This window comes from Cibotium barometz, chromosome 12 (genome assembly GCF_041138505.1).
Source record: "Cibotium barometz isolate CiBa-2024 chromosome 12, ASM4113850v1, whole genome shotgun sequence".
NCBI lineage: Eukaryota > Viridiplantae > Streptophyta > Polypodiopsida > Cyatheales > Cibotiaceae > Cibotium > Cibotium barometz.
In genome coordinates, this window is record NC_141057.1 from 45,586,250 (window position 1) to 45,658,338 (window position 72,089).

The 72,089-nt window shown below is 40.0% G+C and overlaps 1 protein-coding gene, 2 non-coding genes and 2 pseudogenes across 5 annotated transcripts in view; 2 read left to right on the forward strand and 3 right to left on the reverse strand.

Annotated features, from left to right (window-relative positions):
- Nucleotides 1-3,823: 3,823 nt before the first annotated feature.
- Nucleotides 3,824-6,259, reverse strand: LOC147633477 (F-box/LRR-repeat protein At1g67190-like; annotated as a pseudogene).
- LOC147633478 (U6 spliceosomal RNA) lies at nucleotides 5,747-5,849 on the forward strand. The gene has a single exon (XR_015267154.1). It is a non-coding gene; the product is annotated as a U6 spliceosomal RNA (small nuclear RNA).
- A 13,003-nt stretch (nucleotides 6,260-19,262) lies between the features above and the next one.
- Nucleotides 19,263-21,273, reverse strand: LOC147633479 (F-box/LRR-repeat protein At1g67190-like; annotated as a pseudogene).
- A 181-nt stretch (nucleotides 21,274-21,454) lies between these two features.
- On the forward strand, nucleotides 21,455-21,557 carry LOC147633480 (U6 spliceosomal RNA). The gene has a single exon (XR_015267155.1). It is a non-coding gene; the product is annotated as a U6 spliceosomal RNA (small nuclear RNA).
- A 46,583-nt stretch (nucleotides 21,558-68,140) lies between these two features.
- LOC147633481 (Biotin/lipoate A/B protein ligase family) overlaps nucleotides 68,141-72,089 on the reverse strand; it is a 14,236-nt gene continuing 10,287 nt past the window's right edge. For all 3 annotated transcript variants that reach the window (XM_086806566.1, XM_086806565.1, XM_086806567.1), the window contains exons 3-4: nucleotides 69,902-70,050; nucleotides 68,141-68,512 (exon numbers count right to left, since the gene is read on the reverse strand). In XM_086806566.1, the coding sequence (XP_086662692.1) occupies nucleotides 68,315-68,512; nucleotides 69,902-70,050 (347 nt within the window). In that variant the 3' untranslated portion in view covers nucleotides 68,141-68,314. The remainder of the gene's footprint in view (nucleotides 68,513-69,901; nucleotides 70,051-72,089) is intronic.

The following is a 72,089-nucleotide window of genomic DNA, read 5'->3' on the forward strand; positions in this document are numbered from 1 at the left end:
TGGTTTCCCTTTTGTTAGGATGTTTTTATGAATGATTATTATTGAAGGTGAGGATTTGGAAAATAGGAGAGCCCTCACTTAAAGGGATGGTTGTCTATTTTACCAAGAGGCTAGCTATGATAAAAAAAGATGAGATGGGAATCAATAAAATAGGATTTGGAAAATAGGAGAGCCCTCACTAAAAGGGATGGAGTGTGATTTTTGAGGGAGCTTGGTGGAGGGAGCTTTTCTTTGTTGTCCTCTCTCTCTACTTGAACAGTCTCTCTCTAACTAACTCCACCACCAGGGCCATCCCCCGCCCAGCCCACACCACCCTCTCTCTCCTTCTCCCACTTTCACTCTCCCTCTCTCTCCTTCTCCCACTTTCACTTTCACTCTCCCTCTCTTACTCTCTCTATCCTTGTCTCTCTTTGCTAACTCTCTATATCCTCCCCCTATAACTCTCTCTATCCTTCTCTTTTCTCACTCTCTGTGTCCTCCCTATCTCACTCTCTCTATCCTTCTCTTTGCTAACTCTCTCTATCCTTCGCTCTCTTTGGTATCTCTTTGTATCCTCCCTCCTCTCTGTCTCCTTAAATTCCCTCTCCCTCCCTCCCTTTCCCTCTCCCACCCTCCCTCTCTCTCCTCTCCACCATCTTCCCTCTCTTTGTTGAAATTTGAGCAATGTGATGAGCTATGGTGGATCAAACACTAGAATCAACATCATTAACAAAGTGATTAGCAAATAATTAAGATGTAATTAGTGGGTAATTAACAAATAGATTAATGTAGGTATGGATACTCAAAAACCAACAAAATCTCATTAGGGCAATGCCTCAATTTATAGAGTTTACATCAAGCATCTAATCCCATTGATTTCTCCATGATTCACTCCACCTCTTTTCCCTGATTCTCTCCACCTCTTCACTTTTCCCAGAATATGTCCACACTTCCTAAATCTTCTCTTGCTACCCTTTATTCTCTCCCAGTAGATTCTTCTCACCTTTTCACAGGTTCTTTCACATTTACACATCCTCTTTTACAGCCTCTAACCAAGGGCTTGTTCCCGCACACACCCTATTCACTTGTATTTTCAACACCTCCCCTCAAGTGAATACTCCTAGTACACCTAGACCCTATACCAAGTTTGCCTCCCCTTACTTAATAGTCTGTGAGTGACGACTAGTGCCTAGCACACCTCCCCTCAAGTCTCTTAGCACACCTGGACCTTGTATCAAGTTTCTCTCTTACTTGACAGTCCGCGACCAGTGCCTCAAGTGAATACTCCTAGTACACCTAGACCCTATACCAAGTTTGCCTCCCCTTACTTAATAGTCTGCGATGACTAGTGCCTAGCACACCTCCCCTCAAGTTATCTTAGCACACCTGGACCTTGTATCAAGTTTCTCTCTTACTTGACAGTCCGCAACCAGTGCCTCAAGTCCCTAAACTCCATAGTCCTTGACACACTCTCTCTCTCTCTCTATGTGTCCAAGGCTACTATAAGTGCTCGCGACCTTGACTAAAGTGCTCGCACATACATCTACCACGTGGCCTACATCATCGGTGGCTCAGAGGTGGTTTTACTTTGTTGGGGCAGGTTACATTGGGTTGTGGGGTCTCTCTCTCTCTCTCTCAGAGATTTTCACATGGCTCCTCACTCTTTGGAGCCTCACATCTTCTCTTTTCTTTAGTCTTCTTGTCGTGGTGGCAGCTTCTCTCCACGCGTCCGTCTCTTCTTTCAGTCTTCTTGTGGCAGCTTCTCTTCTTGTGTCCATGTCTTCCTTTAGATCTTCTTGGTGTGGATCTTCCTCTTGGAAAGAGATATTCTTCTTCTTTCATGGCTGGGGCCATGAGCTCGTCCGTCAGGTCTTTTTGCTCCATGTGAGCAACATGTTTCAATGTTTTGCTAACAGTTCCTTTGGGTTTTTAATGTTCATCTCGTGTCATTATGCAATGCAAACCCAAATTTATGCGGGAGGTCTTACCTCTTGCCTTATTCTGGACAAGGGCAGTGTCTGTTCCCATTTTTACACTGATGCAATGTGCCCAATACATAATGCGTATAGCATTCATTCTTATGCACATTCCCAAATGCAACTCTGGCTGTGAATAATCTTGAATTTGAGTGAGATTTACAGGCATTAACCAAGGGTTAAATGAAAAATGATGATTATCACAAATTTATCAGCACAATTTTCCCAGAAATTACATTAAATCAAGGGTAACCAATTTGTACGGGATGGTTGGAGTATCAAACCAACTCCGAATTGCAATCTGAAGTTATAGGGATCTGTATCAGATACCTAATGGTTAATTTGAACCCTCAATTGCACCAAAATATAGTGATTAGTATTGATTAATCATTGATTAGCAAATTAATCTGCTATTTTGTGTGTAAAAAACAGAGCATGCGAGGAGTCCAAATCTGGTGCCTTAGACTTCAAATGAGCTCAAATGCTTTCAAAGACATGAATAGCAATGAGTCTAGTAGAGGATTAAGCCAAGAAACACAAGATTTGACCAAATATTGAAAGCTTAATCTCTGTTTTACCAAAGTCACCTGCAGATTTGATGAAGAGCTTGGATCTCATTGTAGACTTGATGAAACTAAATTCTGTCTTCACTAGCTTGTAGAGCATGCTTGAAAACACCTTGGGCTAAGAGGAATTAGAGACCTTTGATCTGTGGAAGTAGTAATGTCAAAAACAGCTCAGAAAAAAGGCGCCAGCAAAATCGTCGATTTCTCCCTCATCGCTTTTGGCGGTTTGCGCTTCTGTTTGGATAGGCTTGAACAGCTATGGGTTGGCTACTAGGTGCTAGAAGGGTTTGCCCTAATTTTATGTGTGCAAGGTGAATGAGATCCTCCACTGGCTGGGGGTACAGAGATGAAGTGAAAAATAACTAAAATTTTGATTATTTTTCCTAATTATCTACTAATCCTAATTAATTAGATAATGGGCTCATAAATCTGATGGATTCTAGGCATGGCTCTGATACCATGTTGAAATTTGAGCAATGTGATGAGCTATGGTGGATCAAACACTAGAATCAACATCATTAACAAAGTAATTAGTAAATAATTAAGATATAATTAGTGGGTAATTAATAAATAGATTAATGTAGGCATGGATACTCAAAAACCAGCAAAATCTCATTAGGGCAATGCCTCAATTTATAGAGTTTACATCAAGCATCTAATCCCATGATTGACTCCACCTCTTTTCCCTGATTCTCTCCACCTCTTCACTTTTCCCAGAATATCTCCACACTTCCTAAATCTTCTCTTGCTCTTCTCACCTTTTCACAGGTTCTTTCACACTTACACATCCTCTTTTACAGCCTCTAACCAAGGGCTTGTTCCCGCACACACCCTATTCACTTGTATTTTCAACCCTCTCTCCTCTCTCTCCCTCCCTTTCACTCTCCCACCCTCCCTCTCTCTCCTCTCCACCCTCTTCTCTCTCTCTCTCTCTCTCTCTCTCTCTCCTTGTCCCACCACCCAGCCCACACTACCCTCTCTCTCTCTCTCTCTATCTCTCCTTGTCCCACCACCACCCAGCCCACACTACCCTCTCTCTCCTTCTCCCACCCTCTTCCCTCCTCCTCTCTCTTCCCTCCCTTTTACTCTCCCCAAACGGACTTAATTTCTCTCTAGTTGTTGAAATCCTCTAAGCTCATTAAAAAATTGAAGCAATTATATGACCTTAAGTATCATTCATTAGCATAGTTACACAATAGAAAAACTATTAGGAAACCCCCCATCAAGAATTAAGTCTGTAGGACTTCAACCACTAAAAGAATAATCAAATGCTAGGGTTGTAATTTATTGGTTTTATAGGTTTCAAGAAAATTCGAATTTCACATCGATGTGTGAGTATTGACGCATGAGATTTATCATCAAGGAAGTGATCCTACCAATCAACTAGTAATCCTCATGACATTTGGCCTCAGAGACAGAACCATAAATTCCTAGCCGTTTCAAGTTTGGGCACCGTTCCAAGAAGCCAACAATCCATTAAGCAAAGAGCTATTGGACCTTGGATGTACCAAGCTCGAGTACAACCACCTTCTCCAAACGGACAGAGCCACAAAAGGCATGCTGATAATGCCCACCATCAGACCAAGCCAACTCACTCACAAAAATGGTAAGGCAAGCTTTTCTAAGTCAATGGCCTCCTCCTCAGCATCAAACGGTAGACCCCACAACCACAACTTCCTTAGGTTACTTGCCCTCGAAATCATTTGATAGAATTTTGGCCACATAATTATAAAATCACTCACAATCACCTCCTCAAGTAAATCAGCTTACCCAATTTCTAACTGTATAATGCACCTCGATCCGTAGATGCCACAAACTACCCTTTCTCACGAGCTCAATTTTCTCAAATGTGGAGTCCCTTAGGTTCAGACTTTCTAGCCTATCTACTTCCAACACAATACTATCAACACTGAGCCCCTTGATGTTTGAGAGTCTTCAAAGAAGCACTATTCAGCTCGATCGTATTTAATAATGCATCCAATAATGTGATGTCAATGTTGATCAAAGATAGAAAAATCTAGCTTGGGAAATAAACAGTAGTAGATTGAGGTCTAATGCCGACACTCCGGCCCGATTGTTGAGCAAGACAAGTGATGGGAACTTGTGGATGGTTTGGGCATCGACAAAGTGCCCGGTAATAGGTGAGGAAACATCGGTGGAGGTAAGAGCAAGCGAAGCCTCAGATGGGCTCAAGAGGACTCAACACCAGTCAAAATAGTGTCTGCCCGAGAAGCTGAGCATGGGTGTTGCTCCACCTAGGAGAGAGGTGGCTTAGCCAGAGTTCTTACATAACCCCCTCAAGTATAATTGTGTCGCCCTCCTCCACCAATGGTGGTCTGGCCCGGATGATTGGAGGCTGCCCGTTCAATGGTGCCTCCTCATCTTGTTCCTCCCACGTAACGATGAGAGCACTTTCATCTGGAGTACGATTTGCTTGTGATGGAGGTGCACCCGATCGAGTTGGTATTTCCTATAGGAATGTCGGATTGGCACTTCATCAATTGTCAAAGCCTGGATAAAAAGAAAGCGCTACTTGACCGGATCATATAATCGAAAACCTTTCACTCCATAGGGTTTGTCATAGCCGACGTGCCTATACTATAAGAATATGGCACAACGGAAAGAGATAGCAAGACAATGCAATAGATACACAATGGAGAGGATTTAAAATTCTTATTATACCAAAGAGGTACAAGTGATGGTGTTGTCCACCCATGTGCTCTCAAGTAGATCTTAGAGGGCGATCTTAGACAGACTCTGGATGGAGTATGCATGAAGTGTAGAAGGGGGTGGATACTCACAAGCATTGGATACCTTAGCTCAACCATGTCCATATATAGTATTGTAGACAGTGTATACAATGAGGGCGGTTACACTGCATAGACAAGGTCACTGCCCGTGTATCAAGAACATGGCCCACCAACCACCGACCATCGCGCCCACTAATGATGGACATGGTATCCGAGGGAATATTCCTCATACCGTCGCCCTGAGGGCTCCCACCCCCGAACCCCCGGGGTTCCCACTAAAGACATATGCACCATGGCTACTTCTCAAAATGGGGGCTTAACAAATGTGCATTATACATCAAAGTGAGATACATGCTAAGAGGCGAGCATTGAGTGTATACTAACATATACTTCGAGAGTGCTCACGAGATGGTACAAAACCCATCTTCAATCACCTGCCTATACTTTGACTTGAACTGTTTCTACACTTCGAGGGGACTCTTCGGGGAAATCTGATAAAATTGGAATGATACAGAGAAGACTAGCATGACCCCTACGCAAGGATGACATGCACAAATCAAGAAATGGTCCAAATTTTTAGTGTCGGTCCACCACCACCATCATCATCTACTGCTGACTCTTAATCCTATAGCTCTTCTTCTTCTAAAAGATTCTCATTGATGTCTGATCTCTCCGTGATTGCACAAAGTTCCCAACCATGCATCCTTTTCCAAGCTAAGGCTTTTTGGCAGTGAGAAGCACGGATGTGTACGACAACCATGCATAGTATCACATTTTACGATGCCTAACTGAGTTTGTATAGCAGATCGCGAGAAATCGATTGGTTTAGGATAATGAAGCATTGACGGTTTTCTTGCTATCCTCAACACCACCGCATGTTCTTAACAGTCTTGTGGCCACCACGACCAGCTAGCAGCCATACCGAGGTAAAGATCAGCTGCACTTGCGTGAGGAGTACCAACGCTCCATTGCTGATTTTCAGCAACATTTTTATATCGGCTCTAAGAGAGTGGCAAGGGCTTGTGGGTACAAGCGTTAGCAAACGAGGTTAAACCGGCAAGTAGAGGAGGCAGATTCTCAAGTGCTTGTAGATTTGTGTGATGAGGTCACCTAGCTCCCCTACTCCGTTGGCCCCTTCCTATCAGCCCCCGTAGAGTGGCAAAGGTTCCTTTCAGGAGGAGCTCAGTACCTCTACCTCTTCTCAACTCCTTCGGGCTGCTTCAGATCTTTCACCACAAGGTGAGAGACCTTAGCCTAAGGTTTAGGTATCAATAAGGGTGACGGTCACGCTTATTGATACCTATGGCCCTTGAATAAGGGCGATGGTCGCCCTTATTGAGGGCCTTTAGTATGGTTTTCCGCCCCCCCTCTGTCAACTAAAATGTGCCGCCCCCCTCTCTCAACTCAAACGCAACAAGCCCCCCCTCTCACCCTCTCTCTCTCACAGACCTCCACCTCCACCCCCCTCCCTCTCTCTTTCACGAACTGTTCCTTCCCTCCCTTTCTCTCTCTCATGGAGCGCTTGCTCCCTCCCTCCCTCTCTCTCTCTCTCTCTCTCTCTCATAGACCGCCGACCCCTCCCTCCCTCCGTCTCTCTCTCTCTCTATCCCTTTTCCTCCACTCTCCTTCTCTCTCCTCTCCTTTTCTCTTTTCTCATGGTCGTCCTCAACAAGGGCGACATTCGTCCTTATTGAGGCCCAACCTCACTAAGGGTGACGATCGCCCTTATTGAGGGCCTATAGTGTGGTTGTCTGCCCCCCTCTCTCAACTAAAACATGCCGCCCCCCTCTCTCAACTCAAATGCGACAAGCCCCCCTCTCAACTCAAATGTGAAAAGGCCCCCCCTCTCGCCCTCTCTCTCTCTCTCTCTCTCTCTCTCACTCTCTCTCTCTCACACACACACACACACACGGACCACCCCCTCCCTCTGGACCCTTCTCTCTCTCTCTCACGAACCGCCCCTTCCCTCCCTCTCTCTCTCTCCCACGGAGCATTCCCTACCTACCTCCCTCCCTCTCTCTCTCTCTCACGGACCAACCCCTCCCTCTCTCTCAATCTCTATCAGTTTTCCCCTCTCTCTCTATCCCTTTTTCCTCTCGTGTCCTTCTCTCTTCTCTCCTCTTTCTCTTTTCTTCGTTGTTCCCCCTCCCTCTCCTCTATTCTTCTTTGTTCCCTCTTTCTCCCCCCTCTCTAATGTTCCATTTTCAAAACCCCAATTTTAAAAAAAATTATCTTTTTTCTCTCTATTTATACCTACTGCTTTATTTATATCTCCTCTATTTATATCTTACTTTTTTGCTCTACTTATAACTTTTTCTCTATTTATATATCCTCTTCTCTTTATTAAATATTCTAGGACTCTTTCTTTCTTGTTGAATCTCCTAGTGGTTGTATTCAACAAAGGGAAAGACAGACAGAGAGAGAGAGAGAGAGAGAGAGAGAGAGAGAGAGAGAGAGATAGCTATAGAGAGTGAGTAAAGAGCTAGATAGATAGATAGATAGATAGATAGATAGAGATGATAGAGAGAGTGTGCAAAGAGAAGGATAGAGTGAGCAAAGTGAAGGACAAAAAGAGAGAGAGGAGACTATAGAGAGTGAGCAAAGTGAAGGACAAAAAGAGAGAGAGGAGTCTATAGAGAGTGAGCAAAGAGATGGATAGAGAGAGAGGGATGATAAAGAGAGTGAGCAAAGACAAGGCTAGAGAGAGAGAGAGAGAGGAGGATATAGAGAGTGAGCAAAGAGATGGATAGAGAGAGAGGAGGATAAGAGGAAAGAGAAGGATAGAGAGAGAGAGAGAGAGAGAAGAGAGAGAGAGAGAGAGAGAGAGAGAGAGAGAGAGAGAGGGGGGGGGGAGGATAGAGAGAGAGAGAGAGAGGGAGAGAGGGAGGGAGGATAGAGACATATATATAGAGAGAGAGGGGGGGGGAGGGAGTGAGATGAGTGAGACAAGGGGGAGAGAGAATAGCAACGAAAAGACGTGAGACGGTTGGAGAGAGCGAGAGAGAAAAGGAGAGGAAGGGAATATGGTAATAGATAGAGGGAGAAAAGGAGGAGCAAGGTAGAGAGAGTGAGCAGAGAAACAGAATAGAGAGAGAGAAAAAGAGAGAGAGGGGAGAGTGAAACAAGGGAGAGAGGAGAGCAAGGTTGGTGGTGGAGGGGGAAGGGCTGGGAGAGGTGGTGGGAAGAGATGGTGGTTGTAATGGTTAGAGACAGAGTGATCAAGTAGAGAGAGAGGGCAACCAAGAAAATCTCCCTCCAAAGCTCCCTCTGCCAAGCTCCCTCGATGACCATCCCCAAAGGGATGGTTGTCTATTTTACTAAGAGTCTAGCTATGATAAAAACGATGAGATGGGAATACCATCAAAGATGCGATGGGAATCAATAAAATAGCCATCAAAGATGCGATGGGAAATAGGAGAGCCATCTCTGAAAGGGATGGTTTTAGATATTTTACCAAGAGGCTAGCTACGATAAAAATGTTAGATTTGATAACTAAGCTATGAAGATTGATCAAAACATCCTCAAGGTGGATCAAAGATTGTACAAGACATTATGAATATGAGGGACAAAAATTGGTATATGCAGAAAATTGATATGAGATTAACACAAGAAGACACTAATTGTAATTAGACATGAACCAAACTTACATCATCACTTGATCATGACTTGTACCTTATTTAGAGACTCCTCTACCCTATTTTTAGTTGCATGAGTTGCATGAACAACATGCACCAACCATTTGTAGGCTTTACACACCAACCACTGACCACTAGCCTATCAACCACATATTAATTTGGACTAAGGAGTTGGGATTACATTTATCCAACAATCCCCCCTTAAGACCAACTTCTTACAAAACATGAATCAAGTCTAAGAAAACCTCCTTGACACAATGAGTAAGAGTCCCCCCTGAACAACAACATAGGGTAGTGTACTCTCCTCTACAACTCGTCAAGTTGGAACAACATAAGTCTTGACTCAACCACATACATAACATAATCTAAAAAGCATATTCCTCATCTACATCTTTTATACTAAGACTAGAACAAAGATTTGTTTCTTCTTGTTGGTTGACTTCTTCAACCACATGTGCCTTTGCTTGCTTTTGATCTTTTTGGTAGCACTTTGAGGATGGATGATTCGTCTTTCCACAATACTCACAAGGATGTTTGGAGAAACAATCCTTCGTAAGATGATTTGTACGACCACAAATAGTACACTTCTTCTTTGCCGATGTCGTAGTAGTAACAGTATATGCATAAGGATCTATCACATCCTTTGTAATCTTCTTGTCTTCGTCCTGCAAAGAATTTATGATACTTTCCAAAGAAGGGACTGGCTCCTTCTCTTTAAGTACCGTTACAATTTGTCTAAAGCTTGAAGGTAAGCTTTTGAGCAGGATAGCAATAGCATCTTCTTCAGGAACAGGAGATTTAACATAAACCAACTGTGTCATTAAGCTCTTCAACCTGTTAATCAAAGTTGCTAAATTTTCATTACTCTCCATGATTAGATCAAAGAGTTGCATCTTCAAACTGATCTTGAAATGCTTTGCCTTTGCACCAAAAGTACGTTCTAATAATTCCCAAGCTTCCATAGCTGACTCAACATCATCAATATAATGAATAAAGTCATCTTCTAAAGCAGTAATGATAATACCAAGTGCTTGCTCATCTTTTGCTTGAAGTGTAGCCGTTGTAGCCCTTGTAACTGCAGCAGCAGAAATACCAGCTTCATCTTCCGGAAGAGGCTTGACCGTACTCCACAGATTTTTCTTCATGAGGTAGCCCTTCACCTTGATTTGCCAGGTATGGAATCCGGTTCCGTTGAATTTGTCGGGGAACTTTGAACCCATGATGAAGAAATATGATCCTTGATGTTGAAAAATTTCTCACATAGATGATTTAGACCCAAATAATAAGAATATCATCAATAAAGATCAAAATAATCATCACCATGTTGAGGGAGCAGAAAAACCAAAAAATAGGCGTCTGCAAAAATAGCCCGTACAGCAGCATGCATGGACGAAATTCTTCAAGATTTGATATGCTGAACCCTCATATGATGGACTAACACCACCTAAAAGGAATTAGGTCAATTCCTCAAGACACACCCGATTTTGCCCGATTAGCAGGTCGCCTGCTGTAGATTTCATGGCGATGATAAATTCGCGTGTAGAAGAGAGCGATGCCGGCTGTGAGTCGTGTTTTGGTGAGAGCGTGGGAGGTAGGCAACATGGCTATGTGATTCGATTGAAGTATGATGGCCTAGAATGATTGCATGAAGCCAATCTTTGGCATGCTGTCCAAACAGAGAAAAACTGGCTATGGTGGGATTAGGGTTTTTGGCTAATAATCTAATCCTAAATTGATCATGCTCTGATACCAAATGTTAGATTTGATAACTAAGCTATGAAGATTGATCAAAACATCATCAAGGTGGATCAAAGATTGTACAAGACATTATGAATATGAGGGACAAAAATTGGTATATGCAGAAAATTGATATGAGATTAACACAAGAAGACACTAATTGTAATTAGACATGAACCAAACTTACATAATCACTTGATCACGACTTGTACCTTATTTAGAGACTCCTCTACCCTATTTTTAGTTGCATGAGTTGCATGAACAACATGCACCAACCATTTGTCGGCTTTACACACCAACCACTGACCACTAGCCTATCAACCACATATTAATTTGGACTAAGGAGTTGGGATTACATTTATCCAACAAAAAAAAGATGATATGGGAGTCAATAAAATAGCGAGATGGGAATCACTGAAAGGAATGTTCTTCTACTTTACCTTTTATAAAAAAGATGATATTGGAACCAATAAAATAGCCATCAAAGAGGCCATATTTAATGATATGAAACTTGGAGATGAGATTCTAGATTTTGTAGCATTATAGGATTTGTTCTTAAAGAAGGGATAATTCATGTTTTAACCATCTCTTTCCATGTCACAACAATTACTCAAATATGAGTATGTGAGTGCCCCTATGAAGGATCAAGTGAGTTTTTTGGTTTTTCCTTAGTGTCCCCTCATGGAAGATTCTAAGAAAAGAGAAGAGACTTCACATCTATTATTGCTACATATCCTTGTTTACTAGTTGAAAGAATAAACTTTATGCAAAGTTATTATAATTGATGTGCTTTTTAAAAATGTTTTGCATTTGTATGCTTCTAGAATAAATTATTTTTTCTTGATCCATTGGTATTCTTAGACCTCAATAGAGAGTGGTTCTTGCATCATGACTCTAGCAAAAAAACTTCATAATGCCTACTTTGGAAAGGGTTATTGAATAAATTTTGGGCCGAGGAAGTTAAAATAGCCATGCATTTACTTAATAAAAAATATACCAAGGCTATAAAGGGACATGCCTAATCTGGTAAGACGCCTTCAATATCATATTCTGAAACCTTTTAGTGTGATTGTTTTATGCATGTTCCAAACCAATCAAGGACCAAATGGGATGCCAAAAGTAAAAAGTTATCTTCCTAGGGTATAATAAGGTTCCAGACTACATGACCCTAAGGCGAGGAAGATCGTGGTTAGTCACAATGTTGTGTTTGTGGAATAGCCCCATTAGGTGGAGGAGGAAACTTTGCCCACTTTATCCATCAATGAAGATGTAACCTAATAGTCATAGCTAATAGACACATCCACCAATAGAATTACTACTTCAATGGCAAAGAGGAGGACTATAAAAGGAAACTTATAATTGTAGCAGGTTGGTTTCTTGGCACACTAAGTGGTGATTCTTCGGAGTCCTCAATGCTCATGGCATAGAGCATATCATACTAACAAGATTGATAAGAATGACAAGAATATTGGAACAACACTTGCATTACTTCTAAGACACTATTACATGCCCTTCATTGTACCGTATGCACCCAACAGTGGTCATAGAGTGAGTAGGATGACAGACATGTTAAAATAGATAAAGTGATAGCACTCCGGTGTGGATAGACTCAATAAACCAGATGGGAAGGTTAAGGATGTAGTATGAATGATGTCCTCTAGGATGAGTGGGGTGCCATTTAAATGATTCTTAGAAGATGTGGTGGAGTTGGCATTGTGGTATCTTCTATCTTTAGTAGATGTCATCGGAGTTATAGGCCTTCAATGGTGTAAGATTCCTCCCTCTAGCTTTTGAGGTGTGCAGGTATAAGAACCTCCCCTTCTGATCTTATAATTATTCCCCTCTCTGAAATAAAAGAAAGATCCTGTTTTACCCTGTTTTGGCCTGGAGAGAGAAAATGTCTAGAGGGAGGTAATTCAAAATTGAGATATTTTTGGATATACAAATCCTCCTAGTGTCTAAAATGATTTCCCCTAAAATAGAAATTCAAAAAGAGCTTTCCAATGTGCAATTGGAATTAATTGAAAATAGGTTTAAAGGACCTTAGCCTAAGGGTCCAGATTTTTTGAAATTTTTGGATTATGGTCCAATTAAGGTTCCTATGGACCAATAAGATTAATCCAAATGTAGGGAGGAGATAAATTGAAGAATAAAAGAACCCCCCCCCCCCCAAAAAAATGAGAAAATGCTCACATACGATGAAGAGTGGACTAAGGATCAAAGAAAAGAATTAAAAAATTGAATTTTGACACCTCAGTGTGGGGATCTCCCCTCATGAAGTAGGCACCTTTTTCTCATCATTACCCCCAATTTTTAATCAATAAAATGAGATACTTTCATCTCTCCTCTCTCCTATTTCAAAACTAGATCCAAAAAGTAAGCTGAACTGACCCAAAAATGGTCGAAAATTGACCAAACTGATTTGAAAAATTCTAGAATCAGTTTGCTTGGTTAGAGGTTCACTTTTTTCTATAAATAGAAGCCTCTCCCTTTGTAAAAGCTTAATGGTGTTTATGCATTGTTACTCTGCTCCTGTCCTGAGCCATCTACATTGAATTTTTTAATAATTCAATTGTTTTTGGCCTAATCCTCTCCAAAGTGAATTGGTGGCCACTCTTGCTTCAAACAAGAGTAGAACCCTCAATCTCTCAAGCCAAAGGAGAGCTTACAAGCTCCATGTAAGCTAATTTTCTTACTTGTTTAATGAAGAATCTATGGTTTTCTTAATTTTTATGTTTTGCAGATGTTGAATTAAATTCAAATGCTATGCCTTTGATAAAAAGGCCACCCCCTTCTCTTATTTACATTCCAACCTTTCTTAATCCTAGAAAGATTAACTAAGGGATTAATTAAACTCTCCTTATTGTTTACTCTCTTGAATTTAGAAAATTGTGTAGATTAGAGTTCTATAAATCTAATTTGTGTTAATTTAAGTTAAATAAAGAATGATAAAAATGAGAAATGGGTCGGATCTCAGATAGTCGGATTTTGCTGGGTCGGATCTCAGATAGTCGGAGTTTTTGAAAATTTTAACCATTTTGCATGGTACCTTGATTTGAGTGGTGAGTGGACACTTAAGGAGAGTATCATTTCGAGGCAGCCAGAGTTTGATCGCACTTTTCGCGCGTATCAGCGTGTGCGAGGTCCTTTCTCTCCAGCATCCATGCAAGATCACTCGCGCATTTTCTCTGCGTTTTCTTTGCACTCGCCTTTCACCATGCCGAAAGCTAAGAGCTCTGCAGGCATGCAACCACCAGCGGAGGACGAGCAGCGGGATGCTATGAAGAAGAGGCTTCGTAGGAAGGGAGCACCGATGAGAGTTGAGGTTAGCAGCTCTGAGGAAGAGGAGCGTGCGGCTGAGGAAGACGACGAGGTTCCTACACCGTTGTCTACTGGCAAACTTACACAGTCGCTGATGGATCCCTACACCGATTTCAAAGTAGAGCTAGACAAGACAGCACCCGGGAATGCAACATGGTTGAAGCAGGTCGGTTTGCGGGAGTTTGCAGGCTTGCCGTGGGATGACTGGAGGAATAACTTCTATGCTAAAAGCCAGGTGGAGATCCTCAGAAAAACAAAAGGCGCCATTTCTTCAAAGGTGAGTATTACTGTGGAAATGGTTGCAGAAGTATTTAAATTACCTTATGTTTCGGATGCTGTGATTCCAAAATGTCTTGATGAAGCCTTGAAGAAGGAGTTTGGGCCCAGAGAAGGGGGTAGACAGTATTATATGTTAAGGAATGTCAACTATGCTAGGAGGGAACAGCTCAAATGGTATCTTGAAAGAATGTGCTCTATTATAAAATTTGATTACATGTCGAAGGAAAATTATGCACCATTGTCTTGGGCAGAGAAAGGAGAGGAGGTTAGCTGGGCACATTGGTTATTTGACAAGATTCATGGAGAAATATTTGGGTCGGACAAGAGAAAGACACAATCAAATAGCAGGTTGAGTGCTTATTTAGCTGCAATGTTTCAGTATGCACAGAAAGTGGAAGTGGGAGAGATTATGTTGCCAGATAAAGAAAAATACAGCAAAGTAGAGAAAGAACAGCAGTCTGAGAAGGTTGTAGAGCAGAGGTCGGAATGTGATGAGTTGGAGCCTGACAAGAAGGAGTTGTATCAGAGTATGCTTACAGTTGGGTACAGTCCGACAGAGGCCTTCAAGGTGATATATGGAGCCCAGAAAAAACCGTATGTTGAGGATGTAGAAGTGCAGCCTTTGATTGATGCATCAGGTTCACAAACACCCAAGATGTTGGGGAAGAGTTTTACACTGTCCAAGAAGAGGAAACTTGAATTGGGGGGAAGCAAGTTAGTTGCAAAACTTGACTTTGGAGCACATGTGGTGAATCAACCAGGGTTGGTGGTGAAGGATGTGAGTACTGCTCAGCAGTATCTGAAGGCACTTCAGTATTTCATAGAGAGTCAGCAGGAGAAGATTGAGCAGCAGCATCTTCTGAATGAGATAGTAACTTCAGAAGATTACCAGGATAAAAGTGCGCAGATGAAGCAGCTTGAGGAGGAATTGAAGCAGACAAAGGTGACGCATATTGCTGAAAAGGCTCAGTTATTGGAACAACATGCATTGGAGATAGCTAAGGTTAAGATGTCTTTAGGAATCTTCAAGGAATGGACAGCAAAAATGGATGATAGGGTTACATCCGAGTTGGATAAATTGGCTAAAGATAATGTAGAAATGAAGGTTGATAATGAAATAATGCAATTGAGACTTCAGCCTTTACAGGTGCTGGAAAAACAGATGTTGATGAATGAAGAGTTGGATGTAAATGGAGTGCTGATGGCACAAGGGGATGTACAGATTCTGAAGCAACAAATGCATAGCACTATGCAGGATTCTTGGGGAATGATCAAGGAGAGGATGTCAACAATGATAAATTATCCCTATGATGTTATGAAAACAGGGTTTGTAACTCAGCATGAGGCAAGTTTGGTAGAAGAGGTTGGACAGTTGAAGAAAGAACGTGAGTATTGGATTCAGCAGGTACAGGAACTGAAAGAGATGCAGAGTGTGAAGATTCAGAGTGATAGGACTGTGGAGGAAATGTTTCAGGACCTAGAAGTTCAGGTGGAAGTACCTATTATCAATTTAAGTGTACAAACAGCAAGTCAGAGTGAGCAGCCAGTGGAGACTTCAGTGGAAGATAAATCAGTAGAGATGACTGAGGTTTTGAAGGAGGTTCCAGTTGTTGAAGGGATGCAGGCTGAGCAGCAAAGTGATGTAGTACCTGATATTTGAAGAAGCAGCATCACATTTTGTCATGTGGCCGGTCTTTTCTGATCAAGGGATTGTGAATTCAAGTCCGATTTCCTTGAAATCAACCACCGGGCTGTGCCATGTGTTGAACTACAGATAGAATACCTAATAGTTACCTAATAGTTGCTTAGTCGGATATATGTATCTTTGCTCAGTCGGATTGTTGCTCAGTCGGAATTCTACTCAGTCGGATTATTGATCAGTCGGAGTTTGTTATGATCTGCTTAGTCGGATATCATCTGTTAGTGTCTTGTGACATTCTAGTTACAACTGTCTAAAACTGTTTGAAGTCGCCTATTTATAGGGGCTTTGTAGTCGTCTTTTACAAGAAGGGAAGAAGGAGAAAGCAATGTATGATTCATCTTGATCAATCAAACATGGTATTTCAGTTCTGTTCTGTTATTCTCTATCTTGTTTAGCAAATCTCTACTCAATCTGTGTTCTCTATGCTCTGTTTGTGTTTAGCCTGATGTGGGAATTGAAGTTAGTGTTACCTAATGGGGGTGTCTTTGCTGTGTCAGTAGTAGTTAGTTGTGTTGTGTTTGAGAACCCTAAACACATTGGCGATCCCGCTGGTCCCGTTCTGTTACGAGAAGGGAAATGAATGTCAGAGGGGGACAGAAGAGTAGGAAGGGTTTACTATACCAAGGCTCAGGCCCGAATTGGTAACCCTGACCCGTTTCATTATGCTGACGAGGGTGAAGAACATCAGGAACACCAAATTTCTCTCTTACTTGACAGTCCGCGACCAGTGCCTCAAGTGAATACTCCTAGTACACCTAGACCCTATACCAAGTTTGCCTCCCCTTACTTAATAGTCTGCGATGACTAGTGCCTAGCACACGTCCCCTCAAGTTATCTTAGCACACCTGGACCTTGTATCAAGTTTCTCTCTTACTTGACAGTCCGCAACCAGTGCCTCAAGTCCCTAAACTCCATAGTCCTTGACACACACTCTCTCTCTCTATGTGTCCAAGGCTACTATAAGTGCTCGCGACCTTGACTAAAGTGCTCGCACATACATCTACCACGTGGCCTACATCATCGGTGGCTCAGAGGTGGTTTTACTTTGTTGGGGCAGGTTACATTGGGTTGTGGGGTCTCTCTCTCTCTCTCTCAGAGATTTTCACATGGCTCCTCACTCTTTGGAGCCTCACATCTTCTCTTTTCTTTAGTCTTCTTGTCGTGGTGGCAGCTTCTCTCCACGCGTTCGTCTCTTCTTTCAGTCTTCTTGTGGCAGCTTCTCTTCTTGTGTCCATGTCTTCCTTTAGATCTTCTTGGTGTGGATCTTCCTCTTGGAAAGAGATATTCTTCTTCTTTCATGGCTGGGGCCATGAGCTCGTCCGTCAGGTCTTTTTGCTCCATGTGAGCAACATGTTTCAATGTTTTGCTAACAGTTCCTTTGGGTTTTTAATGTTCATCTCGTGTCATTATGCAATGCAAACCCAAATTTATGCGGGAGGTCTTACCTCTTGCCTTATTCTGGACAAGGGCAGTGTTTGTTCCCATTTTTACACTGATGCAATGTGCCCAATACATAATGCGTATAGCATTCATTCTTATGCACATTCCCAAATGCAACTCTGGCTGTGAATAATCTTGAATTTGAGTGAGATTTACAGGCATTAACCAAGGGTTAAATGAAAAATGATGATTATCACAAATTTATCAGCACAATTTTCCCAGAAATTACATTAAATCAAGGGTAACCAATTTGTACGGGATGGTTGGAGTATCAAACCAACTCCGAATTGCAATCTGAAGTTATAGGGATCTGTATCAGATACCTAATGGTTAATTTGAACCCTCAATTGCACCAAAATATAGTGATTAGTATTGATTAATCATTGATTAGCAAATTAATCTGCTATTTTGTGTGTAAAAAACAGAGCATGCGAGGAGTCCAAATCTGGTGCCTTAGACTTCAAATGAGCTCAAATGCTTTCAAAGACATGAATAGCAATGAGTCTAGTAGAGGATTAAGCCAAGAAACACAAGATTTGACCAAATATTGAAAGCTTAATCTCTGTTTTACCAAAGTCACCTGCAGATTTGATGAAGAGCTTGGATCTCACTGTAGACTTGATGAAACTGAATTCTATCTTCACTAGCTTGTAGAGCATGCTTGAAAACACCTTGGGCTAAGAGGAATTAGAGACCTTTGATCTGTGGAAGTAGTAATGTCAAAAACAGCTCAGAAAAAAGGCGCCAGCAAAATCATCGATTTCTCCCTCATCGCTTTTGGCGGTTTGCGCTTCTGTTTGGATAGGCTTGAACAGCTATGGGTTGGCTACCAGGTGCTAGAAGGGTTTGCCCTAATTTTATGTGTGCAAGGTGAATGAGATCCTCCACTGGCTGGGCGTACAGAGATGAAGTGAAAAATAACTAAAATTTTGATTATTTTTCCTAATTATCTACTAATCCTAATTAATTAGATAATGGGCTCATAAATCTGATGGATTCTAGGCATGGCTCTGATACCATGTTGAAATTTGAGCAATGTGATGAGCTATGGTGGATCAAACACTAGAATCAACATCATTAACAAAGTAATTAGTAAATAATTAAGATATAATTAGTGGATAATTAATAAATAGATTAATGTAGGCATGGATACTCAAAAACCAGCAAAATCTCATTAGGGCAATGCCTCAATTTATAGAGTTTACATCAAGCATCTAATCCCATTGATTTCTCCATGATTGACTCCACCTCTTTTCCCTGATTCTCTCCACCTCTTCACTTTTCCCAGAATATCTCCACACTTCCTAAATCTTCTCTTGCTCTTCTCACCTTTTCACAGGTTCTTTCACACTTACACATCCTCTTTTACAGCCTCTAACCAAGGGCTTGTTCCCGCACACACCCTATTCACTTGTATTTTCAACCCTCTCTCCTCTCTCTCCCTCCCTTTCACTCTCCCACCCTCCCTCTCTCTCCTCTCCACCCTCTTCTCTCTCTCTCTCTCTCTCTCTCTCTCTCTCCTTGTCCCACCACCCAGCCCACACTACCCTCTCTCTCTCTCTCTCTCTATCTCTCCTTGTCCCACCACCACCCAGCCCACACTACCCTCTCTCTCCTTCTCCCACCCTCTTCCCTCCTCCTCTCTCTTCCCTCCCTTTTACTCTCCCCAAACGGACTTAATTTCTCTCTAGTTGTTGAAATCCTCTAAGCTCATTAAAAAATTGAAGCAATTATATGACCTTAAGTATCATTCATTAGCATAGTTACACAATAGAAAAACTATTAGGAAATCCCCCATCAAGAATTAAGTCTGTAGGACTTCAACCACTAAAAGAATAATCAAATGCTAGGGTTGTAATTTATTGGTTTTATAGGTTTCAAGAAAATTTGAATTTCACATCAATGTGTGAGTATTGACGCATGAGATTTATCATCAAGGAAGTGATCCTACCAATCAACTAGTAATCCTCATGACATTTGGCCTCAGAGACAGAACCATAAATTCCTAGCCGTTTCAAGTTTGGGCACCGTTCCAAGAAGCCAACAATCCATTAAGCAAAGAGCTATTGGACCTTGGATGTACCAAGCTCGAGTACAACCACCTTCTCCAAACGGACAGAGCCACAAAAGGCATGCTGATAATGCCCACCATCAGACCAAGCCAACTCACTCACAAAAATGGTAAGGCAAGCTTTTCTAAGTCAATGGCCTCCTCCTCAGCATCAAACGGTAGACCCCACAACCACAACTTCCTTAGGTTACTTGCCCTCGAAATCATTTGATAGAATTTTGGCCACATAATTATAAAATCACTCACAATCACCTCCTCAAGTAAATCAGCTTACCCAATTTCTAACTGTATAATGCACCTCGATCCGTAGATGCCACAAACTACCCTTTCTCACGAGCTCAATTTTCTCAAATGTGGAGTCCCTTAGGTTCAGACTTTCTAGCCTATCTACTTCCAACACAATACTATCAACACTGAGCCCCTTGATGTTTGAGAGTCTTCAAGGAAGCACTATTCAGCTCGATCGTGTTTAATAATGCATCCAATAATGTGATGTCAATGTTGATCAAAGATAGAAAAATCTAGCTTGGGAAATAAACAGTAGTAGATTGAGGTCTAATGCCGACACTCCGGCCCGATTGTTGAGCAAGACAAGTGATGTGAACTTGTGGATGGTTTGGGCATCGACAAAGTGCCCGGTAATAGGTGAGGAAACATCGGTGGAGGTAAGAGCAAGCGAAGCCTCAGATGGGCTCAAGAGGACTCAACACCAGTCAAAATAGTGTCTGCCCGAGAAGCTGAGCATGGGTGTTGCTCCACCTAGGAGAGAGGTGGCTTAGCCAGAGTTCTTACATAACCCCCTCAAGTATAATTGTGTCGCCCTCCTCCGCCAATGGTGGTCTGCTGGCCCGGATGATTGGAGGCTGCCCGTTCAATGGTGCCTCCTCATCTTGTTCCTCCCACGTAACGATGAGAGCACTTTCATCTGGAGTACGATTTGCTTGTGATGGCCGATCGAGTTTGTATTTCCTATAGGAATGTCGGATTGGCACTTCATCAATTGTCAAAGCCTGGATAAAAAGAAAGCGCTACTTGACCGGATCATATAATCGAAAACCTTTCACTCCATAGGGTTTGTCGTAGCCGACGTGCCTATACTATAAGAATATGGCACAACGGAAAGAGATAGCAAGACAATGCAATAGATACACAATGGAGAGGATTTAAAATTCTTATTATACCAAAGAGGTACAAGTGATGGTGTTGTCCACCCATGTGCTCTCAAGTAGATCTTAGAGGGCGATCTTAGACAGACTCTGGATGGAGTATGCATGAAGTGTAGAAGGGGGTGGATACTCACAAGCATTGGATACCTTAGCTCATGGGGCAACCATGTCCATATATAGTATTGTAGACAGTGTGGTAGACGCATATACAATGAGGGCGGTTACACTGCATAGACAAGGTCACTGCCCGTGTATCAAGAACATGGCCCACCATTAGGAAGTGAATGGGGTCTTCTTGGGCCCTTTAATTTGCCCAAGCCTAATCAAGGTGATTAAGGAATAGCCAAATGGGGGGTTGCCATGTGGACTGAAATGTTGGGTTTGTAAGAGAGGTGTAAGAGTGGTCAAAGGGTGCACTTTTTCCCCCAAAAAGGGGGGGAGAAAACGTTTCTTCTTAAGAGAAAAGGTTTGACTCCTTAAACTGCCAAATAAAAGGGCCCAAGAAGCCTTCCATTGAGGTCCTAATGCAACCACCGACCATCGCGCCCACTAATGATGGACATGGTATCCGAGGGAATATTCCTCATACCGTCGCCCTGAGGGCTCCCACCCCCGAACCCCCGGGGTTCCCACTAAAGACATATGCACCATGGCTACTTCTCAAAATGGGGGCTTAACAAATGTGCATTATACATCAAAGTGAGATACATGCTAAGAGGCGAGCATTGAGTGTATACTAACATATACTTCGAGAGTGCTCACGAGATGGTACAAAACCCATCTTCAATCACCTGCCTATACTTTGACTTGAACTGTTTCTACACTTCGAGGGGACTCTTCGGGGAAATCTGATAAAATTGGAATGATACAGAGAAGACTAGCATGACCCCTACGCAAGGATGACATGCACAAATCAAGAAATGGTCCAAATTTTTAGTGTCGGTCCACCACCACCATCATCATCTACTGCTGACTCTTAATCCTATAGCTCTTCTTCTTCTAAAAGATTCTCATTGATGTCTGATCTCTCTGTGATTGCACAAAGTTCCCAACCATGCATCCTTTTCCAAGCTAAGGCTTTTTGGCAGTGAGAAGCACGGATGTGTACGACAACCATGCATAGTATCACATTTTACGATGCCTAACTGAGTTTGTATAGCAGATCGCGAGAAATCGATTGGTTTAGGATAATGAAGCATTGACGGTTTTCTTGCTATCCTCAACACCACCGCATGTTCTTAACAGTCTTGTGGCCACCACGACCAGCTAGCAGCCATACCGAGGTAAAGATCAGCTGCACTTGCGTGAGGAGTACCAACGCTCCATTGCTGATTTTCAGCAACATTTTTATATCGGCTCTAAGAGAGTGGCAAGGGCTTGTGGGTACAAGCGTTAGCAAACGAGGTTAAACCGGCAAGTAGAGGAGGCAGATTCTCAAGTGCTTGTAGATTTGTGTGATGAGGTCACCTAGCTCCCCTACTCCGTTGGCCCCTTCCTATCAGCCCCCGTAGAGTGGCAAAGGTTCCTTTCAGGAGGAGCTCAGTACCTCTACCTCTTCTCAACTCCTTCGGGCTGCTTCAGATCTTTCACCACAAGGTGAGAGACCTTAGCCTAAGGTTTAGGTATCAATAAGGGTGACGGTCACGCTTATTGATACCTATGGCCCTTGAATAAGGGCGATGGTCGCCCTTATTGAGGGCCTTTAGTATGGTTTTCCGCCCCCCCTCTGTCAACTAAAATGTGCCGCCCCCCTCTCTCAACTCAAACGCAACAAGCCCCCCCTCTCACCCTCTCTCTCTCACAGACCTCCACCTCCACCCCCCTCCCTCTCTCTTTCACGAACTGTTCCTTCCCTCCCTTTCTCTCTCTCATGGAGCGCTTGCTCCCTCCCTCCCTCTCTCTCTCTCTCTCTCTCTCTCATAGACCGCCGACCCCTCCCTCCCTCCGTCTCTCTCTCTCTCTATCCCTTTTCCTCCACTCTCCTTCTCTCTCCTCTCCTTTTCTCTTTTCTCATGGTCGTCCTCAACAAGGGCGACATTCGTCCTTATTGAGGCCCAACCTCACTAAGGGTGACGATCGCCCTTATTGAGGGCCTATAGTGTGGTTGTCTGCCCCCCTCTCTCAACTAAAACATGCCGCCCCCCTCTCTCAACTCAAATGCGACAAGCCCCCCTCTCAACTCAAATGTGAAAAGGCCCCCCCTCTCGCCCTCTCTCTCTCTCTCTCTCTCTCTCTCTCTCACTCTCTCTCTCTCACACACACACACACACACGGACCACCCCCTCCCTCTGGACCCTTCTCTCTCTCTCTCACGAACCGCCCCTTCCCTCCCTCTCTCTCTCTCCCACGGAGCATTCCCTACCTACCTCCCTCCCTCTCTCTCTCTCTCACGGACCAACCCCTCCCTCTCTCTCAATCTCTATCAGTTTTCCCCTCTCTCTCTATCCCTTTTTCCTCTCGTGTCCTTCTCTCTTCTCTCCTCTTTCTCTTTTCTTCGTTGTTCCCCCTCCCTCTCCTCTATTCTTCTTTGTTCCCTCTTTCTCCCCCCTCTCTAATGTTCCATTTTCAAAACCCCAATTTTAAAAAAAATTATCTTTTTTCTCTCTATTTATACCTACTGCTTTATTTATATCTCCTCTATTTATATCTTACTTTTTTGCTCTACTTATAACTTTTTCTCTATTTATATATCCTCTTCTCTTTATTAAATATTCTAGGACTCTTTCTTTCTTGTTGAATCTCCTAGTGGTTGTATTCAACAAAGGGAAAGACAGACAGAGAGAGAGAGAGAGAGAGAGAGAGAGAGAGAGAGAGAGAGATAGCTATAGAGAGTGAGTAAAGAGCTAGATAGATAGATAGATAGATAGATAGATAGATAGATAGAGATGATAGAGAGAGTGTGCAAAGAGAAGGATAGAGTGAGCAAAGTGAAGGACAAAAAGAGAGAGAGGAGACTATAGAGAGTGAGCAAAGTGAAGGACAAAAAGAGAGAGAGGAGTCTATAGAGAGTGAGCAAAGAGATGGATAGAGAGAGAGGGATGATAAAGAGAGTGAGCAAAGACAAGGCTAGAGAGAGAGAGAGAGAGGAGGATATAGAGAGTGAGCAAAGAGATGGATAGAGAGAGAGGAGGATAAGAGGAAAGAGAAGGATAGAGAGAGAGAGAGAGAGAGAGAAAGAGAGAGAGAGAGAGAGAGAGAGAGAGAGAGAGAGAGAGAGAGAGGGGGGGGGGGAGGATAGAGAGAGAGAGAGAGAGAGGGAGAGAGGGAGGGAGGATAGAGACATATATATAGAGAGAGAGGGGGGGGGAGGGAGTGAGATGAGTGAGACAAGGGGGAGAGAGAATAGCAACGAAAAGACGTGAGACGGTTGGAGAGAGCGAGAGAGAAAAGGAGAGGAAGGGAATATGGTAATAGATAGAGGGAGAAAAGGAGGAGCAAGGTAGAGAGAGTGAGCAAAGAAACAGAATAGAGAGAGAGAAAAAGAGAGAGAGGGGAGAGTGAAACAAGGGAGAGAGGAGAGCAAGGTTGGTGGTGGAGGGGGAAGGGCTGGGAGAGGTGGTGGGAAGAGATGGTGGTTGTAATGGTTAGAGACAGAGTGATCAAGTAGAGAGAGAGGGCAACCAAGAAAATCTCCCTCCAAAGCTCCCTCTGCCAAGCTCCCTCGATGACCATCCCCAAAGGGATGGTTGTCTATTTTACTAAGAGTCTAGCTATGATAAAAACGATGAGATGGGAATACCATCAAAGATGCGATGGGAATCAATAAAATAGCCATCAAAGATGCGATGGGAAATAGGAGAGCCATCTCTGAAAGGGATGGTTTTAGATATTTTACCAAGAGGCTAGCTACGATAAAAATGTTAGATTTGATAACTAAGCTATGAAGATTGATCAAAACATCCTCAAGGTGGATCAAAGATTGTACAAGACATTATGAATATGAGGGACAAAAATTGGTATATGCAGAAAATTGATATGAGATTAACACAAGAAGACACTAATTGTAATTAGACATGAACCAAACTTACATCATCACTTGATCATGACTTGTACCTTATTTAGAGACTCCTCTACCCTATTTTTAGTTGCATGAGTTGCATGAACAACATGCACCAACCATTTGTAGGCTTTACACACCAACCACTGACCACTAGCCTATCAACCACATATTAATTTGGACTAAGGAGTTGGGATTACATTTATCCAACAATCCCCCCTTAAGACCAACTTCTTACAAAACATGAATCAAGTCTAAGAAAACCTCCTTGACACAATGAGTAAGAGTCCCCCCTGAACAACAACATAGGGTAGTGTACTCTCCTCTACAACTCGTCAAGTTGGAACAACATAAGTCTTGACTCAACCACATACATAACATAATCTAAAAAGCATATTCCTCATCTACATCTTTTATACTAAGACTAGAACAAAGATTTGTTTCTTCTTGTTGGTTGACTTCTTCAACCACATGTGCCTTTGCTTGCTTTTGATCTTTTTGGTAGCACTTTGAGGATGGATGATTCGTCTTTCCACAATACTCACAAGGATGTTTGGAGAAACAATCCTTCGTAAGATGATTTGTACGACCACAAATAGTACACTTCTTCTTTGCCGATGTCGTAGTAGTAACAGTATATGCATAAGGATCTATCACATCCTTTGTAATCTTCTTGTCTTCGTCCTGCAAAGAATTTATGATACTTTCCAAAGAAGGGACTGGCTCCTTCTCTTTAAGTACCGTTACAATTTGTCTAAAGCTTGAAGGTAAGCTTTTGAGCAGGATAGCAATAGCATCTTCTTCAGGAACAGGAGATTTAACATAAACCAACTGTGTCATTAAGCTCTTCAACCTGTTAATCAAAGTTGCTAAATTTTCATTACTCTCCATGATTAGATCAAAGAGTTGCATCTTCAAACTGATCTTGAAATGCTTTGCCTTTGCACCAAAAGTACGTTCTAATAATTCCCAAGCTTCCATAGCTAACTCAACATCATCAATATAATGAATAAAGTCATCTTCTAAAGCAGTAATGATAATACCAAGTGCTTGCTCATCTTTTGCTTGAAGTGTAGCCGTTGTAGCCCTTGTAACTGCAGCAGCAGAAATACCAGCTTCATCTTCCGGAAGAGGCTTGACCGTACTCCACAGATTTTTCTTCATGAGGTAGCCCTTCACCTTGATTTGCCAGGTATGGAACCCGGTTCCGTTGAATTTGTCGGGGAACTTTGAACCCATGATGAAGAAATATGATCCTTGATGTTGAAAAATTTCTCACATAGATGATTTAGACCCAAATAATAAGAATATCATCAATAAAGATCAAAATAATCATCACCATGTTGAGGGAGCAGAAAAACCAAAAAATAGGCGTCTGCAAAAATAGCCCGTACAGCAGCATGCATGGACGAAATTCTTCAAGATTTGATATGCTGAACCCTCATATGATGGACTAACACCACCTAAAAGGAATTAGGTCAATTCCTCAAGACACACCCGATTTTGCCCGATTAGCAGGTCGCCTGCTGTAGATTTCATGGCGATGATAAATTCACGTGTAGAAGAGAGCGATGCCGGCTGTGAGTCGTGTTTTGGTGAGAGCGTGGGAGGTAGGCAACATGGCTATGTGATTCGATTGAAGTATGATGGCCTAGAATGATTGCATGAAGCCAATCTTTGGCATGCTGTCCAAACAGAGAAAAACTGGCTATGGTGGGATTAGGGTTTTTGGCTAATAATCTAATCCTAAATTGATCATGCTCTGATACCAAATGTTAGATTTGATAACTAAGCTATGAAGATTGATCAAAACATCATCAAGGTGGATCAAAGATTGTACAAGACATTATGAATATGAGGGACAAAAATTGGTATATGCAGAAAATTGATATGAGATTAACACAAGAAGACACTAATTGTAATTAGACATGAACCAAACTTACATAATCACTTGATCACGACTTGTACCTTATTTAGAGACTCCTCTACCCTATTTTTAGTTGCATGAGTTGCATGAACAACATGCACCAACCATTTGTCGGCTTTACACACCAACCACTGACCACTAGCCTATCAACCACATATTAATTTGGACTAAGGAGTTGGGATTACATTTATCCAACAAAAAAAAGATGATATGGGAGTCAATAAAATAGCGAGATGGGAATCACTGAAAGGAATGTTCTTCTACTTTACCTTTTATAAAAAAGATGATATTGGAACCAATAAAATAGCCATCAAAGAGGCCATATTTAATGATATGAAACTTGGAGATGAGATTCTAGATTTTGTAGCATTATAGGATTTGTTCTTAAAGAAGGGATAATTCATGTTTTAACCATCTCTTTCCATGTCACAACAATTACTCAAATATGAGTATGTGAGTGCCCCTATGAAGGATCAAGTGAGTTTTTTGGTTTTTCCTTAGTGTCCCCTCATGGAAGATTCTAAGAAAAGAGAAGAGACTTCACATCTATTATTGCTACATATCCTTGTTTACTAGTTGAAAGAATAAACTTTATGCAAAGTTATTATAATTGATGTGCTTTTTAAAAATGTTTTGCATTTGTATGCTTCTAGAATAAATTATTTTTTCTTGATCCATTGGTATTCTTAGACCTCAATAGAGAGTGGTTCTTGCATCATGACTCTAGCAAAAAAACTTCATAATGCCTACTTTGGAAAGGGTTATTGAATAAATTTTGGGCCGAGGAAGTTAACATAGCCATGCATTTACTTAATAAAAAATATACCAAGGCTATAAAGGGACATGCCTAATCTGGTAAGACGCCTTCAATATCATATTCTGAAACCTTTTAGTGTGATTGTTTTATGCATGTTCCAAACCAATCAAGGACCAAATGGGATGCCAAAAGTAAAAAGTTATCTTCCTAGGGTATAATAAGGTTCCAGACTACATGACCCTAAGGCGAGGAAGATCGTGGTTAGTCACAATGTTGTGTTTGTGGAATAGCCCCATTAGGTGGAGGAGGAAACTTTGCCCACTTTATCCATCAATGAAGATGTAACCTAATAGTCATAGCTAATAGACACATCCACCAATAGAATTACTACTTCAATGGCAAAGAGGAGGACTATAAAAGGAAACTTATAATTGTAGCAGGTTGGTTTCTTGGCACACTAAGTGGTGATTCTTCGGAGTCCTCAATGCTCATGGCATAGAGCATATCATACTAACAAGATTGATAAGAATGACAAGAATATTGGAACAACACTTGCATTACTTCTAAGACACTATTACATGCCCTTCATTGTACCGTATGCACCCAACAGTGGTCATAGAGTGAGTAGGATGACAGACATGTTAAAATAGATAAAGTGATAGCACTCCGGTGTGGATAGACTCAATAAACCAGATGGGAAGGTTAAGGATGTAGTATGAATGATGTCCTCTAGGATGAGTGGGGTGCCATTTAAATGATTCTTAGAAGATGTGGTGGAGTTGGCATTGTGGTATCTTCTATCTTTAGTAGATGTCATCGGAGTTATAGGCCTTCAATGGTGTAAGATTCCTCCCTCTAGCTTTTGAGGTGTGCAGGTATAAGAACCTCCCCTTCTGATCTTATAATTATTCCCCTCTCTGAAATAAAAGAAAGATCCTGTTTTACCCTGTTTTGGCCTGGAGAGAGAAAATGTCTAGAGGGAGGTAATTCAAAATTGAGATATTTTTGGATATACAAATCCTCCTAGTGTCTAAAATGATTTCCCCTAAAATAGAAATTCAAAAAGAGCTTTCCAATGTGCAATTGGAATTAATTGAAAATAGGTTTAAAGGACCTTAGCCTAAGGGTCCAGATTTTTTGAAATTTTTGGATTATGGTCCAATTAAGGTTCCTATGGACCAATAAGATTAATCCAAATTTAGGGAGGAGATAAATTGAAGAATAAAAGAACCCCCCCCCCCAAAAAATGAGAAAATGCTCACATACGATGAAGAGTGGACTAAGGATCAAAGAAAAGAATTAAAAAATTGAATTTTGACACCTCAGTGTGGGGATCTCCCCTCATGAAGTAGGCACCTTTTTCTCATCATTACCCCCAATTTTTAATCAATAAAATGAGATACTTTCATCTCTCCTCTCTCCTATTTCAAAACTAGATCCAAAAAGTAAGCTGAACTGACTCAAAAATGGTCGAAAATTGACCAAACTGATTTGAAAAATTCTAGAATCAGTTTGCTTGGTTAGAGGTTCACTTTTTTCTATAAATAGAAGCCTCTCCCTTTGTAAAAGCTTAATGGTGTTTATGCATTGTTACTCTGCTCCTATCCTGAGCCATCTACATTGAATTTTTTAATAATTCAATTGTTTTTGGCCTAATCCTCTCCAAAGTGAATTGGTGGCCACTCTTGCTTCAAACAAGAGTAGAACCCTCAATCTCTCAAGCCAAAGGAGAGCTTACAAGCTCCATGTAAGCTAATTTTCTTACTTGTTTAATGAAGAATCTATAGTTTTCTTAATTTTTATGTTTTGCAGATGTTGAATTAAATTCAAATGCTATGCCTTTGATAAAAAGGCCACCCCCTTCTCTTCTTTACATTCCAACCTTTCTTAATCCTAGAAAGATTAACTAAGGGATTAATTAAACTCTCCTTATTGTTTACTCTCTTGAATTTAGAAAATTGTGTAGATTAGAGTTCTATAAATCTAATTTGTGTTAATTTAAGTTAAATAAAGAATGATAAAAATGAGAAATGGTCAGCTATACAAAGGAGGTTATGGAAAAATTTTCCAAAATTTTATGGAAAAGAAAGTTTATTTTTATGTTATTCCAAAAGAGTAATTCCCACCATTTTTGCATCTAAAAGAAATATTCTAATTACTCCATGTACATAGTTGAAAAGATGCAGGGGAGAAGAGAGCTTGAGCTCTTGCAAGCACACACACACCCACAAAACCCTAATAGAGAACACACAAGGTGAGAGGCTGAAAATCTTCTTCTTCTTCACTCAACACTCAACACACCATATACAAAGATAAGAGTACTCACATATGAAAGGTACTCAACCAAATACATAATAGGGTTCTCTATAGTGTGAACCCAACTAAATGAGCTGACGCTATAACTATGCCAGTGGCTGTCACACAGCCTGTCATCCCACTGGCCGCATATCACCCATGATCTCACCAACCATGCCAGTGGTGTAAGTGTGGGGCCTATCCCCCAGGCAAGTCATTAGTGTCCACCGCCTCACTAGATGAGCTCGATATCTCAACACTTCCCCTTGATCTCAACTCCATCTCATGTACACCAAGCAAAGCCCTGAATCTGCGGAGCTTCTCTGTACCCAATGCTTTGGTGAAGATGTCAGCTACCTGATCCTCTGTGGTGCTGACATAAACAAGGTCAACGTCTCCTGCCAAGACCTTCTCTCTGACAAAATGGTAGTGGACCTCCATATGCTTCGTACGAGCATCAAAAACTGGGTTCCTGGCCAACTGTATACTGCTAATGTTATCACAAAAAATGACAACTTGTCTATCCACTAATAGACCCAAATCTGCAAGTAGCTTTCTCAACCAAGCTACCTCACATGCTGCCATAGCAGCTCCTCTGTACTCGGCCTCTGTACTGGATAGAGAAACTGTAGGCTGCTTCTTACTGCTCCAAGTCATAGCAGCACTCCCCAAGGAAAACATAAAGCCACTAGTAGATCTTCTATCTGAGATACTACCAGCCCAATCAACATCTATGTACCCATGTACACAGATCTCTGTCCCAGTTTCATAAAATAGTCCAAAATGCAAAGTAGACCTCACATACCTCAGTATGTGTCTCAATGCATCCAAGTGTGACTTCCGAGGAACCTGCATAAACTTACTCACTAACCCAACAGCATAGCTCAAATCTGGCCTCGTGATCATCATGTAGATCAAGCTTCCTAATATGTGCCTATACATAGGAGGATCCTCCAAAATCTCTCCGAAATCTGCACTCAACTTGCCATTCTGATCCAATGGCACTGAGATAGGCTTAGAGCCTGTCATACCATACTTGGACAATATGTCCAAGCCATACTATCTCTGCAGTAGTCCAATACCATGTGGTGACCTAATCACCTCAATGCCCAAGAAATATCTGAGCTCCCCCAGATCCTTCATCTCAAACTTCTGTCTAAGCAAGATCTTTGCATCAAAGATCTCTGCATCATGGTCCCCCGTAACAATCAGGTCATCTACATAGATGACAACAAGCACAACCCCTCTATCACCGTGTCTCACATACAATGAGAAATTTGCATTGGCTACATGAAAGCCAATAGTGACAAGATATTCAAAAATCTTGTCTGACCATGCTCTTGGTGCTTGTTTTAAGCCATACAAGGCTTTCTTCAACCTGCAAACATGCTCGGGGTGACTCACGTCCTCATAGCTAGGTGGCTGCAATATATACATCTCTTCCTGCAAATCCCCATGCAAGAATGCATTCTTTACATCCATCTGATGTAAAGACCATTGCTTTGACGCAGCCACTGCTATCACAACTCTCACTGTTGCCATCTTGGCAACTGGGCTGAAAGTTTCCTCATAATCAATGCCATATGTCTGTGCATATCCTTTGGCTACCAATCTAGCCTTGTACCTGCTTATACTTCCATCACTCTTATGTTTTACTTTATACACCCACTTGCATCCAATGGCTTTCTTGCCTTCAGGCAATTTCACTAAATCCCAAGTCTTATTTCCATATAGTGCATCCATCTCCTCATCCATAACTTTCTCCCAACACACATTTCCAACAGCCTCATCAATGCATGTGGGCTCTACAGTCTGCACAACCTTTGCCATGTATGCATAGTGATGTGCCACATAACCATCATAGGTAAACCTCTGCACAGGGTTTTTCACTCTCCGAGATCTTCACAGCTTTTCATTCATGGCTTCCATTGCCTTCTTTACACCAGGTGTTCTCATAGCTGGGATCCCAAGCTCCTCATCAAGGCTCATCTCTGAGCCACTAGACTCTCCACCATCAACATGAGAATGCCGTGCAGAAATGTCAGGCATACTAAGGGGCTCAACCACTTTCTCTTTTCTTTTACGTGATGTACTAATCACATTTGCAGGACTAGTATTATGACGCAGCTTGCCACTCCATGGTCTAATGGTCTATCAATTGAACCACTAGATGAGGACTCTCCTGGTCCACTTAAAGATTGTGATTGCTGACTTCCATTTTGTGCAACCACATTTCCACTCACATCAGCCCCAACGGCTTCTTTTTCAACAACATACCAACTGCTCACTGCAACCGGAATCTTATTCTAGGAATTGATTGTGGAAGAGTAGAGAATTAATTCAATCATAAAAACCATTGCTTGTAAGCTTCAACTAAATCAAATCAATTGAAATTTAAACACTTAAACAAAATTAAAAATACTTAACTCATAGACCATATTGGGTGCAATCTTCCCCCCTCTTGTGCGTGGCCTCTCCCCACACAAAAGTATTTCTTTATTAGCTTTCTTTTTCACCAAAATTAGGCCATAGCCCCCAAAATATACAAGATGTGCTTTTTAGAGAGCACGGCACTCTTCTTTAACAAAAATAGAGTGTCAAATTGGGACTAGGGTAAAGCCATAGGCTTTAATAAATTCCACATAAATAAATGTATCTTTCCTAAAGTTCAAAATGGAAAAATCATTTGCTAAGGCTACAAGCTACTATGCTTGCCAAAAATGAAATGTGATGAACCAAGACATTTCTTCCAAAGTAAACTCTTCAATTCCCATAGTCTTCATCACCTGAAAATATAAGCCCAATTAATTATTAAATTAATCCCACAAATATTAAACAGGCACAAATCATCACCAACTCATGACTACCAGGCGTAAGTACCCCAGGAATCACCCTGCCATACAAACCTAACTGAAATAATCATAGGTGGCCTCAAACATACGTCATATACTGCACGTATTAATATTTATAGTGGTGTCACCCATGATATTAACCTAGCCAGCATGACGCAAGAGTAATCTAGGCATCCCCAAATTATGGGTTTGAAAAGAATGAAGAATTTCAGGGTAAACTCGGAAAAATTTCTCAGGCATCCATGTAGCATCTTCTTGTGGATGATTCTTGAAAGTCAAAAGATACTTGAAGTATTGATTACCTATCCTTGTTGTTGTTATCTCTTGGTCAATGATAGCATCAGGTACTAATACTTCTTCCTCTCCTTCAATAAGAGGTGGTTCCTCATATGTTGGATGAGTAGGAAGTATTCCTCGAAAAGGTTTCAAGAGATGGATATGAAAAGAATTGTGGATATTCCAATTAGATGGAAGCTCTAGTCTATAGGCCACATCATTAATCTTTTGAAGGATTTTAAATGGCCCATAATATCTAGGCGCTAGCTTCATTGTAGGGAATTTTTCCACACTCTTTAATCAACATTTTTCAATTCTCAAAAGTACATAATCACCTTCTTGAAATGAAAAATCTTTGCGCTTCCTATTCGCTTGAGATGTATACTTCTCTTGAGCTCTTGCAATACAATCATGCACTTCAGATAGAATGCGATCAAAGTCTCTAACATATTGGTCGGCTTATGAGAGAGTCTAGTAGCCGGAATAGGCAATGCTCTTCCATAGATAATCTCAAATGGTGCTCGACCAGTAGCAGTATGAGGAGTATTATTATAAGCAAATTGGAGTAGGTGTATGTACTTATCCCATGCACTAGGTTACTGGGAAACATAGGCTCTAAGCATATCTAAGATAGTGCTATTTGCAACTTCGGTTTGTCCATTCGATTCCGGATGGAAAGCCGTGAAAAAATCTAACTTAGTGCCTAAGTTTGAGAAAAGAACAACCCAAAAGTGACTACAAAATTTAGAATCTCTATCAGAAACTATCACTTTGGGTAGTCCATGACGAACAAAAATTTGCTTAACAAATATGTTCGCGGCTTGCTGAGAAGTTAGTGTCTTTTTACATGGAATGAAATAGGCTTGCTTACTAAATCTGTCCACTATTGTCCAAATCATGTCATGGTGACTGGAAGTAGTAGGAAAGCCAGTAATGAAGTCCATAGACACTTGTTCCCATGGTCTATCAGTAATGAAGTCCATAGACACTTGTTCCCATGGTCTATCAGGAATAGGTAGAGGCATAAGCAATCCTAAAGCTTTGCCTTTGTAGCTTTTAATTGTTTGACAAATGTTACATTCAGCTACAAATTTAGCTACATCATTCTTCAAATGAGGCCAATAGAATTCTCGAGAAACTACTTGAAGTGTTGCGCAAACTCCTCTATGTCCCACAAATGGTGGTTGGTGCATCTCTTCCAAAACAAGCTGTCTGTAAGGTTGAGTAACACACAATCTTTTCTCAAAGAAAAGATAGCCATCATTATGAGAATAACTTCTGTGAGGTGTCCAATTGTTTTTACGCAATTTGATCCATATTTGAGAAAAATCTCGATCAACTTCATAAGTTTCTTTCATAAGTACAAATGGTTCACTTTCAATTATGGAAATGTTGTTGATATTTGGTCTTCGACTCAAAGCATCGGCAACAACATTTTCTTTTCTAGGTTGATATTGAATCATAGGTTGGAAACTTTGAATGAAAGCTGCCCATTTGATATGCCTATTTGAAATAAGAGGTTGCGTAAGCAAATGCCTAATGCTTTGTTGGTCTGTCTTGATAAGAAATTCAGAGCCCATTAGGTAATGCTTCCAGATTTTCAAAGCATGCACTACTGCTGCTAATTCCTTGTCATATGTGCTATAATTTTGCTCTGCAGGCTTAAGCTTTCTACTTTGATAAGCAATAGGATGGTTGTCTTGCATAAGAACAGCTCCAAATCCTTTGCCAACTAGCATCAGTCACTACTATAAAGAATGGTCTTTGAAAATCAGGTAGTGTTAGAACTGGTGCTTGTGTTAAAGCATTCTTGAGTGTTGCAAAAGATTTATCTTACTTTTCAGTCCAATTGAAATTTGTAGCTTTCTTAAGGAGTTCAGTCAAAGGATGAGCAATACAAGCAAAATTCTTGACGAACTTGCTATAATAACTACATAAGCCAAGAAAAGATCTAAGATCATGTATGTTTCTAGGCGTAGGCCAAGAAGCAATACACTCAATTTTCTTAGGGTCTACATGAATCCCTTCAGCCGACACTATATGACCTAAGTATTCAATCTCTTCTTGAAAGAAAGAACTCTTTTCAGGATTGACATACAATTCATTTTCTCTCAAAAGGTTGAACACTTGTTCCAAGTGTTGTTCATGCTCTTGTCGATCCTTGCTGAAAACAAGAATGTCATCAAAGAACACTATAACAAAACTTTGAAACTTAAGGAATATGTGATTCATCATACGGCTGAAAGTAGCTGGAGCATTGGTCAAACCAAATGGCATAACCAAAAACTCATAATGACCAATTTGGGTTCTAAAAGCTGTCTTGAAAATGTCAGATTGAGTCATACGAACTTGATGATACCCAGACTTTAGGTCAATCTTGCTAAAGACCTTTGATCCTCTAAGCTTGTCAAGAAGATCATCTACCCTAGGAATAGGATATCTATTCTTGACAGTAATCTTATTCAATGCATGATAGTCTACACACATTCAGTAAGTTCCGTTCTTCTTCTTAACAAGAAGTACTGGAGCTCCAAAAGGTGAACTACTAGGTCGAATAAGGCCTCTCTCTAGCAAGTCTTCTATTTGGCTTTGGATTTCTTTTTGCTCTAAATTGTTGACTCTATAGGGAGCTTTACAAGGCGGAGAATTTCCAGGCAATAAGTCAATACTATGATCCTCAGGCCTAGACTTAGGTAATCCTAGAGGCAGATCTTCCATGAAACAGTCATTAAATTTGGAGATAAAAAGATCAAACTTTGGTCTTTTGGATGTGTCAAACTCAGCATCAAGCTGGTTAACCCATACCATATAAGTCTTGTCTCTTTTTCTTAGAGCTCTCTTTGCTTGAGTGTGACTCAACAAAGGACTCATTTCTCCTTTGACTTGACACTGGTGGAGGATAATATTTTCATTGTCCTTTCTTAGAGAAATGCTATGAGTGTCATAGTCTATAATAGGATTGTATTTGTGTCTCCAAGGCATACCCAAAATTATATCTACCCCTTGTAAAGGTGCAACTAAGAAATCCCTTTTTTCTGTTAAAGGTTTGATGCATAAATCCAAATCTTTCACCTCTTGCATGCAATTATACTTTGTTCCAATAAATGCTGCTTTGACTTTAAAGTGCGTAGGTAAAGAATGAAGATTTAGTGCTCTAAGTACCTTTTCAAAAATGAAATCATGTGTACTACCATCATCATGCAAAATAAGAACTTCATGTCCATTTATCATTCCTTTTATTTTAAGCAAAGAATGAACATGAGGTTTACCTTCTTGTTCTGAGTAATCTGGATCGGAATTACCCTCTTGCTTGAATGATTCTTCTTCATTGTCATCTTCTTCAATCATATTGACTCGAGCTGCTGCTACTGGTGTTGAATTCTTGGTACGCTCCGGACAATTTGGTGCTATGTGACCTTCTTTGTGGCACTTGAAACATTTGATAGGAGATGTCTTCGGTTTGCCACCATTGACTTTCTTATTGGTACTCATGTTGCCTTTAGCCTCGTCCTTGCCTTTGTCATAACCTGGTTTATACATCTTCTTTGAAGCATAAAAAGATTTAGTAAATGGTTTAGAAGAAGTACCCTCATGTGCTTTAATCTCTTTAGGAAAACCATTTTTACGTTCTGAATTAGTTGCCAAAGATATTGCAGAAGATAGTGAATGAGGTCAAAACATATCCACATCGGCCCTAATGGTAGATCTAAGGCCCGATATGAATTTCCTTTTTTGGTCTTTCTCGCTGACTCTATCCACAACCTGCACCTATAATAAAGTATTCTAGAACTTTTCTACATACTGTGACATAGTTTCCTTTTCCAATTGATGCAAAGTGTCCCATTGGTGCCTAACTTTGGACTTGAATTGTGAGGGTAAAAAGTGCTTTTTAACCAGCCACCATTGAAATCTTTTCCAAGAATCTGGCTTGTCACAACCTTGCTTTACTACACTCCACCATAAAGCTGCACTGTCTACCAAATGATTGACTGCACATTTAATCTTATCACTCTCTGAAAATTTTTCTCCAGAAAAATAGTCATCTAGTTGACTAAGCTAAGCTAAAATGACCCTAGTATCCTTCTTTCCATCATAATTTTGAAATGTGAAAGCTTTCCGACTAATCTTGGATTCTTTTTGTGACCTTTGTGCTGGCAATGTAGCATTTACAGCCCTTTGAATAGTGTCATCTTTGTCATCAAAAGATAGCGAAGAGTCACGCTTGCATCTACGACTCGTGAGCTGTCTCTCCAATTCAATACGCTTCTCTCTTTCTTCTACAATTTGATGTTGTAAAGAAAGGAGTTGCTCTTGAATTGATGGCGAGATAGGCAAATCTGCAATAGTGCTTGAGCAAATGATGTAGATAAATAAAATTTTACTTTATTTGATGTAAATAAATAAAGCAAAAATAAGTACTTATCTTGTCTTTCTCTCGCAATTTGATCTTGTTTGAAGCTGAACAAAGACGTTGTTCAATGGCTGAATTGAATTCTCATCGCCTCAAACAAATCCCGAACGATTCCGCGTGATTCAAGAGTCTTGGGCTAGACGAATTGTTGATGAAATAAATTTTTTTCACTTTTAAACCTGCTGAAACAATCCTGTAAACCTTGCCCAATCTCTGTAATATTTTTTAAAATTTTTTAGAATTTTTCAGAAGCGATTTCGGAATTTTTTGGCCTTTTCTAGGTAATTTTCAAGCCTTTTAAAACCTGTAAATCACTTTTCTGTACCCAGAAATTTTCAGAATTGAAAACCTTTGAATTTTCTCTTCAAATTTGAAAATAGGAGAAGTAAAGGCTAAAAAGGTGATGTGACTTGTATGGGGATTGGGAAAAGTAAGCTTGATTAAGAAGTGATTAGCTTATGGAGATTAGAGCTTATGGGATTAAGCTTGGATTTTTTTTTAAATCAACTCCATGCGCCGTTTTGCGCCAGCAGGCTGCCGCCGTGCGCCTCCTTCTCCACGAGTTTCTTGTGATTTTTTTTGTTGGCTTTTACACAGATTTACTTGCTCCGTCCATTATAGATTTGCTCATGCTTGAAGCTTTTTGATTTCTGAGAGATACCCGTGAGGTTTTTGGCTATGAGGATTTCATCCATACGGTCAGATTTTGATTTCACTGAGTATTTGGGAAAACCACTTTTTGATAGAGAGGGATGGTTTTGCAGGGTGGTGAGTGGGTTTGAGAGTAGATCTAGTTTTGAATCTTTGACCTTTGGGTAAAGACCTACAAAACACCCTTCTGTCCACTGGATAAACTCCTGAACTTTCTTGATTTTTGAGAAGTTGAAGCCCTTTCCTACCTTCTCCACAAATCTCCTAGCCCAAGCTCTGATACCACTGCAACCGGAATCTTATTCTAGGAATTGATTGTGGAAGAGTAGAGAATTAATTCAATCATAAAAACCATTGCTTGTAAGCTTCAACTAAATCAAATCAATTGAAATTTAAACACTTAAACAAAATTAAAAATACTTAGCTCATAGACCATATTGGGTGCAATCTTCTCCCCTCTTGTGCGTGGCCTCTCCCCACACAAGAGTATTTCTTTATTAGCTTTCTTTTTCACCAAAATTAGGCCATAGCCCCCAAAATATACAAGATGTGCTTTTTAGAGAGCACGGCACTCTTCTTTAACAAAAATAGAGTGTCAAATTGGGACTAGGGTAAAGCCATAGGCTTTAATAAATTCCACATAAATAAATGTATCTTTCCTAAAGTTCAAAATGGAAAAATCATTTGCTAAGGTTACAAGCTACTATGCTTGCCAAAAATGAAATGTGATGAACCAAGACATTTCTTCCAAAGTAAACTCTTCAATTCCCATAGTCTTCATCACCTGAAAATATAAGCCCAATTAATTATTAAATTAATCCCACAAATATTAAACAGGCACAAATCATCACCAACTCATGTCTACCAGGCGTAAGTACCCCAGGAATCACCCTGCCATACAAACCTAACTGAAATAATCATAGGTGGCCTCAAACATACGTCATATACCGCACGTATTAATATTTATAGTGGTGTCACCCACGATATTAACCTAGCCGGCATGACGCAAGAGTAATCTAGGCGTCCCCAAATTACTCAAGAGGGGATAAATAATATTTTTCTAGAGGACTTAAAATATATTCTCATGACACTCGCCTCATGAGAGGACTTAAAATAATATTTTTCTAGAGGACTTAAAATATATTCTCATGACACTCACCTCATAAAAAACAACATCCCTACTTACCCTCAACTCACGTGTAGCAGGGTTATACCACCTGTATCTCTTTTTCTCAAGGGAATATCCAATAAACACACATTTTTCACCTTTTGGGATCCAGCTTAGTTCTCAGCTCATCTGGCACATGCACACATGCAATGCATCCAAAGACTTTTAGATGAGACAAATCAGGTTTTCTGCCAGTAAACCTCTCCTCTAGAGTTACATCATGTATGGCTGTATAGTTGGAGTCCTGTTCATGATGTAAACTGCTGTAGAAATAGCCTCAACCCAATAGCTATGCGGCATATTTTTCTCTTCCATCAATGCTCACGCAATCTTAGCAATGTGCCTATTTTTTCGCTCAGCAACTCCATTTTGCTGCGGAGTGTACCTGCATGTAAACTGTCTCCGAATACCATTCTTCTTCAAAAATTTAGAGAACTCATTGGAGAAGTACTCTCCCCCTCCATCTGACCTTAGGCACTTTACATATTTCCCTAATTGCTTTTTGACCATAACTCTGAAATTCTGAAAATGAGTGAACACCTCACTCTTCTCCTTCATGAAGTATACCCACACTTTCCTTGTGTGGTCATCAATAAATGTCACATAATACCTGTAGCCTCCCATAGGCATGGTCTTTGTAGGACCCCATACATCTGAATGCACAACATCTAGTGCATTTTTGCTCACATATCTGTTACGTGGAAATACATGCTTTGTTTGCTTTCCAAATTGGCATGCTTCACATATTTTCTGCATACCTTCAACTTTAAACTTTGGCAGCCCTATCACAATTCCTTTAGTCTGCATAGACTTCATTCTCTGCACATTCACATGTCCAATTATTTTATGCCAAATGTCTGTGTCTACAATAATTCTTAAACCATTTGCATGTTGGAATTAGGGTTGCAGGAAAGCACGCAAAGCTTGGAGAAGAAGAAGTAAGAATGCACACAACACAAAGTGTATTAGATTGTGTCAATGTACAAAGATAAGTTAGCCCTAGAGTGATGGGCGTATATACAAGACGGGGGAAAAAACCTCCTAAAGAGGGAAAAAGTGCCCCGGCGGTCCTAAGTGTGTTCACACACATCACTGCCTATATATATGGCTACAAATCCCCCCTGGGAGTGATGGTGTGAATGAGAGCTGGCACTCATGTATAGGGGAGTGCCATGCTCGAAGTAGATCAGTCCACAAAGGGGAGCAAGCCCAAAGCTTTGCGGAAAGCTTCGAACTTCTCACGAGGAAGCGCCTTTGTGAAAAGATCGGCGAGGTTGTCCTGTGTTGGCACATAGGCCAAGCTGATTTCTCCTGCTGAGAGTCTCTCCCTGACATAGTGATAATGCACCTCAATGTGCTTTGTGCGAGCATGAAAAACTGGGTTTCTCGCAACTGCCAATGCACTCTGACTGTTAGTGAAGATAGAGGTGGCAGACTCCTGTCCAACACCCAAGTCAGCCATAAGCCGTCTGAGCCACACACACTCAACCGTAGCTGCTATGAAAGCTGCCCTGTACTCAGCTTCACAACTAGAAGTGGCCACAGTAGGTTGCTTCTTACTCAACCAAGATATGCATGAGCTACCGAGCATGAAACAAAAACCACTTGTGGACACTCTTGTGTCATAGCAACCAGCCCAATCTGAGTCCGAAAAAGCATGTAAATCTGGCGGCAACGATCCCCCCTTGGGATAAAACAACCCAAGATGTATGGTGCCACTCAAGTAGCGAAAGATGCGTTTAACTGCCTTCCAATGCTGAGACCCTGGGCTATGCATAAACCTGCTCACCTGTGAGACTGCAAACTGAATGTCCGGCCTCGTAATGCATACATAAATGAGGCAACCAATAGCTGTCTGATAGAGTGTGACATCAAAGTGATCTCCAGCATCATCAAGACTCAACTTCAAACCTGTCTCCATTGGAGTAGCAATAGGCTTGCAGTCTTCAAGGCCAAATCTCCGCAACAATGTCTCAATATACTTTGTTTGACACAAAGCAATACCTCCATCACACTGCTTAAATTGTATCCCCAAATAATGATGCAAATGCCCCAAATCTGACATCTCAAAAGAGGCATTCAAATCAGCCTTAAAATCAACAATATGACTCTCATTTGGTCCTGTGAGCAGCATGTCATCGACATAGAGAGCAATGATTAGATGTACACCATCCACACGTTTAACATACAAAGTGCTTTCTGATGGACTATTCTGAAAACCATGTGCAGTCAAATATGCATGTATCTTTTCATACCAAGCTCGTGGAGCTTGCTTTAAACCATATAAAGCCTTTTTCAACCTGCACACTTTGTTTTCTTGCCCTCTTTGAACAAAACCACGAGGCTGCGATACATACACCTCCTCATGCAAATCTCCATTCAAGAATGCAGTCTTTATGTCCAACTGATGTACATTCCAACCATTATGAGCTGCCAATGCACAAATGCTACGAATGGTAGTCATACGACAAGTGGGAGCAAAGGTCTCATCAAAATCAATGCCCTTTTCTTGAGCATAACCCTTTGCAACAAGTCTAGCCTTATAGCGATCAACACTGCCATCTGGCTTTCGTTTCAATTTAAAAACCCACTTACATCCAATGACCTTTTTACCAATAGGCAAATCACACAAAGACCATGTACCATTCTTCATTATAGCATCATATTCACTTTGCATTGCAGCCAACCAATTTTCTGAATTTTGTGCCTCATCAAATGAAAGAGGTTCTTCCTCTTCACACATACTAGACACAGCCAAAGCATAACAATCTGATGCATAAGAGGCATGCTGAAAACCTGAACGAGTACGACTAGTAATAGGTGCATCAATCTTACTATCACGCAAGGTTTGCACCAGCCATTTAGGCATACCTCTAGCCTGCTCATTTTCAGCCCTATCCTCATGAATTACATCCTGTAAATCTGCATCAGAAATAGGCTGATCTATGATGTCATTTGAAATCTACGTAGGCTGAATATTTGTCTCATTAGGACTTACATTTGAATTCCCACCTGTAAAGAGAGGCAACAACGTATCAAATACATCCCGTGAGCTCACACCTATCTCTTTGGTACATGATAACAAGGGCTGCACAGCATCTTCCACAAAAACAACATCTCGACTAATCAAGATACGCTTTGATTGTGCATGATACAATCTATAACCCTTGCTTTCAGCACTGTAACCAACAAAAATGCATTTGACAGCCTTATCATTCAATTTTCTGCGTTGTTGCATAGGCACTAAAGCATAGGCCAAGCAACCAAAGACACGCAAGTGACCAATAGAAGGCTTCCTGCCATGCCAAGCTTTGTATGGAGTAATAGACTGCAAGGCCTTAGTGGGACACCTGTTGAGTACATATGCAGCACACATGACAGCCTCAAGCCAAAACGCATCTGGCAAAGCTTGGCTCTTGACCATACATCATGCCATCTCCATAAGTGACCTGTTCTTCCTCTCAGCAACACCATTTTGCTGAGGGGTATACGGCACTGTATATTGGTGTTTTATCCCACGACTAGCCAGAAATGCATCAAACTCTTTAGACATGTACTCCCCCCCTCGATCAGTACGGAGGGTGCCCACAGTACAATTGGATACATTTTCAACCATAAGAAAAAACTGTTTGAAGCACAAAAACACTTCGGACTTTGCCTTCAGTGGATATACCCATGCATGCCTTGAGTAATCATCAATGAAAGTCACGAAGTACAAGTGTTTACCAAATGACGGAGTTTGCATAGGCCCACATACATCACTATGTACAAGCTGCAATTTGCGAGTGGCCCGTACAGAACCATCCTTTGGAAACGCAGAACGCTACATTTTGCCCAAAATACAGCCTTCACAAACATGTTTCAATGGTGCCTCAAGAGGGGGCAATGAAGCAATCATATCAAATTTCTGCAAACGCAGCAAACTAGCAAAGTTCAGATGACCAAAACGAGCATGCCATAGTTTTGCATCTGAAACTGCCTTTTCATCACACAAACTACATTTGCTAAATCTTCCACACACTTGTCATAAGAATTGAGCCTATACAGCCCACGAAACAAGCTGCCAGATGCAATAATCGTATCACCATAAGTCAAATCATGAACAGTACATCTGTCATCCACAAATTTGACTACAAATCCAAGTCTAGCAAGCGTAGAGACAGACAATAGATTCTTCTTTATCCCTGGCACATACAAAGCATCTGAAAGTGTGAAAGCGCTGCCATTTGTAGTAGTAAGCATAATTTTACCAACGCCCTTCACTGGGTAAGAAGCATTATTGGCACATGTGACAGTATTCCCATTAGGGACAGCCTCAAGAGAAGTGAACATATCACGATGCGAGGTAATGTGCTTTGTAGCACCACTGTCAAAATACCATACATGAGAGTCAACAGAAACTGCCAAACATGCATCATGTACAGATGGGTCATACTGGCAATACACGCTAAACGTCCATTCTGTATCCTGCACAACATTTGCAGAATCTGCATTTGTAGAAGCATCCGCTATTGTGGCTGCATTTGACTCTTTCTTCTTTGCCTCTTTAGCCTTTAGCTTAGGGCAATTCTTAATGACATGATCATTTGCCTTACAATAGTTGCACCTGGTCTTTTTCTTGTCTTTATCAAGAGCCTTCTCAGACTTATTGTTGCTACCTGTGGAAGGAGAAGAAGTTGCAGACCTACTAATAGGAGAAGAAACAGTGGAAGGGGCAGTTTCGAGGAAAGAAGGTGTGACCAGTTTAGAAAAATACACTCAAAACTCCCGCCAAATTTGAAACCAAGTTTGAGACCCTTCGAATTGATCTATGGATCAAGGTTATAGAATTCGAGGAATTTTGGTATGAAATTCAGAATTTCGATCAAGAAGTTTTGGGGATACTGATTCAAGAAATACTCCTTGTATTCAAAAGAAATATGTGATGAGATGCAATGTGAATCAGATGGATGTGAATCAGATGGATGTGGATGAATGAATGGATGAGATGTGAAACGGGATGTGAATGATTAAGATGTGATGTCATGGAAATTGGGATGTAAATGAATGATATGGGATGTGAATGTGTATGTGAAAATGGATGTGGATGTGTATGTAATGAAAATAGATATGGATGTGTATGTAAAAATGGATGTGGATGTGTATGTAATGAAAATGGATATGGATGTGTATATGAAGAATGGATGTGAATGTGTATGTGAAGAATGGATATGGATGTGTATGTGAAGAATGGATGTGAATGTGTATGTGAAAGAATGGATGTAGATGTATGTGAAAGAATGGATGTGGATGTGGATGTGTATGTGAAAGAATGTGATGTGATGTGAAAGAGATGTGATGTGACATGAATATATGTGGATGTGAAGTGATAGACATGAATGTATGGATAGATGTGGGTAGTCGTACATGTGAACGATTGGATGGATGTGGATGAATGAGATGAGATGTGCATGAATGAGATATAATGTGGATAGAAGTGATGTGATATAATGTGGATAGAATGTATGTGATAGGATGGTGATGAGAATGAATGTGATGGATATGGATGAATGAATGTGATGGATATGAATGAATGAATGTGATGTGATGGATGTAAATGGATGAGATGTAAATGAATGTGATGGACGTGAATAGATGTGATGTGATGTGAATCGGGATGTGAATGAATGAGATGTGATGTCATGTGAATCATAATGTGAGTGAATGAGATGTGATGTAAATTGGGATAGATGTGATATGTGATGTAAATGAATATGATGTGATGAGATGTGGATATGGGTAGATGAGAGTGGATGAGATGTGGATATGGGTAGATGCAAGTGGATGAGATCTAATGCGGATAAATGAGGAAAGATGTGTTGAGATGGAAAATGATGTGATGAGAATGGGAATACATATGAAATAAATGAGGATTGATGTGGAACAATGTGGAAAGACGAGAGTTCGTTATAGAAACTATATTTTTGATCTGTTTTTAAATGACTGTTTTATGTCAAAAATGCTGGGAAAGCCTTTTGACCGTCTTGTGAATGAGGTCGTGGTGGAGACCGTCTTGTGAATGAGGTCGTGGTGGAGACCTATCTGATAAAGTTACAACAACTGACGGAGAGTCAACGGAGGACGTCTCGCGTGTAGTAAGGTCGACCGAGGTCTTGACCAGCCTTCGATTTAAATGGTGAGCTTCCAGTATGGTGGATGAGGGACCAAGGAAGTGGCCTATGAGTGAAGCGCTAGGTGACCTACGAAGGATCCTAGAGGGTGCTGACCATACAGTACTCGGGCTCTGGGTCACCAAAGATACCCACACGTACGTTGTGGAAGATATTGGAACAAGGAGTAAGAGTTGTTTTCTAAATTCGGGCATGGATCTGGTTGGTTGACCTTGCTGGCCCTCACAACGGATGAGTCCATGGCTCTTTTATATGGATCTGTTGGTTGATCTTGCTGATCTTTGATGGAGATTCCATTTTGATTTTTATAAGTGAATATATTGCCGGGTACTATGAGCTAGGAACTATTGAAAAGGCCCCTGAGGTGGTGAGAGCGTTCTGGTTGCCAATGATGCCATAAGTACACCGATGAAGGGAAAATTGGAAATTAGGATTCAACCGGATATTTTGGAAGATTATGATCAATGATACTATAGTTTCATTAAAAGATTGTTTTAAAGACAGCTTCATCTGTGAGAAAGGCAATTTCATATTGGGTGTGTAAGTGGTGTAACTAGTTTTAAGTTTGCATGAATATCCGGCTAGGGGGCCTGGGAACTCCTTTCCCTGGCACCCGGGATAAAACCTAACCAAATTCTTAAATGTATCCCATCACTATAGTGGTTGGGTGGTTGGCTAACCCATGGGACTGGATGGGGTTAGGCTAGACTAATGGATCCCTAAAATGAGACTCAATTCTATTATGGTATGATAGATGAAGTAAATCTCGGATAAAAATTGTTCTATGGAAAAGAATCAATGGCTGTGCCTCTCAATGAGGAAAAAAGCATTGGTCTCTATGATCGTAGTGCAATCTTTTCCTTGATCTGACTATGGGACTTACGGGTTCGGTCAGATCAGTTCAGTTAGTTAAGGCTCTTGACTACGTTAGAGTAAAAATATCCTCAAGGAATCACCTGTGCTTTTCGGGGGAGGGAAGGTTTTTCGAGTTCGATTTTGGAAGAACCAAGGGATTAGTCCCTTGTCCGGATATCTGTGGGCAAGGCCCCGAGTGAGGGACCCTGCCCCACGCAAAATAATGTCGAGGAGAATGTTTCTTATGTGCATCACATTTATTTTTACAAGCATAGCTTATAACCTTAGTGTTGAATTTATTAAAGCCCAAAGACTTTACCCTAGCCCCAATTTTTAAGATACTCTATTTTTATTGTGGAAGAGTGTGGTGCTCTCTAAAAGCACACTTTGTATATTTTTGGAGCTATGGCCTATTTTTGGTGGAAAGAAAGCTAATAAAGAAATACTCATGTGGGGAAAGGCCACGCACAAGGGGGGGGAAGATTGCACCCACCAGTATGGTGTTGATGGTGATGTTTTTCTTTCTCTTATCTTATGTTTTGTTTTATGCTTTAATGTTCAATTTAATTCAAGTAATTGTTTTAATACTTGATAAATTTTATGAGTTTTTTTATTATTCTCTTCAAGAAAATGATGTGGATTGATGTGTGGATAATGTGGATTGATGTGGATGGATGTATGGATGATGTGGATTGACAAGTGATGGATGTGTGGATAATGTGGATTGATGTGAATGGATGTATGTATGATGTGGATTGATGTGTGGATAATGTGGATTGATGTGGATGGATGTATGGATGATGTAGATTGACGTGTGGATTGATGTGGATGGATGTATGGAAGATGTGGATTGATGTGTAGGTAATGTGGATGGAGGTATGGAAGATGTGGATTGATGTGTGGGTAATGTGGATTGATGTGGATGGATGAGTGGATAATGTGGATTGATGTGGGTGATGTGGATGGATGTATGGATGATGTGGATTGATGTGTGAGTAATGTGGATTGGCGTGAATGGATGTATGGATGATGTGGATTGATGTGTGGGTCATGTGGATTGACGTGAATGGATGTATGGATGATGTGGATTGATGTGTGGGTAATGTGGATTGATGTGACTGGATGTATGGATGGATTGATGTGTGAGTAATGTGGATTGACGTGAATGGATGTATGGATGATATGGATTGATGTGTGGGTAATGTGGATTAACGTGAATGGATGTATGGATGATGTGGATTGATGTGTAGATAATGTGGATTGATGTGGATGGATGTATGGATGATGTGGATTGACGTGTGGATTGATGTGGATGGATGTATGGAAGATGTATGGATGTGTGGATAATGTGGATGGATGTATGGATGATGTGGATTGATGTGGATGGATGTATGGATAATGTGGATTGATGTGATTAGACGTGTGGATGATGCGATTGGATGTGATTTGATGTAGGAATGATGTGGATTGACATGTGGATGGATGTATGGAAGATGTATGGATGTGTGGATAATGTGGATGGATGTATGGATGATGTGGATGGATGTATGGATGATGTGGATTGATGTGGATGGATGTATGGATGATGTGGATTGATGTGATTGGATGTGTGGATGATGTGATTGGATGTGACTTGATGTAGGAATGATGTGATGTGATAGGGATCGATGAAGAAAAAAATTTGTGGAAAGATGAGAAAAGATGGGGACTAATGTGAAAGGATGTGGAGTGATGAGAAAAGATGGAAATATTGTTGGAACTGTATTTGTATGTAAAATCTGTTTTTAAATGACTGTTTTATGTCAAGAATACTGGGGAAGCATTTTGACCGTATATGGAAAGGGACAAGAAAGGCAAGAGCAAAATGGATCAGGGAGCTGAGAACCAATGGGAGTTTGTATGACAAATTCCAGTGACAAAGGTCTTTCAGGATGACCCACTTCAAGAGGTCTATAAGGACTCTTTAGAAGGATATTATGCCACAACTAGATTGCCAGAGCTAGATCTTCCTCTAGCACTTGTGGTGGTAGTCGAGAAGCTTGCAAGATACAAGAACCGAATCATTTTGATAAAAGGGCCAATGAATACCGAACCTTATATTGGAAGGAGATTCGTGAGCTCACGTGGAGAGGACAACCATTATTCATGGAAGTGTTCTCTACTAATACAACTAAACCAGGAGAGACAGCCTTTCTTAGAGAAACTGTTGCTCCTCCCCTACGAGAGTTCACTAGAGAGGGACCATCAACATCAAAGTGGACCACTGCAAGTAGCCCAACTCTAGCACCAAGATATTATCCTACACCAAAAGTGCGACCACAGATCACACCACAACAACGTTTCTCTCACTATGACAATCGGAGGGTAGGGGAGCCAACTCGGCCTCCCATAAATGCACCTCCTGAAATGCGGGTAATAGGATCTTTGGAGAGGGTTGCTGAGGCAAGTAATAGGAGAACCACACCAATTCGGGATGCATATGGACCACCTTACCAAAGAGAGGAACCACTGAGAGTGAGAGGCCATAGGCCTGATGATGAGTATTCAAGACAAGTAAGGCCATCAACTCTTCAGAAACTGGTAAAGAAGTACGAAGGGTCGGGAGATCCATATGACCATGTAGCAGCATTTAGGCAAGCAGTTCGAGCTGAGCAAGTGACTGACAAGCATACGCAAATTGAAGGGTTTGGGCTCACTCTTGAGGGAAAGGCCCTTGCTTGGTTTCAGGCACTAGAAGCTTCAGACAAATCTTCTTTACGAGTTTTGGAAGAGAGATTCATTGTTGCTACTTTTTCCTTGATGGGGATTCAGCATGACACGGTAGAAAACATCTACTCTTTCAAGCAAGGCGAGATGAGAGTGTTAGAGACTGTGTAAATAGAATGAAGCAGTACATTAATCGTTGCCCAAAAGATGAGAAGCCCACCCAGAGTCGATTAATTTCTCTCTTCTTAAAAGGACTCAAAAATTCAACACTGCACACACATCTCTATGCAAAGAAGCATACAAATTTCAATGAGTGTTGCCATGATGCTATGGATTTCACAGATAACTTCAAATTCCAAGATGGTACTGGCCCTGAGGTGCAACCTAGAGATCAGTGGGGTGATGACCAAAGTTCAAGGTCTAGCGCACTAGTAAATCCATAGCTAACCTAGTACTAAGGAGATTGGGACAAACCTATCACCCACCCATGCAGCCACAACAACAGCAGCAGAGCGAATGAGGAGTGTACTACCTACAAGTCCTCATCTTTGTGGAGCATGTGGCGGTAACCATAAAACCGAAGAATGTAATACCTTTTCTCCTCTAGTCACAAACCAACCCACAAAGAAGTGGTGCCAGGCCTGTGCTTGGAATTATACCCACACCACACAGGAATGTACTCGCATTGCAAGAATGAGACAAGAACGTGAGCAGCAAAGGGGTGCAGTGGCTCCACAAATGCATCAACAACAGTACACTAATTTTGAACGTAAGCCACCGATGGCACAAGAGCAAGCACGACCTGTACTTGGAGCTCAACCTCCTGCTCCTGGGACTGCTCCTGTGAGGTTTGTTGACTACGAGAATTCAAATATGTGTAGAGACTTGGTAAACCCAAGCTATGTGGAGGAGGAATATGCATCATATTCATCCAAGGAAAATCTCTTTGAAAGTCCCGCATATCCAAGCCAAGCACTAGAGCCTCAATCGAGGGAACAAAATTCTTTGATGTTGCTAGCGGCTACCAACCTAGGACTCCAGGTCCCCCAGGTCAATGGCAGCAAAGGAAAGTAGAAGCCAAACTAATGGGCCCCTGTTATGAGTGCGGAGAACCCCATTGGGCTCGTGATTGTCCACATCGCCCAAGGCAAGCAGCTCGATCCAATACAGCAGTACCACAGTTTCCACCAATTGAAAGATATTGTCTAGGGTGTTGTGTAGAACACTTTCCAAAGGATTGTTTGCTGAAACCACATGAGGAAGGCACCTCTCAACCAAAGGTCTCACTTAACTTTGTAGAGGCAGTTCCATCGCTACCTTCATCAGAGAATGAGGATGTCGTGCCACTTAGAGTCATGACTAGATCACAGACACGAAATGCCAAAATGCAGACTGATGAGACACCTCGAACTAGGGATGCAAAGACAAATCTAGTGGACAAGACCCTACATTCCAATAGAAAAAGGACCACTAGGAGGAAAAAGAACCGCAACAAGCAAACTAAGAGTGCATCCACTTGTTCTCAAGAAGTCTCTAAACAAAACATGAAGGATCAAGCTTTTACATCCCAAGAAGTGCATGAGGAGCATCAACCTCAACCTGGGCCTAGTGCTAAACAAGATGAGGCTAGTACAACCGAGGATAGTTCTGGGGGTTCTGTTTTTGTGGATAAGGTCAACGAGACTCTACATGCCATCATTGATGCTCATAGAAGTTGCATTGCAGCTTTATCTGAGCTACCCAAGAAGCTTCAAGAATACCCAAACCCTCGTGAGGAGAAGATCAATCTAGCTGTACATCAGCAACTCATTAAGGAAGCTCAATCAATACTTGAGGGCCCACCTCCACCTATCCCTTAGGGCCCAACCTCTCTTAAGCCAACATTAGAAACCATACCAGAAGTGTCATCAAGTTGGGAAATGAAAAGTGAGCTGATCTCACAAGCTCATAGGCGAGAAGTCTGCACCAATTGACACCCCAGGCATTCTGCCACCACCTAGTCTTGCCTTCCCATGCAATGATGAAGTTATTGATGCTAACGAGGACATGGCAAATGAGATGTGGGCAGCAGTTCATGAGAAAGTTAATGAGAATATGTCCTCTATTATTTCACCTCCATTCTCTGAAGTGGATTTTTCCAGGGGCACAGAAAACAACTTTAGACGCCTAAGCATCCAAGAGAAAGTTCAAAATATTGTTTCTCCTAGAAGTAAGCATACAATGAAAACCTTACCATCTTATTTGGGAGAATATGAGAACTGTTCTCAAACCTTGAGGATACCCTCCATGCATAGAAGGTTGACAAAGGAGATGGATATGGGTATCATGCAAGCTATTTTATCAGCACCAGTGGCTTGTACCTTACCTTTGCTTGATTTGATAAAGCTTCGACCAGAGTTGTGGAATGATATTGCCACATGTTTGTCAGAGCAGGTATTGCTACAAAAGGGTCACATCATTGTACTATACACCCTGAGACAAAGCATGTTATGCCAGTTCCTATCAACAAAGTAGGAAAATTTTGTGAGGACGATCAAGGAAATGCTACCCTCCCATTAGAAGTGTGAAAAGTAGCTTCAACTGTAATACTTTAATAGTGGTGCAAGAGTGGGCATTGTGACAAGGTCCATTTGGGAAAAGTGGGAAAAACCAGCTATTAGGAGTACAAGGATGTGCTTGCAGCTAGCAGCTGGAAGCTTAGAACATCCCATTGGGCTGCTAGAGAACATATTGGTCACCACATGTGGGATTGAATATGAGCACACATTTGCAGTAGTGGATTTTGGAAAGCATCCAAACAATGAAGTGATATTGGGTAGACCATTCATGGGACAATTTCAAATGATTGGGGATACAATTATTTGTACCTCCGACATGATTCTGTCATCATCACAAGCGTCAACCTAAAGAATCACTCATATCGTGATGTAACGCAGTCTCCAATAGATGAGTTTGATTCTGCTTCATCTGAGGGCTCAAGAGTTACATTGTCAGATGGGCGAGAAGATCTGTGGATGTGTGGAGCCTCATGTAAGGATTTCAACACTAAGAGACTTAAGGGTAATCGAAGTGTATCAGATGAGGCATACATTCCATAACCCTTCCCTGAGCACTTAATTGATCCCCTAGAATGGAGTCATGTCCTTGCAACATTATCGACATGTGCTTTACCTAAGCCAATTCAATTTTGTGACTCAGATGGATATGACATTATTCCTATACAAATGGTACAACCACGTGACCTTCTAGATGATTTGTACTATGGAGATGCATCCACAACAGCACTGCATGTAGAGGAAGTCTCAGTGGAGGATTTAACACTCGAATCTGCTAATGATGCTGATAAGGAAGATGGATGGGACTCTGATTTTGATGAGGATGTGATAATCCCCGAGGAAGAGTTAGGAAAGGCACGCCTACTCTTGAGAGGAAGGGAGGTTCAAGTAGAGATCCCTCAAAGCTGACCCAAACGTGAATGCTGTAAGAGCCATAAGAGAATCCGTAAACAAGATGAGAGGGAATGACGTGAGAGAATACAAAAAGAAAACAAGGAGTTTAAGAATGAACACTCTCGACCACCACCTCACTTCTCAAGAAAGAATTGATATCTATACTATGTCCAAGCATAAGATAGTATCAAAGACCAAGTAAAATGATCAGATGGATTCCAACCAGGAGAAAAGCTAAAAATTGTTAGCAAAAATTGCAAAAAAACAAAGAGACCAAAACAAAAACTCAAGTCTCAAACAGATTCAAAAGAGAGTGTCGGAAGTGCAAAGATAACGGTTGAACAAAAAACTCTGATGCAAGATTGCAAAAGAGAGCTCAAAACCGCATGGTCTTCAATTAGTGATGACTCAAGTGGACAGGAACAAGGTCTCAATGTTCCCCCCAACTTCACACAGTACACTCTTCAAGATCGGAAGATTGTTCTTCAACAGCCCATGCGACAAAAGCCAAGCATGCTAGGGGTTTCATATGATGGTCCAGAAGATGCAAAAAAAATTGATATCGCCGCTAAGCCAGGAGAAGAGCCTCGCTATGTGTGGATTGCCACACAGACTTGTCCTTAGATGAGGAGAAGTTATTAATTCAAACAATAAAGGAGTATCGCGATGTTTTTGCTTGGAGTTATAAAGACCTCAAAGGAGTTGATCCAAGCATATGTCAACATACAATTCCATTGCGAGAGGATGCAAAGCCTTCCAAGCAACGTCCTTATACTTACAATGAGAATTTTGCACGAAAGATAAAAGAAGAAATAAACAAGCTCTTAGAGGCAAAATTTATCTATGAGATTGAACACACTGAATGGGTCTCCCCTATTGTAGTGGTGCCCAAGAAAAATGGAAAACTTCGAGTATGTGTAAACCTCAAGAAGGTAAATGCAGCTACTGTACGTGATCATTACCCACTTCCAGTCACGGATCATGTTTTGGAACGTGTTGCAGGGAAAAAGGCATATAGTTTCTTGGATGGATTCTCCGATTACAATCAAGTGTCAATTGATCCGAAGGATCAACACAAGACAGCCTTTGCAACAACTGAAGATGGCATCTTTGCCTATCGTGCTATGCCATTTGGTCTAACAAATGCACCTGCAACCTTTCAGCGGTTAATGAGTCATGTATTCAAGGAGTACGTTAGGCTATTTCTTGAGATCTTCACGGATGATTTATGTGTTCACTCACAAGAGCATGATGATCATATAGAACACCTCAGACTTGTGTTTCAAAAGTGTCAAGTTTATCGTATATGCTTGAATCCTGACAAGTGCAAATTCATGGTAAGACAAGGGAAGATTTTGGGCCATATTGTTTCTCGCAATGGTATTTCAACAGATATGGATAAAATTGATGTCATTGTCTCATTACCTTGGCCTATCAACCCTAAAGGGGTACAAATATTCATGGGACATTGTGGCTATTATCGTCGATTCCTCTACATGTACGCTGTCCTAGCCAGACCATTATATGCACTTCTTGTAAAGTTTAATTGGACTGACGACGAGTGTGAGGAATCCTTTGAAAAGTTGAAGCAAGCATTAGTGTCTGCACCCATCTTTTACGGGCACCAGATTGGAACCAAATCTTTCATGTCCATATTGATGCTTCAAACTTTGCAATTGGATGTATTTTGGCTCAATCGGGAGAACATAATAAGGATTTCCCAATCTCATATGCGAGTCGACAGTTGAACAATGCTAAGAAGAATTATACCACAACAGAAAGAGAAGGTTTGTCCATGATATATGCAGTGAAAAAGTTTCGCCATTACCTTTTGGTGGCAAACAAATTTATATTTTTTGTAGACCATCAAGCACTGCTATATTTGGTGAATAAGCCTTGTGCAACTGGAAGGATTGTGAGGTGGTTTGTCATCCTTCTTGAGTTTGATTTTGAAGTGGCAGTCCGAAAAGAAACAACTCATCTTAGGGCAGATCATTTGTCTCAAATCACCTCTGGCGAAGCTCCTGTGGTGGGTGTGGATGATGATATGTTAGATTCAACACTTTTCCTTGTAGAGACAGCTCCTAAATGGTCTGAACCCATCTTAGAAATTTTGACAAGTGGGCAGATACAACTAGCGGGTCCTAATGTGGACCTATGGCGACCATTCAAGTTAATCTCAGGGAGATTATATCGTCAGGGTAATGATGGAGTGTTGCGTCTTATACCTAACCCTGACCAATATGAGGAGATCTTGGAATGGACACATGAGGGTATTGGTGGAATCCATGCATCAGCTACTACTTATGTGCGACGTATAACTCAGGATGGGCAATGGTGGCCTACCATGCATGCGGATGCTGAAAAATTTGTTCGTAACTGTGCTTCATGTCAAATTCAACAACCAATTCATAATGTCACATTATTCCAAATTTCAACTACACCAAGTTGGAGCAAGTATATTGTGGACTATCTTCAGCATGGTCATACTAATCGAACAATTCCTAAATATCAAAAGCATGCTATTGAAGTTGAAGCGGCCAACTATATGCTGATAGAGGGCCAACTTTACAAGAGGGGCAAGGATGGCAACTTGCGCATGTGTGTATGTGAAGTTGACTACTTGAAAATCTTGACTCATGCACATGATGCAGGTGTTGGGGGTGGACACTTTTCGGGCAATACCACAACTAAGTTGATTAGGTGGTCTGGGCTTTGGTGGCCAACCTTACAAATGGATGTCAAAGAATATGTGCAACGTTGTGACGATTGTCAAAGGACCAAACCTCCCATCACAAAGGATAATATGCCATTACGGCCTATGTTAAGCACACGTGCATTTGCCAAATGGGGACCTTGTGCTCTTGTACACACTTAAGAAGCATAAGCGAAAGCTCAAGAAACGTGGCCTAGGACCGTTTGTGATTAATGAGCTTACTTCAAGTGGTACAGTGTGTTTAGAGACACTAGAAGGTGAGCAAATGCCTAACTTCATTAATGGAAGTCGTCTCAAGAAATACAATGAACCATTAACTAAAGCCATGCTTCAACAAATGCATGCTGCCCACACACAGAAAGAAGCACATGACCTACTTAAACGTCAGGCTCAAGAAGAAGCTAAAGCTAGAGTTGCAAAAGCCAAGGAGTGTCGCAAAGCTTCTGTGTTGACCTTAAAGTTGGCTACTAATGAACAATATGTCGATCCTTTCAATATTCACGTGTGTCTTCATCTTCATGAGACTATCTACTTTGTCTCTGCCGCCTTAATTAACTCTAGTGCAGATTATAATGTTCTCTCATTTGACACATGGGTAGCCTTGGGACAACCAACACTTGTGCACATTGACTTACAAAGCTTCTCAGGTGAAGATAACCCTATAGAGGGAAAATGTGTCATTATGATATGCATTCAGGATCACCAGATGTCAGTTCCCTTTTATGTGGCTAGTAAGTCCAAGGCAGTGGTAGAGGTTGTTCTTGGGGTCGATCGTGGTTAAGTGCTACCAATTGTTCATTAGATTGGAAGGATAGATAATACAAATTACAAATTAATTCTGATTGCATCTTGGGATCTGCTGCTCCACGAGTTTTATCATGTCAAAAGGGTGGTAGTTCTACCTTACACAACCCACTTTCAACATCTACTCTTCAAGCTCCAAGACAAATGATGTGGATAATCGATGAGTCCTCCAATGAGGGCCATGGCTAGCATGTTCCAACTACTCTAGTCACTGCTCAAAGAAGGCCAGGCAAGAAGGAATTGTCAATTTGGCTACCCAAAGATGCGTACAAACTTGTACCATCTAGCCTAGTTGCTAAACCTCCTAAAAAGAATATCTTTTCCAATCCTAAGCCTCAGATTGTTACTCATTGGGTCCCAAAGCATGTTCTTAAAGCACAAGGCTATTATGAGGGTGCAACAGCACTTTGGCTTCCCAAAAGCCATGGGTTGCTAGAGCCAAAAGAGTGTATCAATAGGTGGTTGTGATAGCACCTACAAATCTCCTTGTGTTGACCTTCCCAAAACATGTATTGAATCACCAGTTGTCCCAACTTCTCCTTGTTACACACTTCCATCATCAACTTGTGTACCTAGACAAATCCAACTTTACATGAGTCTCCTTTGAGCATAGATTCTAGCACTTCACTGCTAAATCCTCTTATCTTGCTCAAATTCCTCGACAATTGCTATCCTTCCCACCTCTTAAGAAGGACATACCCAAAACCAAAGGTAAGGCATTAACACTACAATTGAAGCTCTTTGGTAGATCAGTGTTTGAATAGTCTCACTTTTACTAATGTGGTTCCTTCTGCCATTACAAGATTGTGTTCTTTTTGAGATGATCTTATCTACTTGTTTTTTATAGGGATTATAATGCTGGATATGAGTGTATAAAGTTTGAAGTTTCTAAACTTCATTGTTCTATGCCCAGGTACCTCCTGATGGATACTTGGCGAGATACATGTCCACCATGCATTGACCCTGATAGTACTCAACCTGAACATCGCGGGGGTTATAGTGCTCCTCCTTTTCAAACTCATTCTAGGTACTTTTATGCTCCCTTAGGTGAAATTTGCTGTGGGCATCACTTTGTCACTTTATTCTATCAACAGCATCATCCATTTCCACATTGTCAAGAGTGTGCATGACTCGTATTAGGGGAAGCTTCACACATTTGTTGGCTATGCCGCTCTTACTTTCGACAATATGGCACCGGCTTAATGAAACAAATTGTGGGAATTACACCCCAACGCCATAACCTTCTTTATATGAGAGTACCAGACCGAGGACCAAATCAACATAGATTACCTGAGGAGGTTCAAGCACAACAATGGAGGGATACTACATAAATGACTTGCAACCACCTATCTTGCAAGCCCTTCTTTCCCCAGCCTCAACATGTCAATTTTGGATCACTATGAGCACCTATCTACCACCTTCTCCAGAGGCCGGCTTTTGTACAGGGTTGTCCTTGCATCCTGAAGTGATTGATACAATCTTTTCAGCAGAAGTGGACACGGATCCATCGCCAGTGCAAGGATAAGCACATCAACTCCACAATAAGATCAACAAGCCAGGGCACTTTTCTCCCATTGGGTTTTTCCCCTCGGCTATATTCGGTGATTGGCACCAATAACAAATTTTTTTCTTTTCTTTTCTTTTCTTGTTTGTTAATAAGACATTTTTCAGAGATCTCAGCTAAACAAGAGCATACAAACACGCCCCAATAGTCCACCTACCGTGCACACAAATTAGGAAAGGGGGAGACATGCAATGCCTACAAAGAGCAAAGAGAAGCAATCTGCACATCAACAATGCATCAATGTAAACGCACAACATCAACGAGCACTACAATAGGTGTATTCAAATCATAATCTTTTGTTCTTTATGTGCTTTTCACTTTTGCATATATTGTTTGCATGTTCATACACAGTTGGTTGGTTTAAGTTTTAAATTAGTTGTTACTATGTGGTGAGTGATTTCTAGATTCTTAGAGGACTTAGTAGAAGGTATTTCTATTTGAAGACGGTGTACGATATATGCCAACGGAGTATGCCAAGTTCTTAAACTCTAGAAGTATATTAGTTATCCCTAGTGGTAGCTACCTCTTAGGTATGGGCTTGGTGCTACGATAAACAAAAATTTACGAAACTCATGCCCTAAAAATTATATAGAAGTGACTTGAGACATGACGTGTCTACGGCCATGTGGAATGCTTGGTAGGACCTTGGGTTGTTTCAGCACCTTGGTGGGGCCGATGCCTTGGTTTCCATGGGATGTACACTGACGTCTAAAAGATTAAGAAGAAGACCTACAAGGACTCTATTGCCTTGATAGATGCTGGTAGGACTCTTGGGTATATTATGGGCCCTCGAGACCGATGCCCTCATCTTCATGGGGTACTCCTTATGTCAAAAAGAAAGAAAAGAGTCTGTCGCCCTTGAGATACTTAGCGGCCTTTAGATTCTCTTGGCGGAGGTCTCTTGGCCATTGCTTGGGTCTCATTGAGATGGAACCTTCCTCTTTATCAAGCTAAAAATAATAATTCTCTTTAATCTTCTACTCTTTACACACACACACACACACACACACACACACAAAAAAAAAAGAGAGAGAAAAAAAGAAAGAAAGAAAGGTCCAACCACCATGGCTTATATTTAGGAGTAGGGTTGCCACTTAGGAATAACTTAAACACTTGTAGGACATTGAGACTGCGGTCATAACCTGCGGTGTACAAACACACTTGCCTTTGCATAGCACTATCTACCACTTAGTCTCACTTTCACTAGTCTTTACTCACTTCTTTTAGCACTCTTTAAAACTCTAATCAGCCTTTCACTTGCATGCTCACGTGTGAGATTGTAATTTCTGGTTTTTTTTTCAATAAAAGGCTTTACTTGTCTTCCATTGTTTTTTGCAGCTTTTGTTTCTACCGCGCTCGAGGACATGCGCGATTTAGGAAGGGGGGAATGTTCCATGGGAACACTCACAAGAACACGGATTATGGAAGGAGGCCGGAAGCAATTAATGCGAGAGAGCGGGATTGTAGCCATGGGAACATAAATATGCACATAGTTTTTCCATATTTTTGTGCCGAAGTGCAATGTAAATCGTTTTAGGCCAATGTGGGTTTTAAATGAGAGTTCTAAGTGTATTAAGCAAGGCTCACTTATGGGGTTGTCTACCCATGTGTGAAAGAGGCCTAGGGTTAGGGTTAGTGACATCTCTATAAAAGAGATGTTAGCTAAAGAAAGAGTATACTTTTGGCCATTCTCATAAGCTATTGAGTGAAGCTCTTGAGCTCTCAAGCTATGGCAACTCTCTAACTCTCTCTCTATTGTACTCTAATGAGCATCAAGCTCCAATGAGTATAGCTCCACTTCTTTCTCTTAATCTGTTTTAGCACCATTGAAGTAGATTAATCTATGATTAGTTGAATGCTTCTTTCTTTCTCTTGTGTATGCATGCTTGTAGTGTGTGTGTATGTGTGTAGTCTCCATTGATGCAAGCTCTTGCCCACTTCATTGGCAATGAGTTATTCATGGATAGACTCTCTCTATGAGCTTGTGGGTTTGTGAATGTTACATTCTATGCTTGCTTAAGCTTGTGGGTTAGTAGATGCACACTTATGGATTTGCTGGCATTAGGGAAAGCTAAGATTTAATCAATGTTTGAATGGGATTAAGAGATTGCCATGCATTGCTTGTTCTCTTGATTAGTGTAGTGGATTTAAGGGATTGAGAGATTGATTGAGGTGTTGAATGGTTGAATCGTCAAGTGGTGGTTCGTGTATGTGAGCTCTCCCTCGTGGGATAAGCCTTCATGCACTAATCGGGTCGAGTCCTCGGATTGACATTGTGTTTCTTAACACATTTGTTGATCGATAGTACTCTATGAGCACTATATTGCACGGTAGAGAGAACTGCTCTACAAGTGTGCTCAAGATTTGGTTTACCTAAAGACTCCCTAGGTTCATGTGAGAGTAAGTTTTGATTTGCACAGGTACTTCAATGCTTGGAACAAGAATACTTGAAGTTAATATTCTTTCCTCAGGTCTTGCTGGTTAAATCTCTAGATCCTCATCTTCCATTACAACAAGGGTTTCCATGTCTATGTTTAAGATTTTTTGTGTTTCAATCTCTATCTAGCCTTAACTTCTCAATCTTTACGTTCCTCTTGGGCTTGTGTTTGATATTTTTCTTATTTATTTTTGTGGATTTGGGCTAACTTATCTTGGGTTAGTGGTCCATATAACGTCTTGATATTTTTCCATAGTACCTCCAATGATATTGGTATAATCTTCCATTTTGTCACCCTCTATGGTCTCAATTTTTTATGAGCCTTGTAGGGAGATAAGCTTAAAAATCCTGAACTATTATGTTTTGGCTACTGCTTTTTTTTTTTGAACCCATTCCAAATAAAAGAACTAAGTCCCCTTCTTTACTTTTTCCAAACCCATTTCAAAACTAAGTCCCCTTCTTTAAGTTCCTTTCTTTTTAAGTTTTGATCAAACCATTTCTTCTAGCAATACTTCTTAACCATCAACCCATGAGCATTAGGAAAAATGTGGAGTCAAAAGAGTGCCCTCTAAGTATGGATCAATCAATGAGAGAGCTAGGATTTTAAATCCATAAAAAAATGTGAACTCAAAAGATTGCCCTCTCAGGAGTGAATAAAAAACAATGGGCTAATCAATGAGAGAGCTAGGATTGTAAATGCATAAAACATGGATCTTTCTTCTTCCACTATATCTCTCAAGATCAAGTTGCCCAAATATAATATTAAGGGGTATATCATTTAAAAAAATGAAGACATGTCAGTTGTTGCACCTTATAATCCTCACAATAAACTATTTACATGAGAAAAAAGGTGAGGGGACCACATTGAAACTCACTTTCCCTCCTAAATTTTTAATGCTATAATTTTTTCCCCTTTCCCCTCTTTTCTCACTTACAAGATTCAATCTCACCATATCTCTTATTATGCTTCGTATTTTTGGGAAAATTTTACAATTAGATTGGTCTCTATCATGTCTTCATTCTGCTAAAGTTTTGTTTGATTTGGACAAATACTCAATGAGGTATGGTTGATTTCTCATGCCGCCTCTGTAGTTCAAATTTTCTACATAGATATCCCATATTAATGTTGCACCTCATTAAAGTAATCTCCTCCTATTTGTAAAAGGCAAAAAGATTTAACTCATTCAAGCTAGAATTATAAGTTTTTGAAGTTTTAGTTTTTGAAGTTGCTATTGTTAGTGTTTGTTTGTATTCTCATGAAAGACAAGCTCTAACATTTTTTGTTCTATTTGTTTTAAATTTAGGCTAAGATTTCAAAGATCATTCAAGTAAGGGGTTTTCCTTTTTGGTACATGTTTTTATTATTTTGTACATTTTGATCTATATTTTTTTATTAAGATTCCTCTAATGTTTACTTTATTGTTATGCTTCAGGTCTAAAAAATTTGACAACACTATTTTTGAATGGTGAGATGATTTAGCTCAATCAATTTAAGAGCATGACTATTTAAGATTTATTGTTAATAGTTTCTTGTATTTATCTTAAAGAAAACAAGCTCCTATTATATTGTTTTATTTTTTTGTTTTGAAGTTTAATAAAGCTTTTAGGAAGGAAACAAGTTTGACAAGATTTCAAGAAATATAAAAAATGTTTATGGTGCTTTATGATTTGATTTTATTGATGTTTTTATCAATATTTAAGTCTTGTTCAGATTATTGTCACAACTAAGGGTTCCCACACTCGGTTGTTCTAGTCAGACAATCTTAGAGTGTCACACTAGACACCACCACACTACTATAGTGGATCACCCTGACGCTAGAGGAACCACCCCAGAGCATTTGGTGGACTATCCCATGTTTTTCAGGGATCATTTATATGGCTCCTTGTTCATCCTAAAGGAAATCCTTTATACTATATCCTTATCCTTAACCTTCCTATCTGGTTCATTGAGTGTTGTAGTCACTTGTCTATTTTAGCCTGTGTGTCTTCCTACTCACTATAGCCACTATTGGGTGCGCACAGTACATTGAAGGGCATGTAACAATGTCTTGGAAGTAATGCAAGTGTCATGACAAAGAAAGAAGAGGAGATTTATTTTCTTCTTTATGACATGATGAAAAAGAACAAGAAGAAGAAGAAGAGCTTCAAGATCCTCTCCTCCTCCTCCTCCTCCTCCTCCTCCTTTGATCTTCTTTTTCTCCTTATCTTTATTCATGGCATGATTTTCCCTAACAAGAAGAAAAAGAAAACAAAGAACAATAATAACATCAAAATCTTTTTCTTGAACCTATTCTTTCTGTTATGAAAAGAAATAAAAATCTCTTGCTCACGTCATCATCATCATCTCATTATTCTTCTTGTTAATAATGATTAAATAATTATTACTATTGTTAAAAGAAAAAGAAGAAGAGCTTCACCATGTCATAAAATTTGTTTCTTTAATCTTGTTTTTAAATTATCTTTTATGTTACCTTCTTGTAACTCTTTCAATACATATGTCATGCATTTTCTAGGGTGAAATATATCAAATGTGTTTTCCTACCCCTGCTAATGACTTTTCATCATCAAGATGTCAGTTACACAGACCCATGAATGAGAGAGCAAGCATGTTTTTGATAATGTCTTCATTGAGGTGCACCATCACTACCATCACTATATTGAAAAGAGGTACAAGCAGGGTTTTTAAGACATTAAAAACAACCACTTTTTTTTAGTGGCTGTCAAAAAGAAGGTAAAGTGTGAAAAAAATACACACTATTTCTATTGTACCTATCATTTTGAGGGTGACCTAGCCCACCATCAAAAATCATCCTCGAGTCCAATGCTCTATCCCATAGTGAAACCTCTTGTGACACTCATCATGGGCTCCCCATCCTCTCATTGCAACCCTTTTATGCCATTGGTTCTGAATTGCAGTCTCAATTAGAGGGTATCATGGGAAGGATGTTAATGATGGCACTCCATTCTAGGTTCCTAGCCACAATGTAGAAGTTGTGGGAGGTTCACCCACAATTTGGCACACCCTCCGCCTCTCCACAAACATGGTAAGACCTCTTCAAGCCCATGCTAAAAGAGCAACACCCCTCATATTCCCCTTGCTTGGTGGTGCACCAATGATTTCGAATCCCCCCCAACCCTCCATTATTACATAGGTTGTACCGACAATATGGTAATAGTGAATGCCTAAGGTTCATGATTGATGGTCTCACATGCACCACCTCTATTTGCTCACTTTTCAAGACATATTCATAGATTTGCAATATCAATCAAATTGAAGAAGAACCACATGATCAATGAATTTCATAGGGGATCATTGAATCCTGTTGGGGATGATGGTGGTTTGATAACACATTGATTATAGACTTATGCATATGGGGCCATGATTCATATCTATAATCATAAGATCTATGGGCCTTTACACATTTGGAGTGGAGCCAACAAAATCCAAGAAAGGTTGTAGAACCCCAAATTTCGGAAGAGATCCCCCCCTCCCCCCCCCCCCCCCCCCCCCACCAAAAAAAAAAAAAGTGATTGGATGCATACTCTGTAAGTGTCTACTACCCCTAACTGTGTTTCTTACGTTTTTCATTTTATAGTGCATCAAATATGCTATCCCATGCTATTGATTTGAATTTGTGTGATAGGTGGTTTTGGTTGGTTTGCTAGCGATTGCATAGCAAACACCAATACTCACTTGACCATAACATGCAAGCATCAAATATTGTCTCTCTTGCTCTTGATTTGCATTTGTGGTAGTTTTGGTTGGTCGCTAGCCATTGCATGGCAAGAAAACACCAATACTCACTTGACCATAACATGCAAGCCATGCTAAATCCACGGAGCTTGTGTTGGATCTCTACTAGGTTATTTATTTGTTTCTTGTATTTATTTATTTATTTGTTTATTGGGTTAGCCTTCAAAAGCCGAAATGGAAAAAATATTTCTCTTCTCTCGCTTGACCCTTTTAAAAATAGGTCTTCAGTTAAACTAGTTTTCAATGGCATTAAACAGATTTAATTCATAATGTCAATCATAATAATAATCCAAATAAACTTCATTATTAATCTTTCTATTTGTAGCATTTATAACAAAAATAACATCAATAATTGTAGAGGCATTGATAAAAAATTACAGCATCTTAAGCCTCACTTAGCCCTTCCCTACTACCCTTGCTACTATCGCCCAAGGCATGTCTGCGAAAGGAAAAACACGAGACTCTCTCCTCTACGAAGGCCAAGCACTGAAGGGCCTACTCAAAACCACCCAAAATCTTAGAGCCATCTTTAATCCTCTTCTTAGTTGGAGCATAGGGATGGAATTAGCAAACAAACCACTCAAACTTCATCAAACTCATCAAGATCATCCTCTCCACTTTACCAATGGCTCATTTTTGGATTTTCTTGGTCAAATTGATTGATGAAAAATTTATGTGAGTTTTTCCAAGGTTTATCCATCCATCTCACAATTTTTGGTGGTTTTTTAGTAATTTCTCAGAACCCAAAACTCAAAATTTGGCTTATTTTTAGCATAAAAAGGTCAAAAATAGCCAGAAAATACTAGAAACTCCCAAATAAGTCTCAAAAAAAACCCCCAAAAAATTGAAAGATTTTAGGGATCATATACATTTTTTAAAATTTAGATAATTTTCAGATAACTTTCAGTAAAGTTTTTAGTCCAAAATTTGATAATCAAAATGAGCCCATGTGTAGAATTAGATTAATTGACCTATTAGCAACAAAATTGTATCCCATAGTGGCTAAGATTAGTTTACCTACTGGTAGCAATTGGAATATTAATTATAAATTGATTCTTAACTACATTATAGGATCTAAAATCATATTGTTTTGTAAAAGTAGTATTAGAAGTTTGTATTTAACTCTCAGCTATATTGTATTTTCTTTTAAGAGATCAAAATTAAAAGTGCTTCCTACTAAGCTCCTAAAACTTTGGAATTTTTTAATTGCTAGATCTTTTGGTTGAAGTATTATTACTCAGCAGGCTGCTATGAATCTTCAACAATAAAGACGATGAATGGTCAAAAATCTGACACACGATCACGAAGGATATTTTGTCATGATACCTATTGGCAACACCAGAGTTTTCACTCCTAACATCTTTTTTTGTATAATCATAGAGCATCAGATATCATTCGAGGGTATAACGTAGAAGATGATCCAACAGATGAAGAATTTCTTACTCGTTTCTACTACCTTAAATCTAAGTTACCATCTATAAAAATATTTGTATCAGATCATACTCGTATTGTTAGAAAACTATAAAATTTACTATTGTTAACATGAATATCAACTTCAAATTTCATTTTGTAGCTAGCAACTCATCAATTTAAGATAAGAATCTCTTACTTCAATATCAATAAATAATTTAGATTTTATTTTATGATATCAAGTTTTTTTTCAATAGTTTTTTTTCAAATCCATTGCAATTGCAACTTTTAAATCGAATCTAGATGATGTTTTTCTCTCTTTCATAAATATTTAATTTTAATAAAGTTTATACTTTGTATTCATGAAAGTATATAGACTCACGCTTAATAAATATGTTTTTGGAGTATCAAATTGTTTTGACGAAATATTTCAACAACGTTGACAACACAAACAAGATATGTATTTCTTGATATTGTTCTAATTATAAATATTTATTCTTTTAGTTATGGAAGATTTATCACAACATCCCACAATCCAAGAACAACTCTCTTCGCACATTCTTAACGAGAAACTTCGAGAGGAATTTCATAAGAAAGGTTTAAAACGATTGACCAAAAGCATCAAGAATCAAATAAGAAAAGTTAACAAGTTTAAGAAAATAAATACCTATGACACCTGACTAACAAAACAAAAAGTCCAGGAAATGTGTTGTTACATGTTACAGATATCATCAAGAAGGACATTATGCTAGAGATTGTCCAACGAAAAAGAAGAACAAGTTCTTTCATGCATGCACAGCCAATGGCAAACATTTCAAGCAAGAAGATATCATCACCAATATACTATCAAACAGTGGAGGTATGTATTCATTTCTTTTTACAAACAGTTCACATTTGTTTCTACATTTATTTTATCATTTCTAGATCATAAGTACTTAGATAAGCATTAGCAAAATATAATTCCAATATTAAAACTGAGTAAGTCAAGAAACATTTAACATTCTCGGACTCTTATAACTAGAAGTTTACCCAAAATAATATACAAGGCTAGTACTATCATATTCAAGTGATACTGTTAAAGGTTTAAGATTAATTCAAGATATATATCAACTTCATAGACCTAGACTAATTCCCAATTATCAAAAGATTAATAGAGATTGCACTTAGTTTGTCAAGAATATTCTCAAGACTATATTCAAGTGTTCATATTATTATCTCTCATTAAGAAACGAGAATTCCCAAGGAATGAATCTACCAAAACAATATTAGATTTATAAAAGAGAACAATCATGATCCTTAGATTTAGAGAATACCAAAGAATGTCAAATCATTGTGAAAGTTCCTTCAAGTTCAAGCGTAAGATTATAGCATTAGATTTTATTTTGGTGAGTATTCCAAGAAATTAATAATTCAAGAATTATAAACGTTCAATGAGAAACTATAATTTTTAATTCAACTACTACTGACATCTATCTTAAGATATCCAAACAGTTTGACGAGTCTTATAAACTTTAGCACATACTCTAAATCCTTTTCACAGCATAGATATTGATTTATGACCTTCCATGTAAGAATTTAAATTAAACATTGTTAATTAGTTTTAAGATAAAGAAAATTTATGTCGAGATTCAAGTTTCAGAGAGAACTGGCCACGCTGTCTCAAACTTCTATTCTGAAAGAGTGATATGTGAAGTTAATATGGTGGTATGGGACATCAAATTAATTTCATATAGATATACCTGACACATTTATGTCTTCTATCTTGTACCATCTTATATGTCTGTGGAATGTGTCTCCGTCGTATAAAACACACTCATTTCACATATGTTCTTTGATTTGATTATCGCAAATCTGTATTATGTGTTGATTAAGTTTTCTATACCAATCATGAAACCATCCTGTCATGCATTTACACAATTGAGGATAGTTACAATCCAAGCAAAAGAGAATGTTATGAGAATCACTCTTATGTAATTGAAAATTACATTCTTTATTTTATATCGAAGACGCATGTATATATCATGCCAGTGGATACTTGTGATTTGATATTATGATTATCGATTTCTCATAACAACATTGCGATTGATTGATGTGAAAAAAAATATTATTTAACTAATGTGGATCATGTCTATGAGTACAAGTAGAAAGATATACGAGGGTACCAATTGAGAGATAGCTCTATACGAGGATATCGATTTAAGTGTCATACAAATGGTGAACTGAGCGATGGTGTGAAAACAATGATCATGTATTAATCATAATATTTTTATATTAACATTTAATTGATCTCTTATAACCTATCAAGTGCCTAATGTTTATGAGCAAGATTATTTTATATACATGTGTATTTTATGAACATATATACACAATTAATTATGTATGCATATGTCCATTTGATTTATTACAGGGATAAAAGTTTTATCTAGTGTAAATCTTAGAAACTCGAGACAAGGTTATTTGTATATAAAACAAAATCCCAATTATAAATAAGATGCTATTAATGTCTCTAAAAACTAAAAATATGAATATAGCATAAATACCACGTGTGGAAGAAAGAGCCACACGTGTTGGGCAAGAGATTGCATCCAGTGCTTTTGTTCTTGTATTGTTGAGTATTTTTTTATTCTCATGTTAGACTATGGTGTGTTATTTTAATGTGTGCACCCTTATTTATTTGAATTGCCAGCTCACATAATTGCTTGAAGATTTTATACCACCAGTTTCATTTTATGTTTTTTATATAGTACTACTAGTGCACCCCCAAAAAAACTATTCAAAGTCTTTATGTTTGTACTTAGTCTTGTAAATCACGATGGCCTCTAATAAATATTAACAAATTGCAAACATTCATTTGCAAAAGGATGTCTTGTCATAAAAACTTATATACTAATCAAAACCTATCTATATCAAATCAAAAATTAAAAACAAAACTTATAAAATATTCCTCTATCCTTGCTTTGCTTAATGAACTTCTTATTGTCAACAATAACTATACTTACACAAGTAATAAATACTTATCAAAACATATATCTGTACATCTAAAATTTTCAAAACCCTAAGTGACAAATTCCATAGAATTTCTTTCATTTTCATGATAATTGACCAAAAGAAGCGTTGGCTAAACTAAGAAACTAGTCCTCACAATGTCTTGCATTAGCAAGACAAAATGTATATATAAAAAACAAGCTGCGAAAACATGGTAAAAATAAAAAATGTACAAAACAATACAGAAATCTTGGACAATTCTTCGAAAAAAAATCATTTTATATACTAACATGCACTGTATTTTGGCAATTTCATCTTCATAACCCACTTGAAATCAATAATATTGGAAATTTTTTTTTAAAAATGCTAGAATATTTTCTTGTAAAATAGCCCAAGGATTTTTGGAGGACTTTGTCCTTTGAAAGGCTGGCTGATTTGAATGCATCAGCAAAGAATACTCTTATGTTTTAGCCTCAACAAGTACTTTTTCAATCATCCAAAGATGGATTTAAGCACTTAACTCACACTGTGTGAATAATTTGGTCGTGCCCTTGTAATCAGATTCTGCTTTACAACAAGCCTCCTCCATTGAAACCTCGTTGACATCGAAAAACCCTGAAAGTGCCATCTCCACACTGTTCAGAAAGAGGCTCCTTGAAGCATAATGGTCTTTAAGCCTGCAGATGAAGTCTTCATGTGCACGACCCTGGTAGGAGGATCCAAAAACTTGTGTTTACAAATAATAATAATAATAACTTAATGAGAGAATTTATGATGCACACAGAATACACAAATGGCAGCTAATTGACTTTTTCAAGCATTAATCATTACATACTAAAATGAAACCTTAGAAAAACACTCTTATTCTTGAAAAACTCACGTAATGTATTTAATGGAAATGCAAAAAAAACATTTTGGTGCCCTATTTGATCTAACAAACAAAAACAAAAGAGAGAGAGCACAAGAAAATTAAACAAAACGAAGCCTCTCAGTAAGCAAAGCAATGCTTATGTTCTTATCAGCCCAAGCTTGTCATGACAGGACTTTCAGAACTCATTTGGTTTGTGTCCTGTGTGCAGCATACTTTTTGAACGTCCTTCCGAGCTTGTCATCGTCATAGGCTGATTGCCTCAGGCCCTCTGTGCCTTTATATAATAGGGCTCACATTTGGTCAGCACTCTGCTAAACCCTTAACCTGGTCCTTAACTCTCATAGTTCCCTCATAGTCATGACACATGCATCTTGTTTGGGTAAGTAAGTTTTGATACACACACATACACAGTCATATACATTGTATTAAACATTGAGAAATACACAATTTATAGGTCATCTTATATGTAGGTCCATTTTCTTCATGGGCCTAAGGCCATAGTTGTAAATTCAGATTTTGACATTTTGTACTCTCTGCTAAGGGGATTCTCTCTTGGCTGCATGTTAGATCTCAAAAACAAGCATGATATTAACAAGTCCAGAATCTTGGGGTTGGAATCTCTAAGTACAGGCATACAGTGTTGTACATATTGTATCCATCAGGGGATTAAGAACTGATGAACTTTTCTCAGTACTTAGGGCTTCCAAGACTGTATAAACGATTCTATGCATGAAATGTTAACGTATCCTGCAGAGTACGTCACCAGGTCTCCAAGGAGTTTGAACTGTAATGCGAATACTAAATGACACGCACCCTCACCTGGCCACTAGCCAAGAACTAGGGTGGCTAAGATTCAAGATCGTTTTTCCTTTCATATTTGGAAAGAATCTAGGGCACTAAACCACTAGCTTTTTGATAAAAACAGAGACTTCTCGCAATAAAAAAACCAAGTACCCAGAGACATGTTTTTTCAATGCAATCCTTGATGAAAATGTATGAAAGTTATTTTCAGGAAAGCAAATAATTGTTTTTTAAACAAAATTGTCACATGGAACGTTTCAAGGTTGTTTGTAGGAAGCAAGCAAGTTAAATAATTTTACCCCCCATACTTCAAAGACATTCATGTCATAACACGTTAGGTGCAGGTGCAGGCGCAGGCGCAGGCCCAGGTGCATGTGCAATGTGAATGTGTCCTACATTTTAGGCAACCCAAACAAAACTTACAGCTCTGTAACTTGGTGCTCTCTTTGGAATTTTCAGATAAGCCATCCGTGAATCATGATAATCCCACAGAAAAGATGTGTGATGAAGCCATCGATCTTTAGTGATCGACTGTGCATTGCCACCAAACTTAAGTTCTCCAAAGACATAATCTGCAAAAAAAAAAAAAAGAGGGGAAACTTCACCCCAAGAAAGAAGATGAAACACATAGAGAGGACTGCAATGTCATCTCATTTAGAAATCAGCAGGAAGTTTGAAGAACACATTAACGGCCTAAGCATTGTTTAGGTCATTCACCTACAAGTTTAGCAAGAAGCTCTAGGTAGCAAACTCCCTCCTGGACTAATTATTGTATGTAGAAATATCCAACAAAATCCAAAAATAGAGAAGTTACAGCCAGCAATTGGTGAACAGCAAGGGAGATGCAGGGAGACAGAGAGTTTGTGATGGAATGGGACGATAAGTTCCAAAAGAGTAACTAGTCCTTGAAAGAAGATACCCAAAGGTATTGCTAGAAGTTACCCACTACAAGAAGATTGATACCACTGGAAAAAATAACCAAGTTTGGAGCAGCGCCGATGCCCACAATGTAACATGAACATTTTTACTCCCTTGAACTTCCTTGGTGGCTGTAGTTCCACAGTGACTCTGATTTTGGCCTAATCTCTTGTTAGACCATGCATAGAAACTACATGCCCAAGTACCACCTTCTGTGTTACCATGAACATGCACTTCAAAGGATTATTTAGGAATATCCTATAATATCTCCATTTCTCCAGCACTTCCCTAAGTTTCTACCCGTGCTCTCACCACTGGTCAGTCATCTTTTGGGTAGATTCAGCCCGGTGTTGATGCATCAGCCACAGCCATGCGTGACTCTTTCTTCTTCTCCTTCTCCGGCCTTTTTTTGCATTCATTGATGTTATTCCGACAGGAGTTACATTTTTCTTTCTTCTTAGGTCTATCATTCCCCTTCTCAGAATCCTTTCTAGAAGACTGGGTTGATTCTGCCCTTGGCTTAATGCCGCCCTGAGAAAGGGCGTTGCCTTTACCTTTTTGATTGGCAGCAAATGCCTGATCTTCCACACACACACTAGTTCAGTTTTGTCGAGATTGCTCTTCTTGCAAGAGCACTGCAACTAACTCATCAAAAGTAATGGCATTGGGGTTACCCTTCATCATGAGCCGAAGTGTAGATACAAAACCCTAGTATGAATCCGGTAGAGCTGTGAGAATAGTAGACACCAAAGAATTATCCGGAGAGGCCTCATCAATACATGCTAGCTGCGCCGTGAGATCTTTAATCCTTGTGAGAAACTCGTCCATTACATCTCCCTCATTTATATGCTCGGACTCTAACTGCTTGCGCAAGTAGGCCACTCGTGCCTTGTTATGCACCTGGTAAAGCGTAGCAAGCACATCCCAAGCATGCTTCGTAGTTTTACATGAGCAAATAATGCTCCTTTTCACTGAAAGTGCCACTAATGTATGTGCCTATGCATCCCTACCATCTCACCTTTGTGGGAGGTGCGGAGGCGGATGCCATAATTACATCAGAACTCGTATCACCATCCAAAGTACCCGAACTATGTTGTTGTGCTGGTGAGATAGGGCATGCCTCAATGCCACTAGCAACATTCCAAAGCCCTTTGGCGACAAATACATGTGTCATGGCGCATCATATAGGACCACAATATAGGTAGTTGGTCTCATCAAGCTTAACCTCAGGAGAAAGCATACTAAATACATCACTGCCTACCATTCTGCTTGTAAATAACTAATCTCTGATACATAATGCAAATATCTACCTGTAGGTATTGTCAATGTCCACTGAATGCAACCGATATGCTACCAGTAGATCACTGATGATAAAGAAAACCTGCAAAGTGTATGAAAAATTGCAGAGTGTAGAGTGTGGAAATGATACTTAGTGGGAATGCAGAAATCAATGATAATTTTAAAGATGCTGTTGAAGATGAGATATCGAAGATGACGAAGGTCCTTTCTGCACACCAAATGCTGTTGCTACTGTGAAGAATACCCAAAATCGAACAAAAATAGTTCGAACTAATACTCCCCCGAGATGCCTGCGGAAACCTTACAGCTTGCGAATAAGTCCCAAAACGCGCAAAATTCAGTCAACATAATTAATCACACACTATAGGGTATATCTTCTCCACCTTAGACGATA